The 72,089-nt window shown below is 41.7% G+C and overlaps 2 protein-coding genes across 4 annotated transcripts in view; one reads left to right on the top strand and one right to left on the bottom strand.

The window, feature by feature from the left end:
* The window catches only part of gjd6 (gap junction protein delta 6), a 1,634-nt gene extending 167 nt beyond the window's left edge, over positions 1-1,467 (top strand). Inside the window, exons 1-2 of the mRNA XM_078256601.1 lie at positions 1-290; positions 746-1,467. The exon at positions 1-290 is cut by the window's left edge and continues 167 nt beyond it. Coding sequence (XP_078112727.1) covers positions 1-290; positions 746-1,467 — 1,012 coding nt within the window. The remainder of the gene's footprint in view (positions 291-745) is intronic.
* A 12,174-nt stretch (positions 1,468-13,641) lies between these two features.
* On the bottom strand, positions 13,642-65,344 carry sh3gl3a (SH3-domain GRB2-like 3a). Of its 3 annotated transcripts, none has more exons than XM_078255701.1 (11): positions 65,164-65,344; positions 30,683-30,751; positions 29,090-29,162; positions 28,832-28,975; positions 26,021-26,154; positions 23,407-23,565; positions 18,481-18,584; positions 17,125-17,249; positions 16,964-16,996; positions 16,238-16,303; positions 13,642-15,390 (listed from the first exon to the last, which is right to left on the bottom strand). In XM_078255701.1, exons 1-11 carry the CDS (start codon positions 65,206-65,208, stop codon positions 15,188-15,190), a joined length of 1,155 nt encoding a protein of 384 aa, XP_078111827.1. In that variant the 5' UTR covers positions 65,209-65,344; the 3' UTR covers positions 13,642-15,187. The 3 variants fall into 3 exon arrangements, with proteins under 3 accessions (XP_078111827.1, XP_078111743.1, XP_078111920.1); XM_078255617.1 differs by lacking the exon at positions 65,164-65,344 and adding an exon at positions 57,565-57,633; XM_078255794.1 differs by lacking the exons at positions 16,964-16,996; positions 65,164-65,344 and adding an exon at positions 57,565-57,633.
* Between the last annotated feature and the right edge of the window lie 6,745 nt (positions 65,345-72,089).

Below are 72,089 nucleotides of genomic sequence, written 5' to 3'. Positions count from 1 at the left end.
GCTGCAGCCGGGCTGCTCCACCGTGTGCTACGACGCCTTCGCGCCCATCTCGCAGCCCCGATTCTGGGTCTTTCACATCATCAGCGTGTCCACGCCGTCGCTCTGCTTCATCATCTACACCTGGCACAACCTGTCCAAGCTGCCGCACAGCTCCAACCAGAGGCAGGGCCAGGGCCCCGTGGCTGGCCCAGGCCAGGGAGGCCCCGGCGGAGAGCAAGGCGACGGACGGGAGGTGTACGATCGGAGCTGCGACTCCGACAGCTGCTCCATCCGCTCCCATAAGCATCTAGGTAGGGGTGTAACGATACAGCCATCTGGATCCATCCAATGATCCACGGTTAGGACTCGGCATCAAGAACCGGCTCCAACTTGGAATCGCTTCAAAAATTAAGATGTTCCTTTATTTTAGATCTCCATTTTCTATTTATTCTTTTAGAATAGTTTTTTTTTAATTTAAATGTCTGGAAGAGCTCAGTTATAAAATTGTCAAATCATATTTTAGTTTTGTGTTGTCATACATGTAACCTCATCGTCGGTCACAGGCCCCTGAATTGAATCGAAACCTTCGCTTTTCAAGGTTTTTGTCGCAAGTTTTTTTTAAAACATTTTTGATGCTTCTACGACCGAATCAAAATCGTATCGTGACAGACTTTGTGATATCAGCAATTATCGTATTGTCTGCCAAAGAATCGATATAATATCGTATCGTGATAAAACGTGTGTGATTTACACCCCCTACATCTAGGTCACAGCCTGGCAGACGTGCTGCAGGGCATCACCGCCCAGAGTCTCCAGAGGGGAGACCCAAACAACATGGCGCCCGTGAGCCACGCCCGAGCCGACCCCTTCAGGGAGCGGGGTGCACAGGGTCCCGGGGCCTCCGGCGGGGTTCTGTCCAAATGCTATGTCTTCCACGTGTGCTTGCGGGCCATCCTGGAGCTGGGCTTTGTCCTGGCCCAGTGGAAACTGTTTGGCTTCTGGGTGCCCGTGCACTTCCTGTGCACATCGGTGCCCTGCAGCCAGCCGGTGGACTGCTACGTCTCCCGGCCCACGGAGAAGACCATCTTTCTGCTCTTCATGTTCTGCGTGGGCGTTTTATGCATCCTGCTCAATGTGCTGGAGCTCAACCACCTGGGCTGGAAGAAGATCCGGCAGGTGGTGCGGCTGAGGGAGAGGGGGGCGTCCTGGGGAGGGTGTGCCGGTATGAGGGGAGGGTATGAAAGCTTTCCTGCGGACAGCCCCTCTCCCACATCCTCCCTAGGCTTTAGGGGCGTGACGAGCACCACCCCCCTGCCCACCCTGGACCTGGTGGTGGGCCACCGGGGCGACTGGAGCTGCGCTGCGCCCGGGGACACCAGCCCGGGGAAACCCAAGAGTCAGGACTCCCAGACAGGAGAGAGGCAGCCTCTGAAGAGTCAGAGAGCCGTCAGAGAGTCCAAACAGAGGAGCGCCGAGGTCTGGATATAGTCTTCGACCGCGGGGACGCACGCCGCTGCCTTTCTTTGTGGAGGTGGAAAGTAACAAAATACAATTACTCAGGTTTCTGTAATTAAGTGGTTATTAGATATTAAAATATGTACTTTTACTTTTACTTAACTTTTACTTAAGTATGTTTTGTTTCAAGTATTGGACTTTGATACAGATTAAATCACATCCGTTATGGGGTCAAAAAAAGTAAATAAAAAAGGTCTCTAACGTTGTTTTGCGCCATTGCTCTGGCAAAACATCTGTCAACAAACTAAAATGGAAAGTAGCTTTGTGCCCTTATCAAATCACAAAAGACTTTGATTTGATTAAATATATAAAAAAGTACTGTATATCTCCCCCCGAGGTTAAAACTTTTTACTCTGAGTACATTCTAAATGAGCTACTTTTAACTTTTACTTGAGTAGACTTTTATATTGGTAATTTTACTCGTACTTAAAGGGGAATTCCGGTCGATTTCAACACGTAGCTATGTTGTTTGTTGTCACGTAGTGCTGTCAGTAGCGAGAAAAACGAAAACAATCAGTGCTGACTACACCGTGTTATCCTCCTGCTACAGTTTGCACCCAGGAGGCTGAAACAGGGCAAGTTTTAAATGTGCTTTTAGCCTCTTAACATGTTCGAAATGTCATTACAAGTGCCTTGCCATGTGAACTGATTCCTTCCGAGTGAACACAGTGAATCTGACTGCAGTAGATGTAAAAGAAATGCATAAAAGTTGTTCGAATTCAGGCAGTGCACATACCTCTGTTTAGTTCCCGTGTTGAGACAGCAAGACTTAGGGAGCGTCTACAATCTACAACACCGAAAAGAGATACAACTAAAATATTTATTAATTTAATGATTAAATAAGGTAATGTCTCCAAACTTACCTCAATTATAATTTGTCTCCTGCTAGTTGTACTACAGCCCTTTTAAAAAATAAGCATATGCCTATTTTTGAAAATATTTTTGTATTTCTTTTCGGTGTTGTAGTTTGTAGATGGTCCCGAAGCACTCTTCTTGCTGTCATCAAAATCATTTTGTGACTTTGCGAAAAAATTGGACCCGGGCAGAGGCATTAATAAAAACTATATAAAAATAGCCTTCTTTTCGCTGTTAGTCTCGTTTGCTGTTAGAGGTCATTTATGATCATTATATGAAATATAACACAGTTTCAGAAACATTTAAAAGTTACATATAGTCACTTTAAAAAAAGTTCATCAAAGTAATAGTACTTTTACTTAAGTAGAATATGTTTGTACTCTGTCCACCTCTGGTCTAGACTGATTGATTGACATCTTCCTGAGTCTGTGGAAGCTCTGTTGACCCTGTTAGGGTGGGACAAATGACAGCTTGATCATTCTTATTGGTAGATTAAGATTTGAGACGTAATAAATTCCCATCTAAGATCCAGTCCACCTGCCCTCTGAGCAGAGGTCTAATAAGCCAGAAGAACTGAAATCACTTCTGTGGGTGTTCAGAGGCTTTAAACAGTCCCCTGTGAAATGTAATGTTTAAAGCAGTGGTCAAAAAGCTTTTTCAATTATGTACCACACTTTGAAATATATTTTTATCCAAGTACCTTTACATTTCCGGTAGAAAAAAACAATACTAGCTATGCAAAGAGGCACAGTATTTTCACCTCTCTCGTGCATTTCCTGTCTGTATCTCTACTGAAACTATCAAATAAAGGCACCAATGACCAAAAGTGATGTAAAAAATAGGGTGGTCTAAATATTACTAGTTTTGCATTGTCAGACCTTCCTCCACAGCGCTGTGGAGGAGGGTCTGGCTAGTCCACACAGCATTCCTGGATGGATGTGCTCTGGTTTATTGGCATTTCTTTAAACCAATCACAATCATCTTGGGCGGTGCTAAGCGCCGGACGGAGCAATGGTGCCTCTGCAAAATAGCCTCGGGAAGGAACTTGTTTTGGTGGAACATGTGGATGTTCAATAGTTGTTTTAGTTGTTCAACAGAAAACTCCGATTGGACAGATAGTCTAGCTAGCTGTCTGGATTTACCCTGCAGAGATCTGAGGAGCAGTTAACCATAGTCCTCAGAAATCCGCCAACACAAAGGAAGCCCAAGGCAATGGACATCCGGCCTAAATGAGTGAAATTCGGCGGTCCCCCCCCCCCCTGTTTCACATCATCATATAGTACAGTAATGCATATAGTAACTTTTCCTGGACTTATATGGTGCTCATGCTAACCTTCTGTGTCTCGCAACTATTACACACACACACAATATTATAATGAAGTGAAACTTACACACTCACATTCCTATACTTCCTATACTAATGAGTCAAATGCTGATGGAGTCAACGCTGAAGCTAACTAACTGAATGTATACATTGACAGGGGATAGGAATGTGTTTTCCACTTCTCATGACTACTGAGCAACACTATATTTTACACAATTCACACATCTAGACTTATAGAAATAACTACAGTGTCTGGCTGATTGTGGTGGGCTGGTCTGGGTCTCAAAAGTCCAGGGCTGATTTTTTACCCCAGTCCAGGCCTGATAAAGGACCAGTACGTTGAACCAACTGCTCTCTAATACACATTTCTTGCAGGGCTGCTGTATCAGATTGTATTTTCATTTCAATTCGGTGTACATAATAAACGGCAACTGAGTGTATATACGCGTTTTGTAATTTGGGTGAACTGACCCTTTATTTCACCATAAACCGTCAGCAGATGCGCCGGTTATTTGTGTGTAATGGAGACAGGCATCATGTAAACAAACCGACACAAAAATACTTCTAATACGTCCCTGAAACAAATGTAGCACCCAGGAGTATAATAAAATGTTGTATATTATATATGTTCCATGTTACATTTCCACTGTTTAAAAACCAATGCCCGCTCCATTTTTCCTTTTCAGTTACCGCAGGTGCTTCTGCTTCTTCTTCTCCTCCGGAAAAACACGTCTGCGTTGCATTGTGGTATACTGGAGTAAAATGTAGGGTACATCCATAGACAGTATATAAAATGGACCAACAGATCCCGTTGCTCTGGACGGAGACCAGTGAAGGATATTAGAAGCACTTTTCAGGTGATGGCTGAGCGTTACTGCGCAGCCTCCAACTGAGAGAGACAACGTAAATGTGATGTGAGCAACTTGTCTGAAAATTGTAAGTCTTCTGGTAGCTGTGCCAAGAGAAATCTCAATCATTCCCAATCTTACAGAGACGGAGAGCGTAGGTATATGTAAGGTGATAACATAGGCACAGGCTAATTATTGCTAACTAAAATGCTAATTAACATTAGTAATTAAACTTAAACAGCTAATGTGAGTCGAAACTGCCTACGAGCTTCTCCTGTACTATACGGTAATTCCTCTACTATGCGACAGTAAGTTGCGTGGTTATGACACAACCGTTAGCCTATTTTTACAAAAACATCTACTACGGCGCCATAACGTGAGGTACAAGGTAATGGAGCCTTTTATACATTGTCGTGTTTCTTTAGCAATAAACAATGGACAAATAGAGTCTTTAAACGCTTCAGATGTAAAGTTATTCGCTGTCAAAGTGACATCAAAATTAATGGCAGTCAATGGAATGCTAATCAAAATGGCGCCATAGGAGCTACGCGTTCCGGGGAGAGGCTTACCCCCTTGGGTACATCATATGTATGCACAAATTAGCAGTGCATTGTGCGTATTTTATAGTGGACTATGAAATGATAATGAAATTAACTGCAGAATATTCAAACACCACTACAAAATGATAGTATATATAGTACTATATAGTGCGCTATTTCTGTGATAGGGAATGGTTTCCAACACAGCTATAGTGTCAACAAATGTCTCTCCTATCCATTAACCCTTCACATTCGTTGCTCTGGGACAGAATCTTCTGCAGCACTGTCTCGAAACATAACTGAATGGAGATATCAAAATGCTCTGCCAAGAAATACAGGTTGTTATGGTGATGCTGGGAGAGTCTTAAAGCTTGAAGACATTAGAATGTACAGTGTTTACCAGCATACCATGAAAGTGTTCACCATAGGGGCTGCAACGATTACTTTCATTGTTGATTATCTTCTCGATAAATCAATTAGTTGTTTGGTCTATAGAATGTCAGAAAACGGTGAAAAAATGTGGATCAGTGTTTCCCAAAGCCCAAGATGACGTCCTCAAATGTCTTGTTCTGTCCACAACTCAAAGATATTCAGTTCACTGTCACAGAGGAGAGAAGAAACTAGAACATATTCACATTTAACAAGCTGACATCAGAGAATTTGTACTTTTTTATATAAGAAAAAACTCAAACCGATTAATCGACTATCAAAATAGTTGGCGATGAATTTAAAAGTTGACAACTAATCTTTGCAGCTCAGAAATGCAAACAACCCGGAGTGTTTTTTCCCCCTCCTATCTAGGAATGTATGTGTGGTGTAGCAAGACCTGACTCCACAGTGTGAAGATAGGTCTGGCAACGCGAGACTATCCGCATACAGATGGGCACAGCAGTTTGCCAAAGATGAAATAATACTGTTGATAGATAGTGAAAAGGACAGGACCTAAAACTGAACCCTGTGGAACATCGTTTGTTACTGATAAAAACTCAGAATGGTAGCTTACCAATTTAACAGATGTTGTCTGTCAACACTGATTCTAGGTGAAAAGATCTGGCTCCAGTTCATCCCAAAGGTGTTAGATGGAGGTTGAGGTCAGGGACTCTGTGCAGACCAGACAAGCTTTTCCACGCGAAACTGGGAGAGTGGTTTTTTATGGAGCTGGCTTCAAGCGCTGACACAAAGTTAGAAGCACACTGTGGTCTTGTGACGGGGTAGCATGGCTGCCGATCACGCTAGCGATGCTCTACCTATTTTCTCTCAGAGACTGAATGTAAATGTTGCCTGTATAGGTTTATTTAGCGTGTTCATATGTTCTGTTAATTACCACACACTGTTGTCAAATAATCTGTAAACCTAGTCATTTATCAAATTTCTCACAGTTATCCCGTAGCTTTCTTGTGTACACATTTAACATCTAATACTGCGGTGATTTATATGCAATTGCTACAACTATCAATACAGCATTCTCTGATTGTATAAGACCATGCTATTTACTTCTTCACAAACATGACAGTTTATATTAACCACGCAACACGTCTTTTGTTAACTACGTGTATTTATTGAGTTTAGAAGGTAACAGAGGGTAGCATTTAATCTTTGTCTTACCAGCATGTGCTCTCTTTGTTATAAAGGAAAGTTTACCGCAATCAGGTTTAAATGAGGTTAGGACTTCTGGATACTTATGGTTAACAGGAAGTTAACCGTACTTTTAAGTAATACATTTATTAGCCATCAAGATGTCTTGTGGCTTTGTCTAAGTGGAATATTAATCATGTAAATGATAATTTGTCTATATTTGTCTACTCACCTGAGCCACCCCTGTCTTATACTGTGGTGTTGGTATGTTCCAATTTGAGGGGCGGGCTTCAGGCTTATATAGACTGGCAGTGTCTGTTGCTGGGGAGTTGGAGGAAAACCTGAGGGAGGAGGATGTCAGTCTGTTGGATGCCCTCAGAGTATTGACTTGATTTAAGGTCAATTAGGAAACAGTTGTATGTTGGTATTATCTGCTTGTTTTGACTCCCAAGTCAATTATACTTTATTTTCATGAAAGTACATTTTTTGTTGCTTTCCTTAATTTTGTTAATTTTTATATTATCATTCTTGCCTCCGTGGCCTTAATTGGGGAAAGAATAATAAAAATCCCATTGTTTCAACCTCATCTCCGACTCATCCTGAGTGTTTACATCTGCTCAAGACTACTCTTCGACATCTACCCTTAACAGGTCTAAAATAGCAATGTGTGCCGTAACATTAAACCTTCCCTCCATTGGCACTACAGGGAGCCTACAGCATTACAAACAGCCATACAACAAAAATACACATTATTTTGGCCATATTGTATAGTTCACAGAACAAAAGCACACATGTGAATGGTGGCTCAATATTTGCTTGTCATTTATTTACGCAATATATTTATTCATATATTCATTCATATACTCATTTACAACATCTATAAAACACATTTTGCATAAATTATGCTACTGGAAAAATAAAACGCAGAACTGCACAACCAGTTTCCTTTGCCCAGAATGTGGTTGTAAAATGAACAGTGAGGAGAGACGTGTGTGAACTGCAAAGGCAAACAGGTACAGTGCTTTGAGAGAGATCTTGTTTTAGTGTATCAAAAGTCAGCCATTCATACTGTGGGGCCAACTGCAAGAAGTATTCGTTTAAAACCTATTCAGTCTTAAATCTGTAAACAAAGTCAAACACTTTGGAAATGGATGGTTAGTAAGGATGGTTTCACGATGAATGCATAACAATGCCGTCTTCTTCCCTGCTGTTTTCTGGAAACTGAATGCAGGAATAAACTTCTAATGGACGTTCCTTTCTGTGATGTGTGGTGTTGTAGATGGCACCCTGTGCTTAAAGCTCCCCATTATCCAACATCCAAAATCACAATCTTTAGAAAGAAAAATGTATCATGCAATATCTTGAACATCTAGACAATTGCAAGCTAATATAAGTATCCAATACATTTTCTTTATTTTCTCGCTATTGTATAAAGTCTTTGTTGTTTTATTGGTCCACATACGATAAGAAAAACAAACAACTAAACTTAATAATGTAGATTAAGAATATAGTCCATCGGGTACATTTTGGGACAAACACCCAATATGAATTAAGGAAACATACACACACTTCTAGAGAGAAATAGGTGTTTTGTGGAATTTATGAGAATAATTTTGGGTGCCATAAAAGCCGGTATTCACATAGTGGTTGAACAAATAAAGGCTGGCAGTAAGAAGGGCAGCTAAACATTGAGTTGGGGTGGGATTACCTGTGCTGTGATAGCGCACTTGATACATTCAGTATAATGAACATTTCATCAGTGCATCAGTCATGTCATACTGTCATTGTCATGTCATTGTGCTCGTTTTGTTTTTTAACAGAAATGCTGTTTTCATTCACTGATTATTAATCCCAATCATGTCTGCTTTGCCTTTTTTTATTGAGCGCCGACAAGTTACTATGAAACTTAACATTTCCTGCAAATCTTTCAAACTAAGAGCTTACTAAAAAAAAAAAACTTGAAATACTATCTTCAAGGTTCCTTAACACAGAAACCCTGGGCTCTGCTGGATAATGTCACAGTCATATAGGTTTCTGTTACTCTTCTCTGTTGCAGCTGTGAACAAAACATGCTATAGTTGCTAAAATTGACCCGGAATCCAAAAGTAATCATTAGCTTCCGTCCACCGTTAGTGGGGCACATAACAGATTTTTAAACAATGTGGTGTCACAAGAGCGGTGAGTAGGACCTGACCCTGTTGTACGGATGGAAATAGTGCTGTGAAAATGTACGTTATCCCGAATGTATCCAGGCATTTATCCAGACAAACTTTTGAGTTTGCATCAACATGCAATTAAAACAGGTTTTCAGGGTCTTTGTAAATTATAGTGGTCTAGACCTACACTATCTATCGCTATAACTATTATAGTTATAGCGATAGATAGTGTAGGTCTAGAATTGTAGGATGTGTAGGTCTAAAAATTGAAAATTAATAAAATGAATCTAAAAAAAATTATTATATATAACAAATCTGCAGATAAGGTAAATAAAGGACATCATCTACAATAATTTGCCTCTTGCACCCTCTTGTCTGGGGGTGGAATACTCTAAATCAACAGTCAGGAGGACCGACTGCTGGTTATCAGCTGTTTTACCATCTGATGGGAGTTCCTAAAACGCAGCAGGCCTTTATTTAACCTACAGCTTATCACTAGCCAATTAGAGAGCTGGAATGAGCTTCACAAGACAACAGGATCATCTGCTTCCACGGACATCTGATTTAAGATACATTTTTCCCAATCTACATCACAAAAATTGAGATAGTGGATTCATTATACAGTAGTACAGTCATAAGAACATCTGTGGTTATATAAAGCTAAGCATCTACCACTGTGACTTCACGTATACTTCACATACGGCAGTGATTCTAACCCGGTTGTGAACGACGCAAAGTGCAACGCTGAAGAAAAGGAGGAAGTAAATATCGACAAACAAAAAGGTGCGTGTCCATGAACATATGTGCTGGGTCGATTCTAACGCTTCAGTGCAAACAAAGATGACATTCCAAAAAAGCAATTTCATATGGTTGCAGTGTGCCAAGGCATTCATCCCTATTTGACACAGAGTGGGCCGTTCAGTCCTTACATTATGTCACAATAAGTCAGAGCATGTAAACAGTGAGAGAAAGAGAGAGAGAGAGAGAGAGAGAGAGAGAGAGAGAGAGAGAGAGGGAGTTCACTTCAGTTCCTCACAGTCGCAAAAACAGGCGACACTTTAGAGCGTAACAAAGGCAAAGTCAGTTTGGGATAGGAGAAAAGACTAGAACAGACAGACAGAGTTACAACACGGTACAGGCCCACCTGAACACAGGCAGAGTCTAACAGAGTAGCCATTTACATCCCATAATGTTTGCCATGGTCCCACTGGAATGTGAGTCAAGCACCGATTGTGACTTAACTCTAACTAGGTGGGATCACTGTCCGGGAGCTGTGGCTTGAAATGTTCACAAAATCATAACAAAGCATGTCTAAAATAAATAGTTTGTGTCGAAAGAAAGGTTGTCATTCAGCAAAAAAGCCTACATGGACAAAATGTTGTATTTTGATATTTTTAAGGATAACTTGGGTGTTATTTTTGTAACCTTGGCCATCATTTCTATCACATATCTTAACACATGTAACGGCCTTATAAACTGTTGGCAAACAGTTGCCCACGCACCCAACAGACACTGAGTAATATACTAGCATTTATTTGGAGTCATGTTTTTGGCCACCTGATATTCACACCCCTCTGGTTTTGGTCTCGACCAGTCTGGATCAACAGAAGTACATATCCAGGATAACTGCCTGACATCCAGCGCGTGGCGGTGCATGGCGGTGCATGGTGGTGCGTGTGTTTACGACAATCTCAGCAGTTAACTTCAGGAGTACAACGTTATCATTACTGATAGAAATAACGGCCAAAACTACAAGAACAAAGCTGTAATCAACTGGAATTATCCTTGAACTTTCTCAAGACTTCCCCTGAAGGCCTCACAAAGAGTCATAAGTAAAAACATAACATTGTTTTAAAATACAAAAAAATACAAAAAAATAATCTGTGGAATACAGCACTTTGGCGGCCATATTGGAGGGCTTTTAGGGCTGAGAAAAATGAGTTTTTTTCTTAAACATACAGGCCCGACCATCAACTTATCAAGTCTTCATCTCTTTTTTAAAAGGTCTAGTCCACCCAAACTTAAAAAAAAATTTGATTTTCTTAGCCACGTTTCTATTATATTATTATTCTATATTCCCCTCCATTTTATTGGGGTGGAGCCATAAACCTTAGAGACAAACCAACAAAACTTGGACAAATAAAACCAGAACTTTCTGCATGGTTACCTTAGATAATAGAGGGTAGTCTGAGTGAAGCGACTCTTCTCCGGGAACCATCACCTTATCGTGGTGGAGAGGTTTGTGTGTCCCTATGAACCTGAGGGCTGTGTTGTCTGGAGCTTTGTGCTCCTGGTAGGGTCTCCAAAGGCAAAGTGGTCTCAGGTGAGGGGCCAGACAAAGAATGGTTCAAAAATCCTATGAAAAATCGAGGAAGGGATGAAGTGACCCTGCCCGGAGGAAGCCCGGGGCCCCCGTCTGGAGCCAGGCCCAGATGGAGGGCTCGTCAGCGAGCGTCTGGTGGCCGGGTTTGCCACGGAGCCCGGCCGGGCACAGCCCGAAAAAGCTACGTGGAAGACATCTCTCCATCCCATGGGCCCACCACCTGTGGGAGGAACCGCTGGGGTCGGGTGCGCTGCCACATGGGTGGCAGTGAAGGTCATCGGCCTCGACGGACCAGACCCGGGCAGCAGAGGCTGGCTCTGGGGGACGTGGAATGTCACCTCTCTGTGGGGGAAGGAGCCGGAACTTGTGCGGGAGGTGGAGCGCTACCGGTTAGATCTGGTGTGGCTTACCTCTACGCACAGTCTTGGTTCTGGAACCATACTCCTGGATAGGGGTTGGACTCTTTTCTTCTCCGGAGTTGCCCAGGGTGTGAGGCGCCGGGCGGGTGTGGGGGATACTCACAAGCCCTCGGCTGACGCCGCTACGTTGGAGTTTAACCCGGTGGGACGAGAGGGTCGCCTCCCTATGCCTGCGGGTTGTGGGGGGGAAAACTCTGACTGTTGTTTGTGCATATGCACCAAACAAGAGTTCGGAGTATTCGGCCTTCTTGGAGACCTTGAGTGGAGTCCTGCATGGGGCTCCAGTCGGGGACTCCATAGTTCTGCTGGGGGACTTCAACGCGCACGTGGGTAATGATGGAGACACATGGAGAGGCGTGATTGGGAGGAACGGCCTCCCTGATCTAAACCAGAGTGGTTGTTTGTTGTTGGACTTTTGTGCTAGTCATGGATTGTCTATAACGAACACCATGTTCGAACATAGGGATGCTCATAAGTGTACTTGGTACCAGAGCACCCTAGGCCAAAGGTCAATGATCGATTTTATAATCGTTTCATCTGATCTGAGGTCGTATGTTTTGGACACTCGGGTGAAGAGAGGGGCGGAGCTGTCAACCGATCACCATCTGGTGGTGAGTTGGATCAGGGGGTGGGGGAAGACTCTGGACAGACCTGGTAAGCCTAAACGGGTAGTGCGGGTAAATTGGGAACGTCTGGAGGAGGCCCCTGTCCGACAGACTTTCAACTCACACCTCCGGCGGAGCTTTTCGTGCATCCCTGTGGAGGCTGGGGGCATTGAACCCGAGTGGACAATGTTAAAAGTTTCCATTGCTGAAGCTGCGGTGAGGAGCTGTGGTCTTAGGTGCTTCAAGGGGCGGTAACCCACGAACACCGTGGTGGACACCGGTGGTCAGGGAAGCTGTCCGACTGAAGAAGGAGTCTTTCCGGGATATGTTATCCCAGATGACTCCGGTGACAGTTGCAAGGTACCGAAGGGCCCGAAGGGCTGCAGCCTCTGCCGTGAAAGAGGCAAAGCAGCGTGTGTGGGAGAAGTTCGGAGAAGACATGGAGAAGGACTTTCGGTCGGCACCAAGGTACTTCTGGAAAACCGTTCGCCACCTCAGGAGGGGGAAGCGGGGAACCATCCAAGCTGTGTACAGTAAGGATGGGACGCTGTTGACCTCAACTGAGGAGGTAATAGGGCGGTGGAAGGAGCACTTTGAGGAACTCCTAAATCCGACTAATACGCCCTCTATGGTAGAGGCAGAGCTGGAGGATGAGGGGGGATTGGCATCAATTTCCCTGGTGGAGGTTGCTGAGGTAGTTAAACAACTCCACAGTGGCAAAGCCCCAGGAATTGATGAGATCCGTCCAGAAATGCTTAAAGTTCTGGGTGTGGAGGGGTTGTCTTGGTTGACACGCCTCTTCAACATTGCGTGGAAGTCTGGGATGGTGCCTAAGGAGTGGCAGACCGGGGTGGTGGTTCCCCTTTTTAAAAAGGGGGACCAGAGGGTGTGTGCCAATTACAGGGGTATCACACTTCTCAGCCTCCCCGGTAAAGTCTACTCCAAGGTGCTGGAAAGGAGGGTTCGGTCGATAGTCGAATCTCAGGTTGAAGAGGAACAATGCGGATTACATCCTGGTCGTGGAATAACGGACCAGATCTGCGCTTTGTCACCAATCCTGTTTGTAGTATTTATGGACAGGATATCGAGGCGTAGTCGGGGTGGAGAGGGGTTGCAGTTCGGTGGGCTGGGGATCTCATCGCTGCTTTTTGCAGATGATGTGGTCCTGATAGCATCATCGGCCTGTGACCTTCAGCACTCACTGGATCGGTTCGCAGCCGAGTGTGAAGCGGCTGGGATGAGGATCAGCACCTCTAAATCGGAGGCCATGGTTCTCAGCAGGAAACCGATGGAGTGCCTTCTCCAGGTAGGGAATGAGTCCTTACCCCAAGTGAAGGAGTTCAAGTACCTTGGGGTCTTGTTTGCGAGTGAGGGGACAATGGAGCGGGAGATTGGTCGGAGAATCGGCACAGCAGGTGCGGTATTACATTCAATTTATCGCACCGTTGTGACGAAAAGAGAGCTGAGCCAGAAGGCAAAGCTCTCAATCTACCGGTCAGTTTTTGTTCCTACCCTCACCTATGGTCATGAAGGCTGGGTCATGACCCGAAAGAACAAGATCCAGGGTACAAGCGGCCGAAATGGGTTTCCTCAGGAGGGTAGCTGGCGTCTCCCTTAGAGATAGGGTGAGAAGCTCAGTTATCCGTGAGGAGCTCGGAGTAGAGCCGCTGCTCCTTTGCGTCGAAAGGAGCCAGTTGAGGTGGTTCGGGCATCTGGTAAGGATGCCCCCTGGGCGCCTCCCTAGGGAGGTGTTATATCTCTAACCTGGCCTGGGAACGCCTCGGGATCCCCCAGTCGGAGCTGGTTAATGTGGCCAATGTGGAAAGGGAAGTTTGGGGTCCCCTGCTGGAGCTGCTACCCCCGCGACCCGACCCCGGATAAGCGGATGAAGATGGATGGATGGATGGATGGGTAGTCTGAGTGAAGCGACTCTTTAAACGGCATGCTGACTCATCTGACTACATTTGTACTTGGGTAATGTTAGCTTCTTAGTGAGCTAGTCTGTTGTCAGCGTGATGCGGGACGTCTATGACGGTTCAAGCAATCGCTCTGATGGGGCTTGTGACGCAAACACAAGGCCTCTATCTTTTTTGGGGAAGCTATATGACAATGTAATGGGATGGGAAATATCCTGAAAGGCATATAATGTGACTATGATGTAGGGCTGGGCAATACATCGACATTATATCGACATTGATATATGAGCCTAGATATCCTCTTAAATTTTGGACAATGTGATATGACACAAGTGTTGTCTTTTCCTGGTTTTAAAGGCTACGTTACAGTAAAGTGATGTCATTTTCTAAACTTACTACACTTACTAGCTGTTCTGTTATTTGCCTTTACCCACTTAGTCATTGTATCCACATGATTGGTGATTATTTATCAAAACTCTCATTGTGTTAGTATTTTGTGAAAGCAACAATAGTCAACCCTACAATATCGCCGCAATATCGTCATCGATGCATTTGGTCCAAAATATTGTGATATTTGATTTGATAGCTCTACTATGATGCAAATAAAAGCAAATCAGTCGTTTGTAGTTAGAAAAAATGTGGTCGTGATGTGCAGCGGTGAACTTTAAAAGATGTTAATGAGCCTCGGCTCGTGGTGAGGCAGGCAGTTTTCCCAGATCAAGCAGATCAGCGTCATCTGAGGGGCTGACAGGATGGATTACAGAGTTCGACGACTGCTAGACATTTTTTTTTTTTTTTACCTTGGTCAGGACCCAAAGGACACAAAGGGTCCAACCAGGCAGAGTGTCCCACTTAATGGCTTGGGTTTCAGTTGTCTTCAGGTTCATAAATATCATCAGAGAAAAACAACGTAATCTGGGAAATTTGAACATAAGTCAGTTTGGGACCAAACTACAGTACTACCTCTCTGGCTCGGTTTGAAAATCAGAAGACAGGATTTGTTTTCCCAGCTTGGGGCTGAGCTGGCACCACGGTGCACGTCGCGTCCCGAGTCGGGCTGAGGCCAGAGGCCAAGAGGCTGAGTGGGGCGAGGCAGGCATTTGGAGTCTGTGCGGGACTCCAGGTGCCGGCGTTCACTGAGGCAGGGGGACAATCACCTCCACGTAGTTGATGGGGAAGAAGCCCGACTCTCCGTGGATCATGCCCTCGTACCAGTTCTCGTCTATCTGGTTGGTGAGGATGATGATGTCGCCCTCCTTGAAGCCCAGCTCGCCCTCGTTCTCCGGCTCAAAGTCATAGAGCGAGCGGCAGCACGGCTGGTCCAACACCTCGGACTCTGCAGCACAGGGAGACATTAGGACACGATCGAATCGCAATACTCAGTACTATTGAATCGCAATACTTCTAGAATACCAATACATGAAAATCGCAATACAAATCCAATCAGCACCCATGTTTCATGAAAGAATCAAATCATATTGTCCCAGCCCTAGTATATATATATATATATATAAAAACACTAAAGTGGCAACTAATGATACATTTCATTATCAAGTAATTCATTTATTTTTTTATAAATTTTTTCAATTAATCGTTGGATCATAAAATGTCTGAAAGGAGCCCGTGGAATGAAAAATGCTAATACTGTAAGGGGACCTTGACTGGATGGAGTTTGCTCAGTTGCAAATACTCAGTACTAGTACTGAGCCATCTCCATGACAACTGAGCCAACTCCAGCTACTGATGCAGACTGTGAGATACGTTTGAAAGTTCGGGAGAAAAATAGTAAGTGGACCTTGAGCGGATGATTTCCTTATTTGTCATTACTCAGTACTAATATTGAGACATCTCCGTGACAAATGAGAATACTCCTTCTGCCGATGAAGACCCTGAGATGGTGGTTAAGAGCTCTGGAAAATGATAGTAAGTCTACCTCGTTCCAAACTATCGTTTCCTAAGATCATGAATGAACTTCATACTTTTTTAATTGTTTGGTTTTAATGAGACTGACAGTCCAAAACCCAAGGACGCTCACATTTGAGCAGTTGAAACTAGCTGCATTATTATATTATTATTATATATAATATTTTTGCCTGACATTGTTGTTGGTTAATTGTCTGTGGATGAATCTTTTCAGGACTGATTTCCACAGACGTGGATGTAGTGTTCTCTGTGTTACTCACGGTGAGCGTCGCCATTGGTAGTGGGGCTCTCGGGCCATGTCGGAGGAACAGAGGTTATATGATCAGCTGGGTGACATGGAGAGACACATGGAGATGGTGTTGAGCACAAGACATAACAAAAACAATGAGCACACTCAGCGAACGATAGAGAAATCATCCCAAATGTGCCCTTTAATCTATACGCGTAGCACTGCATGACCACTGGCTGTGTCTGACTTTTACCAGAAGAGGGCGGCAATGTGTTCCTGGATGAATGTAGTCTAGAAAAAACTGAAGTTAAGCACAACTATGAATGAACTGATTGCACAGGATCCAGTAGGCCCTTGAAAAGACGGTCGACCCACATATTGTGTGATGTCGTTCAGTTTTTACAAGAGTTGAGTGTGCTTATGGCCCGGGGAAAGAAACACTTTAAAGTCTGTTTTAAATAACACCAATTAGCTCATATTTAGTGATATAATAGCCACATTACTTACTTTTCACTGTAATTATTTTTTACTTTTCAGCGGTAACTGCTATGTAGCTTTTCACTTTTGTAGTCACATCTGTTTATGAAGCTGAAATCAATTGTCATTAAAAAGCATACAGACGGCTCAAATAGCAGCAAACAAACAAAAAGGCCTTTTCTGGATACTGGTGGTTTGGGAACAAGAGAGGTGTTTACTGTCAGTTTCAAAAGATCTAAAAGATGCCCTACACCTAAACACTTTATAAAGGGATACCTACTTTTCCCATTGACTGGGTGGTGGATCTGGATATCTGTAAGGCATAACAGAAGAAAAAAAAAGCAGAACTCAAAGCAAACAATGAGGATGGGGGTGCTGACAGACATTACAGAAAAAAACAGAAGCAAAGGTGAAATGAAGCCAGGGCTGTGTCAGCTGTACCGGTAGATCGAAGCGAGGAACGGTAGGACAGGCCGTTGTGCTGACTGTTGTCCAGGAGGTCCACGTTGCTCCTGATAGACTTTGGTTTGAACTCCCTCTTGGGCTGGCTGCTGGCTGTGGATATCCTGGGGGGAGAAGACAGCGGGTAAAAAAATTAATTCTAAAAAAAGGACTGTTTTTGATATCTTATACGTCAGTAGTCTGTTCTTATGTCTCCATTTTAAATTGTTATGTTTGTTTTATGTCTGAAAGCGTGTTAATTGAGGTACGCAGGCACGCGCACACACACACACACACACACACACACACACACACACACACACACACACAAGACAGCAAGGTAAAAATATACTTATACGTCAGAAGTCTGTTCTTCTGTCTCCATTTGTTATGTTTGTTTTGTGTCTGAAAGCGTGGTAATTGTGCTGCTGCCTGTCTTGGCCAGGGCACTGCAGTGCACAGCAGTTTTCCGCCTCTAAAGATACAGTATTGAGATGTCCTGCTCTTTCCTGTTTTTAATATCATATTAAATGAATATCTTTGAGTTTTCAACTAACTAAACAAGACATTCAAAGACATCACTTTGAGATACTAGGATGGACATTTTTCACTATTCATTCAGACCAAACACTTCATTTTTAACGATTATTTTCAGGCCATTTCTGCCTTTAATCGCTGGGACAGCTTGGACATGAAAGGTAAGGGGGTGGGGGGGAGAGACGTGCAGGAAATCGCTGCAGGTTGGATTTGAATCCTGGGCCTCTGCGTGGAAGAATGAACCAACTGAGCTACCCGGGAGCCCAAACCATTCATCGCTTAATCGAGATATAAGAAAATAATTGAAGCTACTTAGCAGAGTTTCAGGAGCAGGACCACCCGTTCTCTTTTCTCTCTCTCCCTTCCTGCCCCTCCTTTTCTCTTCGAGGATCCTGAGGAGTTCGCCGAGCCTGAGAGCTACGGCGGATTTCCCCCGAACTTCCCCCAGCTCAATGCTCATCTAACCTCAAAAATGTAATCATGTGTTCTCTTAATAAATCCTTAAAACGTATCTTGTTGATGGCTTGGTCCTTGCTACTGAATCGCTAGTTGTCGCACTACTCCAAAACGACAGAGAGCATGTAGGTTGCGTGCTGGGAGTCGGTGCCAGGAAGCTGTAGCACATTAAGCACACTCATTCAAGTACATACAACACCTCAGTTTCTAAATCTACTGCTCCCAGACGCCACTGGCATCCACGCTTTCAATGTCACAGCCACTCTGGGTGAAATTACTTTTTCAGAGTGAGCCTGTGATTCTCACACAGGGGATGAAAAGCTGCAAAGTAATTACCAGTGTGGCCTCCAGCCCCTCCCTCACCTCTGCTGCAGCTTCCCGCTGAGCTCCTGCAGGATTGCACACGACTGCCTGTGGTAGTCCACGGCCGCCTCGATCAGCGCCGCCAGCTGGCTCACCTGCTCCACCTGTGGGCCGCGGGCGCACACACACGCACGAAAAAGTGGTTATGGTTGGTGATTTTAATATTCATGTTGATGACAATTCCTGCACCTTTGCCGCAGATTTTCTTAATGTCACTGAATCTTTTATGTGTCTGGTCCCACACATGTTGGGGGTCATACTTTGGACCTTGTTTTTACACTTGGTCTTAATCTTGACTCTATCTGCACTGAGGAGCTGCATGTCACGACCATGACGGCATTTTATTCAGCTTGTCTTTTAATTTGGATTTACAGCCCAGTAAACGCCTAAGCAGTTCTCGCATATTTAACCGCCTTTCAGCGGAAAGGTTTTCTGCTGCATTTGACCAAAGTGCAGTGTTGTCTTATAATACTGACATTAATGGTCTGGTTCACTCATTCAACACGTATTGCTCATCACTTTTGGATAATGTGGCTCCAAGTAAAGTGCGACTTGTCCCTTTTGTTAATTCATCCCCATGGTTAAATGACTCCACTCGCTCTTTTCGACGTTTATGTCGGAGGGCTAAACGAGAGTGGAAAACCACCAAGCTTCAGGTGCACCGGATCCTTCACAAAGAACTAGTATTTGAATAACATGGTTAAGGAGGCGAGGACATCATACTTTACTAACCTTATTGCTTCTAGCAAGCGTAATCCCAAAATCCTTTTTGACACCGTTAACAATCTTGTAAATCCCTCGCCTCCTGAAGTGCCAGTCTTTTCGAATAATGACTGCAGTGACTTTCTCTTGTTCTTTGAAAATAACATCAGAGATGTCAAGAACAGCATCATCTCCACTGCTACGCTATGTTCTTTTCAGTCCACTCGGCCATTAACTTTGAACTGTTTTGCTCCTATTTCTCTGCTAGAACTCACTGACTTATTGAAAAGTATGAAGCCTTCCTCAAGCCCGGTAGATGTTATACCTACTTCCGTTCTTCAAAATGCCCTCGGGTCTGTAAGTACTTGTTTACTTTCTATAATCAACTGCTCTCTGCAAACCGGCTGTGTCCCATTGTATTTTAAACATGCAGTGGTTCAGCCACTTTTAAAGAAAACAAATCTGGATCCCTCAATTCCCGCAAACTATAGGCCAATCTCCAAGATGCCTCACAACACTCACAACATACTAGACACATTTCAATCGGGCTTCCGTCAGAAACACTCTACAGAAACCGCTCTTCTTAGAGTATCCAATGATCTAATGATGTCTTCTGATGCGGGTAAATGTTCTGTTCTGGTACTGTTGGACCTTAGTGCAGCGTTCAATACTGTGGATCACACCATTTTGCTTGACAGACTTAAGCACTGGGTTGGGATCTTTGGGAGCGCCCTAGACTGGTTCACCTCCTATCTTTCAGATAGAACCTATTCAGTGTCACTGGGCCCCTATTCCTCTGAAAACGCGGCTCTTTCCTGTGGGGTGCCGCAGAGCTCTGTGTTAGGTCCAATTTTATTTACATTGTATATGCTTCCCCGAGGCCACATTATTAGGCAATTTGGAGATATACGTTATCATTTCTACGCTGATGACATCCAGCTGTATGTCTCTTTTAAGCCAGAGGAAACAAACAAAGTGTCAGCACTGCTCAATTGTTTGTCCTCCATTAAGGATTGGTTGGCAAACAATTTCTTGCAGCATAATGAAGATAAGACCAAAGTTCTTATTGTTGCTCCGGATACTACAGCCTCCAAAGTTGTTAATCTTTTGGGGTCCCTTTCTTCAGTGGTACAGTCCAATCTTAGAAACCTTGGTGTTATATTTGATCAGAATATGTTTCTTGACCAACATATGAGAAACATTGCTAAACTTAGGACCGTGGTTTCGCAAGGTGAACTTGAGATGATCATTCATGGTTTTGTTTCATCATGGCTTGATTACTGCAACTCCATTTTCACTTGTCTTAGCAAGTCATCCCAGGACCGTCTGCAACTAGTGTAGAATTCTGCTGCTAGGCTGTTGACCAGGTCCAACAGAATGTCACACATCACTCCTGTGTTATCCATGTTACATTGGCTTCCCATAAAGTTCAGGATCCAATTTAAGGTTCTAGTTCTTACATATAAAGCATTGCATGGACAGGCGCCTGTTTATATCTCTGACCTGCTCCATCCGTACATCACTAACAGGTCACTCAGGTCTTCTAACCAGGGACTACAGTGGGGCACCCCAGGTAAAAATTTGTATTAATGTGCATAAAGAAGCCAAGAAAAGATGGAAAAATCTCCAAAAGGCATCAAATGACAGATTAGACATTCTTATAATATGTCAAAAAAAGTTAGATTTTATTTCCATCATTTACACTTTCAAAATAACAGAAAACCAAAAATGGCGTCTGCAAAAGTTTGGGCACCCTGCAGAGTTAATACCTTGTACTGCCCCCTTTGGCAAGTATCACAGCTTGGAAACGCTTTTTGTAGCCAGCCAAGAGTTTTTCAATTCTTGTTTGAGGTATCTTCGCCCATTCTTCCTTACAAAAGTCTTCCAGTTCTTTGAGATTTCTGGGCTGTCTGTCACGCACTGCTCTTTTAAGGTCTATTCATAGATTTTCAATTATGTTGAGGTCAGGAGACTGTGAAGGCCATGGCAAAACCTTCAGTTTACGCCTCTTGATGTAATCCACTGTGGATTTTGAGGTGTGTTTAGGATCATTATCCATTTGTAGAAGCCATCCTCTCTTTAACTTCAGCTTTTTCACATATGGCATCAAGTTAGCGTCCAAAATTTGCTGAAATTTTATTGAATCCATTTTTCCTTCTACTCGTGAAATGTTCCCTGTGCCACTGGCTGCAATACAACCCCAAAGCATGATTGATCCACCCCATGCTTAACAGTTGGACAGAGGTTCTTTTCATTAAATTCTGTGCCCTTTCTTCTCCAAACGTGCCTTTGCACATTCCGGCCAAAAAGTTCTATTTTAACCTCATCGGTCCACAGAACTTGTTTCCACAATGCATCAGGCTTGTCTATATGTTCATTTGCAAACTTCAAATGCAGATTTTTGTGGTGAGGACGTAGAAGAGGTTTTCTTCTGATGACTCTTCCATGAAGACCATATTTGTTCAAGTATCTCTTTATAGTGGAATGGTGTACCACAACTCCAGTGTCTGCCAGATCTTTCTGGATGGATTGTGCAGTCAAACGTGGGTTTTGACTTGCTTTTCTCACAATCCTGTGAGCTGTTCTGTCTGATATTTTTCTTGGTCTTCCAGATCTTGCTTTAACTTCCACTGTTCCTGATGACTGCCATTTCTTAATTACATTCCGAACAGAGGATATTGGCATCTGAAAACGCTTTGCTAGCTTCTTATAGCCTTCTCCTGCTTTGTGAGCGTCAACTATTTTCAGTTTCAGTTTTCTAGACAACTGCTTAGAAGAACCCATGGTGCTGATTGTTTGGGCAGGGTCAGATGAGTCTGGGCATTTAAAACCTTTGAGATTGACATCACCTGGTCTTTCCAGACGATGATTGAGAACAATCCATGACACTGTCAGGTCTCAGCTTTCCAAAGGGGGCAGTGCATGCTATAAACTCTGCAGGGTGCCCAAACTTTTGCAGACGCCATTTTTTGTTTTCTGTTATTTTGAAAGTGTAAATGATGGAAATAAAATCTAACTTTTTTTGACATATTATAAGAATGTCTAATCTGTCATTTGTTGCCTTTTGGATATTTTTCCATCTTTTCTTGGCTTCTTTATGCACATTAATACAAATTTTTACATGGGGTGCCCAAACTTTCGAGCCCCACTGTACTGGTGGTCCCACGCACTCGTTTAAAGACTAAAGGTGATCGTTCCTTTGAAGTGGTAGCTCCGACCTTGTGGAACGCTCTTCCTGTTAACTTACGTTCTGCAGTCTTGGTTGACGCTCTTAGAAAGCAACTGAAAACATACTTGTTTCAACTGGCTTTTGTCTAATGTTTGTAATTTTGGGTTTTATTCTTTTAATCCTCATTGGAATTGCATTTGTTGTTGCTTGTTTATTTTCTGTTTTGGATTCTATTGTATTTTAATCAAATGTCTTTTGTGTGAAGAACTTTGTGACTCTGTCTGTGAAAGGTGCTATATCAAATAAATTATTTACTTACTTACACACACACACACACACACACACACACACACACACACACACACACACACACACACACACTTACCCTCCAGCTAAGTGACGTAACTCCTTTAGAAAACTCATTACCCTTAATACTGTATACTACTTAAATAGTTAATACTGTAATGTATCATTATAATGAGCATAAAACTATCTAGTAATAATCTGACTTTGTATGCACTGCATGTGCAAATGTGTAAAATCCTGCCTACTTTTTAAGCATGTCTCTTCACATGTGTGTATCAAACTTCTCTGCATTATCTGCTTCAGAAAACTGTAAACTGTAGGCGTCAACAAAAAAGGCAGTGTGGTGCGCCTGGCTCTGTCTCAGAATGTCCTGATGCATCATTTCAATGGATACCTGCCAACCAATCAGAAACAACTATACTGACTACATCTAAACTATTTTGATGTCTGTCACATGAATTTTTCACTTATTTAATATCGATATATCTACATTTCATGGTAAACAGCTGGCTGATGTTGCCTGCTGCTGTGCAGGATCTCACAATAACTGTGAGTTATGTAATGTATACTGTTGTGTACTGTAATATCTGTAACTCAAACAACTCATTTTTTTGGACTAATTTTATTTATTTTTTTATATATAATTTCTAGGCATGTTTCTAGTCAAGTCTAGTAAGTTGACATGTTTAAATGATGTTTAATACTCCCTATTGGTCTATTGTTCCTTTAGAAGATCTATGCTCTCTTACGTCGTTCTCCAGGAAGTTGAACATGCTCCTCTCGGCCAGCTCTTTGCTCTCGTCAAACTTCTCCACAGCCTGCCGGATCTCCTCGTCTGGGATCTTCCCCTGACGCTTCTTCTTATAGTCAAAGTCCAACCGCCGGCCCTCCAGCTTCTTCAGGTGGTGCTGCAAACACAGACAGGAACATGTATCTTCATCCTGTGCAATCGATCATTCTTCTAATGTATCTTTTGTATCTAAACTCACACAAACATAGTGTGCTAGTAAAGTAAAGTGTCTGAGTACCATAAAAAAGCACTACATAAATAAAATGTATAACATAATAAGTCATTTGTTTGTAAGTTCTCTGTGAATTCAGAGAAGATTAATGAACACATCAAGTTCAGTAAGAGCAGAATGACCAGCTGTGAGTCAAGGGATGGACTATACCATTAGGCTAGGTAGGCAATGCCCGAGTCCCCCAACTAGAGCAGCGACAGTATGGATACTACTACTATTCTCACTCATATACAGTACACTGTGAAATAACATACAGCATAACAAATAACATAACATGGAGTCCCCTCCAGATGCATCTTTCATCATTGTCGATTGCCAGCCAGTCAGGCAAATGTGATGGCGTGCACTTAGTGGTTACTTTTTAGATTGAGATTTGATATACAAAACATATGATCAAGCAAAATGTAATGCAGTATTAGAGACTGCAAACTGTGATTATAAACTGTCCAGGTGTATATGAAGTAGTTAAAAGTAGCTCCATCTCGAAGAGACTTTAAATACTTCTGATTCTGAGGATGTTAGTCAATTTAAAAATACTTTTGTACTTTGACTTAAGAATTGTTTTTTGTTTGTTTGAAAGCAGGGCTTTTACTTTTCACAGAGTATTTTTTTTTTATAGTGTAGTATTAATGGTTGGAACTGAAAACCTAAGACACACTGCATGCATTCTGTAGATAGGGTTTCCCGTAGCACTTTGCAGTTAAGGCGACAGCCTAAGCAAGACAAGCCTGCTGCTTTAACTACGTCGTCAACAAATCTAATGAAGCAGAAACTCTTAATGGCAGATAACGTCCATAATAACTGGACTTTGGTTTAGATTTTTTGACAGTTTTCAGTGGTTATGAGGAGCAATATGAGATAGAAATTTGGTGATCACTGATTGTTGTTTAGGTACATTAAACCACATTAACCTTTTTCACGTTAGGACTTATAAAGCCCATGAGAACCGTGGAAAGTCAACCCACAGCCGCTCCGCTGCCCTGCTGAAAATGGGAAGCAGAAACGCTTAATGTCAGATAGCGTCCATAATAATTGGACTTTGGGTTCGATTTTTTGACAGTTTTCAGTGGTTATGAGAAGCAATATGTCGCTTATTCACATTTAAAGGGATAAACTGCCATTTCACCGTCGCGTGCGTCGTTGTTTGTGGGAGTTATGCCGCGTTCTATTTACCTCGGAACTCGGATTTTCCAATGTCAAAGTCGGAAACATGCCCCCCTGACCTGAGATTTACGAGCTCGGAACTCGGACAACCTCGCAGTAGCCTGAGTTCAAAATCCAACATGGCTGCCCCCTGTATCAACAGTTGCAGTAACATAAAGTTATAAGCACTTCTGTCTTATTTGTGTCACTAAATCAGTCGTTCACACAGGCACGTTCAACTTCTATCTGTGGACATGTTACGCTGTTTGCATGCACAAAAAACGGCGTAATGCGTTGTTATCAACTTGTATTGCTAACAATAGCTAACCGGGCTAGAGCTAATGAAAACAATGAAAATCCGACTTTTAAATGGAACGCATTCAACTCGGGTATGACGTCATTCCCCACTCCGGCTTCCGAGTTCCAAGGTAAATAGAATGCGGCATTAGTCAACAAATGTGTGGGCAGCTGGGGCATGCCCGGGCAGAGACGGGGTGAGTGGACTTACCGGAGAGTTGGCATATGGCAGGCAGAGAGCATTTATATATGTATCTCTGTCCTGTTCTTCACATCAGCGAGGTTTTCTTCTCTTGTTTCAATGAAGTGAATACATGACGAAGTGACTGGAACTATCATCACCTCTCGCGCGTGGATTCTCAACATCCCGGCTGTTGCCCGGTCTTTGAGACACAGCCGTTGTCTGTTTTTTTTTCATCATTATACGCTATTGCGGTTAGTTAGCGTAGTTAAACACCACACACAGTGAAATTACGTGTCCTGTTTTTATTTCACGCATACTATCTGCTTTGAGTGAGTGAAGCTATGGGCTGAGCTGTTTGTTTTGGAGAAGAGTTGTCAGGCGAAGTGGAAGAGAGCGTGTCACGGAGGATAATGGGAGCCATGCGAGTAACACTATTATAGCTTTATAGTTTTTTAAATAGTTTACAGCCCCCCCCCAACAGATTTTCTGCGGGAAACCCTGGAAATGAAGGTAACGTTCAAGGCGACACTGGCCTGACAGCAGATTACCGCTCTTGGCACATCCTGAAAGTGTTGTCAGATTTCCCCTGTGTTGCAAACATTAGTCTCTCACAGTGCAGTTTGTGTACCCTGCCAATCATGCATTTAAAAATGGCACACCGCTTGTGTTTCACCTTGTATGAGTTCAGTTACCAGGGCACAGGCTGCTGCAACGTACCGTGATCTCTTTCAGGTCCTTGTCCTGTAGAGTCTGCAGCGGGTCAATAAAGTTTTGCTTGACACTTATGTCCAGAGAGTCCTTCACGTCTGCCATCTGCCTCATGGCCTCGCCCATGTCCACCAGAGCACAGCCTGAAGGATGCAGAGACAAAGCACATCTTTTCAGTGAACCTGTGTGCTCGTCTCAGCAGGCCACAACTATGACACAGAAATCATTTGGACATATGCACCATGTCTTAGTTCTAGCCTCACAGGTTTGCTGCATGTCTGTGATAGTGTTTGTTTTTAAATACTACCTTTTTGAAATCCTACAAATATGGGATTCAAAGTCTGAAATTGTTAGTAGAGAAATACCTCAGTCAAATTTTGATCCGGCCCACAAATAAATTTAGATTCACAATAAATTATGGCCCGCCTTGTTGTGCGCCAAACCAAAATGATGGGAAACAGTTTTTCAGACTGCAATTACGCGAAACACAAAGCAGAGTTTGGCAGATTTGCCGACTTTGAAACTTCCCACAGACCCAGAGATTTGCATATTCAAACGTGTGAAACGAGTGTGAGTCGGGTAGCCTTTTAAAAATGTAATCATAATGACTGTTTGCTTGAGTAAACTCTATGATGGCTAGGGAACATTTTCCTGACTTTTTTTAGGGCTTTTATGTGGTCCAAACTGTACGTGAGAAAGCTATTTGAGACAGATATTGAGAGATATTTGACTCTTTCGACTATATAAAAGCATGTCAATAACCTCTACACGTCTGGCCCTTGATGTGATTCTCATTTTCCAGTGTAGTCCTCCTGTGAAATAGTTTGAAATTCCTGATGTAGAGAGACCTCTTCTTTAAAATGTCCAAAAAAAAATGTGGCTCAAAGTTTCCCAAAAAGCCCAAGATGACGTCCTCCAATGTCTTGTTCTATCCACAACTCAAAGATATTCAGTTTACTGTCACAGAGGAGAGAAGAAAGCTAGAACATATTCACATTTAAAGTGGCCATATTATGCTCATTTTCAGGTTCATTATTGTATTTTGAGGTTGTACCAGAATAGGTTTACATGGTTTCATTTTCAAAAAACACCATATTTTTGTTGTACTGCACATTGCTGCAGCTCCTCTTTTCACCCTGTGTGTTGAGCTCTCTGTTTTAGCTACAGAGTGAGACATCGCACTTCTATCCCATCTTTGTTGGGAGGCGCACATGCGCAGAAGCTGGGTAAGGATCACATCATCTAGCTAGTTTGTTTCTCCAACTGCAGTCAGTACAAGGCAGGATTAGCCGGGAGACTTCTTCTAAACGAGGGCGCACTTCCAACTTTGCGTGGAATACCTGCAGAACAGGGACATGTAGGTAGTTATTTTGTAGATTATGGTGAACTAGTGTGTGTTGTAGCAGTGTTTTGCCATTCAGAACGAGCTAGCATGCTACGGTTAGCCACCTCGTTTTGGCTAGTGACGTAGAAGGCCCTGCCGATTTTGACCAGCTCACCCGGAGACTGAAGGCAGGACACATTCAGAAACCCGTATCTCACTCAAAACAGCATGGATGGGTTTTTTTTTTCCTTCAAAGTTTGTATGCGTGTGGAAACATAACTCCCACCCCAAATCCCAGAAAAAGTGATTTTTTTCATAATATGGGCACTTTAACAAGCTGCAGTCAGAGAAGTTTTAATTTTTTTTCATACAAAATTAATTATCAAAATCAAAATAGTTGCTGATTAATTAAATAGTTGAGAACCAATCGAATGATTGAGTCATCTTTGCAGCTCTAATACAGAGCCAAGAGGAGGTGCAGAAGTCTAGTTTCCTCTCAGACCCCTTGAATTACAATATGCTGAAAGATTAGTATGGAAGTTTTGCCCGACGACTCCAAAAATAAACTGCTTTCCACAGCTTTAATCACGTAAGCTGTAAGTAGTCACTTGTTTAAATAGTTCAGAACTTTCAAATGTGCATAGGGGGGATTTTCATGAACCTATGTTTACACCCCAAACTTCCATGAGGCAAAACTGTGTGTAATACTGGATTTAGCAAGTATTATTTATCAGTGACAGGGGGATCATAAAAAGAGACTCTGAACACCATAATTCATGTCGGCAAGGGACATAACGGTGCCCATCTGTGGGCAGCACCTAAATCATGTTTCACAACGGTCAGTAGTTCCTGTTTTATTTGGCTATAGTCAAAACTCTCAGGTTTAGTCTAATTTTCAGGACAAACAGGACAGGATTTGGGACAACTGCTCCTAATTCGGGCCTGCCCTGAATATTTCGGGACGTCAAGTCACCCAACTGTGAAATAAATGTGCCAGGCTCTATGATCAATACTTTGGGGATCAGTTTCAGTGTGGGACGTTGAAACAGTGTGACAGCTGCAAACTAATGGCTTCGGATGGAAAATGCATCACGATGTTTCGCTTCGCATTTTTCAGGGAAAGAAATGTGTGCAGAGTCTCATTTTGAGACCCTGTGCGGTTGATAAATAAAGCCTGCATTGACAGTTTTGTTAGTTATCTAAAATCTGAAAATAAAAAATAAAAAGTTGAAATACTCCATCAGGAAGACAGGAACTGGAGAGAGTTGGGACGGCAGGAGACGCTAACACACTAACTGTGGTTAAACTGTACTGCCTGCCTAAATCCTCTTCTCAATTGCGTGTTCATTAAATGCTCCTGTGTAATTCATCAAGGTCTCCTGAATCTTCTTCACGTGTGTGAAATGAGTTGTGCTGCTCCTGAGTATTTCCTGAACAACACTGGTCTGCAGCCCTGGCCACTATCTAAGAAAGTCTGAGAATATGAGAATGGGTACCAAAGACAGAGTCCTCTCCCAGGTCCTGGCCGTAGCGCAGCATGCAGTCTCCCAGCAGGCCTTCGCTCTGAGGGTAGCCCGTGGTCTTCACCTGCCCTCGGATCTTAGACACCGTGTTCAGCATGTTCAGTTTGGCTCGAGAGGCTGCACAGGAAAACAATCAATACATCACGCACTTGATTCATTTTGCCAGACAGTGTTGTGGTGGTAGATACAGCACATTCTTTAACAGAATAAAGATTTTTTTTTTGTTTATACCTGGGTTAGGCTGGAGGTATTCTGTTGTTTTGGACAAGAGGTCAAACACCGACTTGTTGGTCACCTCAATTTTCTAATGGGAGCAAGATACGAATGTTAAAAGATATTGCAGTTATGTGTAAATATATTCTGGGTCTATAGGATATTTGAAACACTACATTCAGTTCATGAATCAGTTGTCCACGCTGTGCTCATGGTTGAATATTACAATGTTTTACAATGATTCACAATGTGAATGACGATACTAATGACTGCTGATAAAAATAAAAAAAATAAACATCCAAAGTGTGACGACACTCTTTAACGTGAACTTTTTCTTCCACCTATTTTCCTATGTTTTTGTGTCTAAGTGACTGATGGGAACAACAATCTTTGACATTGGTCCAGTATTACGCGAGATCGCTGCAGTCGGCCGAGGAGAAACAAGCTACAATGTAAGTTAATAGGGCAATTGTCCAGCTTGTATTTACCTTCACAAAAGTCCTCGTTTTGCCACTGACAGGCTCAGATTATTATTCTAAGTGTCTGACAACATTATGGGAAGGATTTCTAAGGAGGTCGACATTTCTGTTAAAGAGTAAGATCCTTTTTTTAAACATAAAAACATCCGCAAAATTGCGTTCGCTAAACCCACCAGACTCCGTGTTAATAAACAGTAATTTTACCATCGTAAAATACACTTCATTCAAAGTTGACAGAAACAAAATAAAACTATGAAAAGCCGCTTTGGGTCGTCTTTCCACTTTTCCAACCATCACAACTCTAGTTTTGGTTGAAATAAACACATAATTTACCGATTTACATGTGAAAATATGTTGGCTCTATACACGCTAAAAGTATTGTTTTTTTAAATGGAGTCTGGTGGGTTTAGCGCTAGCGACTTCAGAGCAGTTTCTGGTTGAACATAAAGGTTTTAAAGGTCTATGTCTGAAGGGATCCTTTCCATAATGTTGTCAGACACTTAAAATAACAATCCGAGTCTGTCAGCGGCAAAACAAGCACTTTTGTGAAGGTAAATACAAGATGGACAATTGCCCTATTAACTTAAATTGTAGCTTGTTTCGCCGCTGCCGACTGCAGCGATCTCGCTTAATACTGGACCAATGTCAAAGATTGTTGTTCCCATTGTTGTTGGTTGAAATAAACACATAGTTTACCTATTTATATGTGAAACTATGTTGGCTCTATACATGCTAAAAGTATTGTTTTTTTAAATGGAGTCTGGTGGGTTCAGCACAAAGCGACTTCAGAGCTGTTTCTGGTTAAACAGAAAGGTCTCAAAGAGATTTTAAAGGGCTATCTATGAAGGCATCCTTTCCATAATGTTGTCAGACACTTAGAATATTAATCTGAGCCTGCTGATATTTTCTTTCAACTAACAAAAAATCTCTGAGTGTCTTTAGCTATGTGTCGTAGCCTTTCGCGATGTGGTTATTGCGCCAGTTGATATTGCCATGGCGATTAAAAAAAAACATATATTGTGCAGCCCTATTAGGAGCTCTTATCGCCTGCCTGTACTATATAAAAATAACCCCGCACTGCCATGTGTGACACTATGCATCCACCATGAGAGCATGTCTGCTCTAAACTCACCCTCTCCATCTCCATGAAGTCTTCATCCAGCTTGGTCCCCTCGGCGCCGCTGATCTTTTCACTGAGTAGCTGCACACAGAGAGCACAGAGAGCATTATGGAGGACTGAGAAATACAAGTCGTTATAGTTTTTGGAACCGGAGCCAGGCCAGCAGGCAACGGAACCGGCTTCAGCAGCCTTTACGGACATCCCGGCAAAGGCAAAGAGACTGAGGAGGACACTGAGGAAGCAGTGGTGTAGTCTAATGTATTGTAGTGGGTACACTGTACTGTATATGTATGGGCCAGAATGGGACTTGGGGGGGGATGGGGTCTAGGTGTCCTCCCCCAGCGAAATTTTGAGCGTCAAAGACTTAATTTCCTGCATTTTGATACACTTTTATGCACCAATTCACAGCTGAAATACCTTTATTTAGCCTATGCAAAGAAAAAAAACTCAAATTCAAAATATGTCAAAAATATAATGGAAAGTATGTGGTTGTGTGTCACTGCACATTTTTAAGTGGGTATATGGAAATCCTGGAGCTTTCTTAGTAAGTATACTGAGTATACCTGCGTATCACGTATAGACTACACCGCTGCGAGGAAGCTTGGAAGAAAAAAGGAAGGAGTGTCCAAGCAAGAGAAAATATCGGACAGGCTTCTAGCCGTCGGCGAGAGATTTGCGAAATAAAAGGCTGCCAGTCAGAAGGCGAGCCGAGCTGGCCATGTTGCTGTTGGACGAGTCGGTACTAGAAGCTGGCTGGCTAGGCTGGCTATGTCTTGTGTTGTTGCACTGGCTTGATGTTTGGCTTTTGTTAGCAAAGTTGTGGACTCGCTAGTTTTTGATCCTGAGTAATGTAATTATAATGCACGTGCGCGCATCTGTCCATATTTACGACGTCGGTGTCGCCGAAAAATAAACACTGCAACTTACACCAGTAAATCTAAAACTATTTTGATTTTTCGATCACACTCATTTACACATCCAGGGCTGCCTGAATGACCTGCAGCTCTCCTACAAACACAAACACACACGCTCATAATAAGTCACAGTATATACACAATTTGGAAGAAGTATTTATCCATGCTCAACGCGCACCTGGGCGGTATTGCTTTATGTGATATTCATTGGTTAAGTTGACAATGTCCTCGGGTGACACTTTGTGAAGTTGGTGCATGGATATTGAGTTAGTAAGGGATTCTGTGGGCTCATATATGTTGTACAACGTTGCCATATCTCAGTACAGCTATGACCTTGTCCCGGCAGTTGCATCATCAGGATTTAGATGACATCATCATCGTCCCAATCTGTCTCTCTGCTGTTGAGCTTGAGTACAGACCCGTTCCCATCAAGTTTAGCCTAGCTGTACCATATTATGAAAAGCACATGCTGGAATTGAATGGAAGTGCAAATCCCTCCCCCTCCCCCAACTAATGACTAATATTGGCATAGATCCAGTTTCAGTTTGAATTTAATTTTAACTGTAATCCAAACTTTTAGTAGTAGTTCTACAGTGGTTACCGTTACAATATGGTACATCTCTGTTTAATGTAATTTATGAGCAGACCCAAACACGATCTGCAGATTTTTATTTATTTATTTTTTTCAGCTTTCAGTGATCCGGAATGAAAATCTGCGGAATTTAGCTTTAGCTTTGGAAGAAGATTTCATTTTTTCATTATTTATTTTTAATTTGTTTAAAGAAATCTGGGAAAATTCTGCGGGATTCTGCCTGATCCGCAGAATATGAATGAACTGATGACCATGAATACTGCTATATTCACCGTTTCCTTTTCTTTACACTCAGAAAGAAGCATTTGAGAAGCAAAAGCGCTCTTGTGCCAAGCCAAGCAAAGGGAAGCACCATATTAGTTTCTTTATGAGTGACTCTATGTTTACACACAGTTCCATATCGCTGTTAGAAATGGGTCATATGACAAATCATGAATTTAGTTAGCGTACCATCAGGATAGATAGGCAGGGATTGAAAGAGTACTACAATATTTTACTTAGGTACCTAAGTACTTTTGCTTAAAAAAGTGACATTGCTTGTCTAAAGAACGTGTAACTTTAGTTTTTACTCTGTAACAGATGCAAGTTGAAATGTAGCAAAGTGCAATGTTTGAGATAATAAAGACTAAAATTAAAATGAATGATTAAAAAGAAAAAAAAACGGTACAAGTAAACGAAAAAACATTGTGTTACAGTAACGAGTGTACACGTATTAATTACTTTCACCCCTGCTTACAGGGAAAATATATATAACTTGATGGCTCATAGTGAATAATAGGCATGGTTTCAGATGTCAGATAATAATTAATAACAGTGCGTTTGACTTTATCCAACCTTTCATAAACAAGCAATGTACTTTTTGACCAAGAAAATGACTGTATTGTTGATCAGTTTCTCTTTATAAATTCACATCGTAATGAGTGCGAGTGAGAGATTTGCATTTGTGATATGGACTTAGTTGTTTAGGTTAACGATTGCTTCAATTAATAAACTGATATTAATATATCCACAGTCAACACTTGTGCCTTAACAGCAGTGATACTGTCGACCCTGCGTGGATTTAAAAAGGTGTGTCAAACAGAGGACTGGGACTTTGACACCATTCCCCGACAGATTTTAAAGAGGATTAAAATTCTGTGTGGTCAAATAGTAGACTAATGCTGAAAGATTTCAGCATTAGTTGGCCAGTTAGGAAGAAAACTCAGATTGCAGGTCAGTCACTGACTGATTACAATTGAATAAAACCATCCCTTTCCCAGTTCAGTAGTTCTTATAATTATGTGTTGCAATTTACTTTCTGACGAGTCTCACATTGCCAGACCTTCCTCCACAGCGCTGCGGAGAAAGGTCTGGCTAGTCCACACAGCATTTTGGGATGGGAGAAAAACGTGTTCTGGTTATGGGCACTGAATTTGTTGAATTTACTGTTTATCAGACCCCGGATGAGACAAGAAGCTAACGTTAGTGAACCCTGCGGTCCCTCTGACTACCCGCTGTGGGAGACGTTGTATTTCCCCGACACGCTTTATTCACTTACCGTTTCAAACTTTTTCCAGGTTAGTGGGGGTGCACACCGTAAAAAAACAACGTCAACAAAGTGTAATGTTCCCCCAACATTTTGTTTTGTTGCTAAAATATGTGAAATGAACGTTGACGTTAAATCACCTGTTTCGCGTATCCTAAGGGGCCGTCTATTTGCTGGATTTTTTCCGTAGCGGTTGATAACTAGAAAATAAGCCCGCTGCCGTTATTGTTCAAATTTTGACACAATGTTATGGTAATAAAAGTCTTGCACTGCCAGACCTTCCTCCACAGCATTCTGGGATGGGAGAAAAACGTGCTCTGGTTTATTGGCATTTCTTTAAACCAATCACAATCGTCTTGGGCGGTGCTAAGCGCCAGACGGAGCCACGGTGCCTCTGCAAAATAGCCCCGGGAAGGAACTTGTTTCGGTGGAACGTGTGTACGTTCAAAAGTTGTTTTAGTCTTGCAACAGAAAACTCAGATTGGACAGATAGTCTAGCTAGCTGTCTGGATTTACCCTGCAGAGATCTGAGGAGCAGTTAACCATAGTCCTCAGAAATCCACCAGAGTTTAGAAAGCCAACACAAAGAAAGTGGAAGGTGACGGACATCCTGCCAAAAATGAGGGACAACCGGCAGAATTTCCAGCAAGCAATGAAAGGTCGTTGATATAGACTACTTTCTGATTAACCCACTTTCATTCTTTGGGGGGTGGGATAGGTATGTCATAATTCTTCTGTTTCCGAAGGCTTTTCCAGTCTTCTTCTTATCAACTCTACACATGGTGCGTTGGTAAAGGCCCTTTAAGATGCACTATACGTTTGACTAAAATCAACAACCACAACTCAATGTTCTATAACCACACACTGCTGCATGCAATGCATTCTTGAAAATATAGAAATGTTTCATGAACCATTAATGAAGCTGGCCCTGAAAGTAGCACTGCAGTCACTGTGCGTACATTATGAATGGAAGGAAATACCAACAAAAAAAAAAAGGATTTGGAGTTTTTCAGATGGCAGTTGTGCTATGAAGCCCTCCTGCCAACATATGAAACAAAACAACAGTACAGGGTCTTCCTTTAGGTCGCGTTTAGTAAAGTAGCTGGCAGACGGTGATGATGGGTGCTGTGGCACAATTGGCAGCTTTGTGAACAGCACACCATTTAACAGGGAGCTACTAAGTGGGAGAACCCAGAATAGAAACAAGACATGAGTCATCATGACTGGTGCTGTATGGCAGAGTCAACAGGGATATTAGGTGTCATATATGGAATATAAGGATTAATAAGTGCTGGATCCGGATTGGCAGAGAGCATGATAACTAAGGAACTGTGTCCACATATCGGGTTTTTTCCAAGCGCCGGCATCTTACATCAACTGTTCCCAGGGGGAAGAGAGCGTATGCGCCTGCATGCGGCCTCCAGGAGAAACAGCGTCGATGAATAGTACCACTCGCATGCAAATTGATGTGATTGCTAAGTATCGAAACTTATCCTGAAATAAAACAATATATGGCATACCTTGAAGGCCTCTAGTGGCACAATTTGAAAGACAAGAAAACGGGACGTTGCAGTAATGAAGTTGGGAAGATACAAACGCATGCATTACAGTTTCAGCATCACAAAATGATAAGGTGGGTCCAATTTTTGCAATGTTATTGAGATGGAAAAAAAAGTGCTGTCTTGGTAAATTGCCAAATGTTTGAAAGGTATTTGTCTAACAAATAGGGGTGGTAGTCTTCACTGGTCTCACGATTTGATTACGATTATCCTGTCAACGATTCAAATCAATTGAGTATCCCGATGCATCTCGATGCATCACCTCCTCAATATTATATATTGCTGCACATGGTTTCTCATCAACAAATTCAAGCAGTCACACACACACATACACACATATATATATATATATATATATATATATATATATATATATATATATATATATATATATACAAAAGAGCACACGGTGACAGTAGTCCCTTAGAATCGAATGAATTTCACAGTACAGTGTTCTTGGGTTTTTTCACACACTTGATCACAGTTCAGCCAGTCCCTCCAGAAAAACGCCATTATGCGATCGCATAGTTCAATGCATAATCAGCCAAAGTCCGCATATTTATGCGGGGGCCGCATTTTTTCTAATACGCCGCACTTTCGCCGCATAAATTGCCGATTTCCGTGCAAAATATGCGGGGCTTGCATGATTTCATAATCCCCGCATTTTCGTTGCAAAAAAGTCCCATCTATCTCAGCAGAACGTTGAAAAATGTTGCGTTTACGTCACGCAAGAGCAGCCATTTTCCCCTGTTGCCATGGGAACGTTATGAAGTGACGTAATTACGCGACGTGAACGTCATCGAAAAGCTGCAAACCCCGCGATGAAGCCATGATGAAACCACAGTTTTTGCAAGTCCCCGCAATTTCATCGCATAAAACTGCATAAATGTCACGCATATTCCATCGCATTTTTGAAGAAAACGTGGCGCATAATCAAGGATTTTTGCCCGCAACAATCACAAAAAAAACTCCGCATTTTTCTGGAAGGACTGTTTAGCACTCTGTGCTGCTGCTCTCATGTTTACTTCACTAATGATCATCCATACAGGGGAGCAACACAGCAATATGATCCACAGCATTTAAACTATTTTCAGATTATTGAAAATAGTCTGAAATAGAAAATGAGCTGAAAATATTTTCAGATAGAAGATTAAGGGATGAGACGATTCCATTCACATCGGTATAGTTTAATATTGAGTTCCGTAGCCCATTTCTTCGGTAACCCGTGCCAAGCTAATTTGGTGTGAACTCAACAATGCATTGCAAATACATAGTTTGACAAAAAAACTTGCCACTTTAATCAATTGCACCATCGCTACTGATGCTACAACAAGCTATGATGCTACTATGATACTTGCATCAGACCAGTTTTGTCTACATATCTGTCCCTATGAAATAAACAAAACATAAATACAGGTCAATCATAATCCAAACCCTTACCTTTCAGTAGTTTAATAAATACAACCACACTTTGGTTATTTAGCTAACCTGGCAAATCTAAACGGAAATGGAGATCCACACTGCCCCTCTCCCAGTACAGGTGTGTGTGTGTGTGTGTGTGTGTGTGTGTGTGTGTGTGTGTGTGTGTGTGTGTGTGTACAGTACCAGTCAAAGGTTTGGACACACTTTCTCATTCAAGTTAATGGGAAAGTGTGTCCAAACCTTGACTGGTACTGTATGTATGTGTGTGTGTGTGTGTGTGTGTGTGTGTGTGTGCGTGTGCGTGTGTGTGGTACAAGGCTGTACTACAAGTGCTGCCAGCAATAGGAGAGTTATCGGTACCAAGTGGGTCAGAGCCTGGATAAAATTAGCAGACTCCAAGTGGAGAAATGAGCCCATTCTGGCTTCCAGAGCCTTTCTAGGACAGTGGTGTGTGTGTGTGTGTGTGTGTGTGTGTGTGTGTGTGTGTGTGTGGGGGGGAGGGGTGGTACATGAAGGTACCACTGTACAGCTTAACAGTCTGGGCCATGAAGTCATTTGCAGTTACATCCTTAAGATCATGTTTTTCAACATTTTGGAAGACACTTATTCCCTTTCTCTGTGAATGTGATGCAACAAAAGATAGATATCAATCTCATGTCTGTGTGTTAGGTTTGGGGGGGGGGGGGGGGGGGAGAAACAGCTGGAAGAAGTTGTCAACAGTATGTGAAAAGGGCATGTAGTTCCATATGAGCAACAGTTTGCTTTATTTGCAATCATTTCTCAGAAGCATCATATGTCAGTGTTTCCGCTATATACGTACGTTTCTTAGCGTTGGACAACCGCTTCTGCTTCAGCGTTTTATGAAAACCGCACTCACGCTGGTGCCGTGAAATATGACAGCTACAGTAGCTTGGAAAATAGCGTTATGGGCATTGAATTTGTTGAATTTACTGTTTATCAGACCCCGGATGAGACAAGAAGCTAACGTTAGCGAACCCTGCGGTCCGTCTGACTACCCGCTGCGGGAGACGTTGTATTTCCCCGACACACTTTATTCACTTACTGTTTCAAACTCTTTCCAGGTTAATGGGGGTGCACACCTTTAAAAACCAACGTGAAAAAAGTGTAATGTTCCCCCAACATTTTGTTTTGTTGCTAAAATGAAATGAGTGGTGACGTTAAATCACCTGTTTCGCGTATCCTAAGGGGCAGTCTATTTGCTGGATTCTTCCGTAGCGGAACTACAAAATAAGCCCACTGCCGCCGACGTTATTGTTCAAATTTTGACACAATGTTATGGTAATAAGAGTCTCGCATTGCCAGACCTTCCTCCACAGCATTCTGGGATGGGAGAAAAAACGTGCTCGGGTTTATTGGCATTTCTTTAAACCAATCACAATTGTCTTGGGCGGTGCTAAGCGCCGGACGAAGCAACGGTGCCTCTGCAAAATAGCCTCGGGAAGCAACTTGTTTTGGTTCAAAACGTTCAAAAGTTGTTTTAGTCGTGCAACAGAAAACATAAATTGGAGAAATAGTCTAGCTAGCTGTCTGGATTTAAGATCAATGTTTGTTGCGGAAGATTTTCTTAGATGAAAGTTCACCTTGTCACTTAAATGAAGATCGGGTTTGAGTGTGATGGTGTTTGAAATGAAAGGGAGAAGGGGGGGGGGGGGGGGCACTGGTACAATGAGCGGCTCCAGGGCCAGATGCATTAGTACAAGCTGCAGCAGCAGGTGACAGCTGGGCCAACAAATGACTGGTGCTGGCCCTGCTTTTAATCCACACTGACAGCATCTAATCTACACTTTAGAGCTGCAATTATCCTGCGCATTGAATTGAGAGTGAATACAAGGCTCAGCAGGCACTCTGGAAGTAAAAGAAACGCTCCGACCGACAGGTGCTTTGACATGAAGGGGACTCACCAGCGAGCTGCGATCGTCCTTGCGGGATGTTGTCTTTTGAAATCACAGATCAAACGAGCCACCAGCGGCGCACGTTCATTTACCGTCATTTCTTTGATTGTGTAAAAAAGCGGATGTTGGATCTGTGTGTTCTGTCTTCCTGCACTCTGAGCACAGGTCTTTACAGACGGGCCTCGTTGAGCAGAAGGGGATGCAAATGCTCTGCTTGTTCCTTCCTTTGTAGAGAGCACACACACGCGCAAACAAACACACACACACACACACACACATCAGCACAAATCTTTGTCTTTTCGCTCACTCTGCGTAGTCTCAACAAACACACACGGTGGTACAGCAGCTTCACAATAACACTGTAACAATAGTATGCATTTATGCAATGTGTACATTTAAAAACAAATCACAAATAGGCTGATTTATCTTCCCTAATAATATGTTGGGCTCATTCATACATATTAACTTTTGAAAAAAACAAAAAACAAAGAACGATTAAAAATTAACTTGGGGCCCCCCTGCAGTAACTGCAGGTTCCCGGACCCCCTATGGAAGATCTCTGATTTAGACAAACAAGAAGTAAACAAAAAAAGTATTTCAGGAGAGTTTAAAGCTTATCGTGATAATATTGTTCATGCATCACAAATGGCAACAAATACAAATCAGATCATAAATTAGAGCCATTAGTGAGAACTCACGATAAACGATTATTGATAACAATATACAACCTATGGTTAATTTGGCTTTATTAGAGCACTATTCTATTCTATACTATTTGTTTCTGCACTCTGTTAAAGCCTGAGACTGACTGCAATGATGGAGTATATAGCAGGACTATACTTTGTTCTGTGAAAAGTCACCAATAAAGGCTTGTAAACCAAAAACTACACAACAGACATGTTCCGGCAGTAATGTGACCCGAAGTTGGGGACACATGAACAACATTGGCCAAGATTACAGCTTTCTCTGGTGTTAGCATGCAGCTACTTGTAGTTGGTAGTGGATTGTAATGGAATAAAGCAGCACTTTCTACAGTCAAAAATCGCAGCTTCTGAACCAAATACTACCCGACTGGATATGTTTCAGCAGTAATGTGACCCGAAGTTGGGGAGAAATGACCATCAATGGAAGCCAAGATCACGGGATTCCCTGACTTAGCATGTAGCTACATGTAAACACAGCAGTAGCCTGCCTCATAGAAACCCGGAAAACAACGTTGAAACCAGAGTGTTCAGAACAGTAGGAAATTTGAGGTTTTTGCTCACAGGGATTTCTCTGTAATACGTTTACCTTCTTATTTGAAGCTCTGGCCACATGAAAATCCGACATTGTGACATTATAGATATGACAGAAAATACGGAAAAGCATAATAAGTCATCTTTAAGTATAGATTAAATCGCAACGAATGTCCTTATCAATAAGAAATGTAATTTATCATTAAGTCCTTAACTTTTATTTAACTAATATTAAGATATTAAGTCAATTTCTTTTCTCTGAAAAACTCATTAAACCAAACTGGAAAAGGCAAAATGGTCTTACTCTCTTTAAAAAGAGATTTGACTTTGGATTACAAGGCTAATAAGAAAGGTTGGATTTAAAGACAGCCGGGTTGATTCAATTATTAGGATTTTGCAGGGTGTTAACATCGGTTCACACTAATTAATGCAAATGCAAAGATAATGCTCAGCACAGACTCCCTTTCCTTGAGCCTCACAGCAGGGTGGATTGTGTGGGGGGAAATTAGTCTGGAAAAGTTATGAAGGCATTCCAGGTTGGCTGGACTGGACGAAAGGAATGCAGAAGTGAAAAACAAGAGTGGGATGCTCTGCCTGTTTTAGTGCTCTGTGACTCATCGTCAGTCTGTCACAGATGACACTTTCCCCCTCGGCTAACATATGCTATTGATAGGGAGGGAAAGTGACATGAAGTCAAAGCACACAGTCTGCTGGAGTAAACAGCAGTTTGGAATATCTCGAGGAGGTGAATCACTGGTCTGCACACACAAACACAGGGATTTTGTTGTTGTGGGTATGTGTGTGTTAGCAGAACCATGTTGTTTTAATGTGTCTCCTAATTGAGCTGTATAGGGTAGGGGACAGAACAGCAACAGTTGTAATGCAGTTATGCCTGGCCCACACTAAAAGTATTTTCAAATCTTAGCAGTAGGGCTGGGCAATAATTCAACATAATTGATCGTCTACCAATGGAATCCCATCGTGATGAAATCATATATCGAGACATCGCGATACACAATTACGTTGTCTCAATTGATAATAACAAGCACATACTAACTCAATTTCTCAGAACATCTGTTGTGAAACATTTTGAGGTAATATCATTTCATGAATTGCAGATTTGTTTTAACATCACACTATTTTTGGGCAAGCATGTAAACATATCATGTCAGTATATATAGCTGGACGAAAGTTATTTATTTTTTTCTCTATAATTTCACTTGACACTGTTTACAACATGATTGATTATTATTTATCTAAAATCTCAATGTGAAAATATTTTGTGAAAGCACCAATTGTCAACCGTACAATATTGTTGCAATATCGATGTATTTGGTCAAGAATATTGTGATATCTGATTTTCTCCATATCACCCAGCTCTACTTAACAGATGTTGAAAATGTGAGAGACCCCACATATAACGACATGTACTGATAGATTTAACAGGTTTTGTTACTATAGAGTGTGGAGAGCAACGGTTTGGCCAGAACAGCCCACCGCACACTAATAGATTCCATTCACAAACAACCAGAGTCCCGAATCTAAAAACCAGAAATCTCGCACAATTAAAAGTGACTTTAGAGTATACAAACATGGCGACGATGGATAAACTGAAACTAATTAATGCTCTGTTTGCACTGTAGCTGTTAGCGCTGTTAGCGCTCCCAGCTTCCTCCAACCTCTCTCTCCCTTCGTGACCTGCTGATCAGCGGTATGAGCTCCGTATGAGCACTAGGAATCGATCGGATCGAACTAGCCCGATACCGATTATAAGTAAAGAAGAACGGAAGACGTTGGAGAGCTTCTTAGAACTTATATTAGTGATAAAAAGGCAGTGCTCTTTGGTAGGGGGCATGAACAAATCCAATAGACATCAAGGAAGACGCCAAGGCCAGGGCTCGACAGTAATGGTTGCCCGGTTGCCCTTGGCAACAGTTTCGTGGCCTCTGGTTGCCCCCTTTGGCAACCACCTGGTCAATATTTGCATGCGCGTTTGCCGTGAAAAGGTACAGGCAACGCAATTTTCTGTTCACGTTAAACGGCGCATGTTAAAATCGGCGCAAATCGGCGCATGTTAAAAGTATTGATTTTTTTACTATTGGAATTATATTCGACTTTCGGAATTCGTTCCAACAGCCCTGATGGGCTCATGTATCGTATCGATCGCAGGCCGCTGAATTGAATCAATTCGAAATCGTATCGTGGCAGACTTTGTGATTTCAGTAAATATTGTATTGTTGTCCAAAGAATCGATATAATATTGTATCGTGATAAAACGTGTGATTTACACAAGGTAAGATCGTAAATATTGAGCATGTTTAATATTTCAAATATGTGGGATGTAAAAAAAAACCACTCATAACACACCTCACACAACAGGCAAGATAATCTTTAGAACCATCAGAAAATCAGGGCTTTGCTGACCACTGTCGAGGCGGGGGAATCGGGCCCAAAATGGGTCTGATTCTCGTGTGGTGTGTAACCCGCATTAGAGACGTGTGTGTGTGTGTGTGTGTGTGTGTGTGTGTGTAATTGAGTTCTCCAAAGCACCAAAATACTAAGAGAATTTTTAAAACAACAAGTAGCTCCTATTGGACTAAATTACGACCTTCCTGCTGTTTTGAGCGGGACCGTGTTTGTTCAGTGGTGGGGGGAATGAGATGGAAACTGGAGCCACCCAATGGTTTCCAGCTGAGATCATGTACAAGCAAATAAGTTCAACAGTAGTTTTTTTTTTAATGGCACTACAGAAGGTCCGTATAGTAGTTTGTTCAACTGAAATTTGATTTCTCGCTTTTTGTGTACATTAACGATAATGATACTGCAGCTAAATAACTTTCCATTTTTCCAAAGTGGATCAAACTTTTTGGACATATTTGTGGACACAAATGTGGAGCATCTAAACTTCAGGCCTCTAAATGGACGCTTCCTAGGGCAGCGGTTGAGTGACAACTGAGAGATGGTGTTGCAAGGAGACACGTTATCAACTGTCAACGAACCGGAGAGTGCTTGGCTATCAACCTTCGGCCGTCTGTCTCTTTACAACAGTCAACATTTGGACATTGTGCTGTTATGTTTGTGTTTCACTCGGAAAGTGGGAGCTAGTTAGTATACTTGCTAAACACCCCACTAGACATTACTTTTTTTCATGGTATTTCAACACCTGCTGAGACATTAGCAACTTCAGACACCAAATGTATGATTTACATTTGAAATAGTTATGGCCCCAAAAGAAGAATTAAATTATTCAAACTTCCATTTAGTCAATGTCCCCACAGTGTTGTAATGTATGTATTTACTAGGGCTGCACAATATATCTTTTTTTTTACGTTATCGCATATCGCATACTTTTCTCATATTGTGCAGCCCTAGTATTTACCATTTCGCCCCAAATACTAGAGTTTGGCTGGTGTATACATTTTCAAATCGGTTTGATATTAAGCTAAACACTGGACCAGGTCGGTATACCAAGGTCTACCACTAGGTTCCACACTTGACTCATCAGCCGGCAATAGTGGAACATAATGACTTATGTTACGTTCCATTTGTACTCAGAAGTCGGATTTTCCGAAGGTCAAAGTGGGAAACACACCCTCTGACCTCAGATTTCCGAGCTCTGAACTCGGACAACCTTGCAGTACCCCGAGCTCAAAATCCAACATGGATGCCCCGTGCATCAAAAGTTGTGAAAGCCGTATTAACATACAGTTATTAGCACTTGTTGTCTTATGTGTGTCTCTCTAAATCAGTCGTACACACAGGCCTGTCCAGCTTCTATCTGTGGACATGTTGTTACGCTGTTTGCATGCACAAAAACAGCACAATGCGTTGTTATCTACTGGTATTGCTAACAGTGGCTAACCTGGCTAGCGCTAACCCTACAATGAAAAATCTGACTTGTAAATGGAACGCATTCAACTCGGGTGTGACGGTCATCCGGCTTCCGAGTTTCGAAGGTAAATGGAATCCACTATAATACAGAAAGTCCATGAATGTAGTGACTCCAGTCCACTTGGTGGCAGTACTCAGTGCCTAACATTCATTTTTCAAAATAAGGGGGGAATTCCCCCTTTAAATGCTTCACATTTGGGGGATTTATACACTTTGGGAGAGATATTGCTGCAGGTCTTACTTATCCTATTCTTACCTCAGATTGCATTTGGTCACTCTCTTTCTCTCTTTCTCATGCTCCCTGTCATAACTAATTAACAGAGGTGTCAAAAGTATTCACGTTCATTACTCAGGTAGAAGTATAGATACTAGGGTTTAAACTTCTGTAGAAGTAGAAGTATCAACTCAAGCTTTTTACTCAAGTAAAAGTGTAAAAGTAATGGTTTCAAAACTACTTAAAGTATAAAAGTAATGTAAGGAAAAAAAAAATAATATCAATATGCTTTTTCAAATTAGACGGCGAGTTTGGGAAACAATTAGCTTGTGGTACTCGCGGGTGCGCACAGCTTGCAGCGCATTCAAAAGGAGTTGTTTTTGCATCCAACCATTTCGAAAAATTCTTCCAGGTACGGCCAGGGATGTAGAAGGGTTGGCTGGTCTTCCTGGCTACCAACCTCCTCGCTGGTGCTTTGTTGGGACATTTCGCCCGAGTTCTCTTGAGTCTCTGCCACGGACGTCTTCGTACTAGGCTACATACGTCTGCTGTTTCCTTGCTGGAGTGTGACGTGATTTGCGTCATGTGCAAGTGCGATGGATCGCATACAAACCAATAGGGTGTGGGAATGGTATATGTTTGTACTTCTCATCCAACCACAATCAAATTCACTCTATCCAGATTTATCTAGATACAGTAGGTTTTGGGTTTTTTTTTGCGTTTTTTTGAACGATGACAAGCCGGAATGAAAACAAGCCAAACTGAAATAGGAGTAACGAGGCTATTTTTAAAATTTAATGAGTAGAAAGTACAGATAATTGCGTGAAAATGTAAGGAGTAGAAGTAAAAAGTCTGCTGTAAAATAATTACTCCAGTAAAGTATGGATACCCAAAATTTCTACCTAAGTAAGGTAACAAAGTATTTGTATTTCGTGACACCTCTGCTAATTAACTATTTGAGGTAGACTCAGTGCACTCAGCAGAAAGTTCCTTTTTCATTGGTGACAGTTTGCCCCGCCCCCTATGGATAAGCCACGCCCTTTCCATAATAAACTAACCGTTTGACGTAGACTTTTGTGGGAGGCGTTGTTGCACTAAGAGTTCTTTTTTTATTAGTGACTGTTTGCCCCGCCCCCTATACTTTAGCCACGCCCACTTTCTTAACTCATGAACCATTTGCTGACAGTTGTACAGCCAGGAAGTGGTACAAAATTTGCAATACATCATGTCCAATGCCACACACTCCACACAGGCAATAACGTCCTACTCGTGTGCACAGTTAGTCCGAGGGGCGAACAAATGCATGGCCGCAAGGTGTGAGGGCCAGTTCATCTTTAAGAATTAAAGTGACCAATGATAAACAATGACCTAACGGAGGATAAAACACTCAGTAGAGGTACAGAGTTACATAAGTGTATTTGGGTTTGTCGCTGGCAGCCACAGCTTTATTACACGTTGACTGGTAGAGCTACTAACTAACTAACTAACTATCATTTGTTTGAGGGAAAATCCTTAGTAAGTAAGTCCTTAAAAGTAGCGGAGACATCACCTTGGACACACTGAGATTACACAAAGAGGAATACATATCTAAGCTGCTCTGAATTCCAATCTCTTCTAATCTTCTGTTACAGAGGTTTCAACTGTGTTCAATAAGAGCAAAAGAAAACTCACTATAGATAGGTGCTCCTCGTTGATTTGATAGGGCCTAGGGCTGAAACGATTCCTCGAATAACTCGAATAATTCGATTACAAAAAATCATCGATGCAAAATTCTTTGCCTCGAAGCTTCGTTAAATCAACGTAATTAAGGTTGTACGGCTCACTGTGTTTCCGCACGGAGGATAATTACTAGTGCACACAACAGGTTGACGCTTCTGTGGACACAAGACCGTTTATATACTGTCTATGCACGAGACTGACGGCCCAGATTACAAATGAAGGAAGACGAAAATAGCGAGGGTCTAAGAGAAGAGACAGGCGAGAGAAAACGACAGAAAGTTTGGGATCATTTTAAGCTGCTACATCATCTCTGTAGAAAACATCCAGTCTACTCATCCATTCCACGGAGCGAACCCGACACCAGGTAGCTAACTAACGACTAGCCTACAGCATGCTACTCTGCAAATAGCGATGTTTTACCAACGAGCTAAAACGAGAGCCGTCGGTTTGTAGTCTGACTGTTTATTAGTTTGCTACTAATCTTTGGAATCTTAGCTGCTGCCGGAAACAAACCGGCTCCTCCCCCCAGCATGGCCACTTAATATGCACGTGAATGACGTCATCATGCCGGTGATGTCTGCATTCTTTATTCTTTCTCCTCACTCAGTATTAGGCATCTGAAAATGTGTTCCCCAGAACAGTGTAGTTGAATAGCCCTGCTGTAAGCTTTGTACAGTCACATTTACCCTCTGGTTAGTGAACAGCTCTTTTGCATATCCAGTGCAAAGAGCCAGAGGCAAGAAGGGGAAGGGGGTGAAAAATATTAACATTTGGGCCACCAAAAATGTACTTGGAATTTGGCAATAAAAAATTTTTGCTTTTTCAAAAAAAACCTGTCTTTTGTATATATGTATATTCCCTTTTTTTTTTAGTTCACAGCAACAATAAATATTTACTATTGCTGTTTACTAAGTATTTCTTACTAAGTATTTCTTATTCGATTACTCGATGGAATAATCGGTAGAATAATCGATTACTAAAATAATCGATAGCTGCAGCCCTAATAGGGCCAAAGAAAGGAGACAGCTGATTGTACAACCGGCTCAATAAGACACAGTAAAGTGTTGTCAAAGTAAGGTTCAGGGATCAGGGACCACTCGGGGTCCTTGAAAGGGCTCCATGGGTTCCCAAAGTGAGGGATGAATAGTTTGTCACACTTCGGTTTTCTCGCATAGCTGGACCCATCTCCACAGCGCTGTCAGTCAGTGGTGGAAGAAGTATTCAGATCCTTTACTTAAGTGAAAATACTACTACCACACAGTAAAAAAATACTCCGTTACAAGTAAACGTCCTGCACTGAAAGTGTTAAAAATATGTAAGTATCATCAGGAAAATGTACTTAAAGTATTAAAATTAAAAGTACTCAATGCAGAATTGACTACATGTGTTTTGTGTGCAAAAATCTTAATGTGTAAAGTAACTAGTAACTAAAGCTGTGAGATGAATGTAAAATGTACAATATTTCTCTCTGGAATGTAGCGGAGTAGAAGTAGAAAGTGGCATGAAAAGAAAAGACTCAAGTAAAGTACAAGTACCTCAACATTTGGACTTAAGTACAGTACTTGAGTAAATGTACTTAATTACATTCCACCACTGGTGTCAGGCTACACCGGTTAATCATTCTGGGATAGGGCAAAAAAACGCTCTGGCTTGTTTGTATTTCTTTAAACCAATCACAATCGCCTTGGGCAGCGCTAAGCTCCGGACACAGCGACGGTGCCCTTGCAAAATAGGTGGCAGAGATAGTGGAACGGGCCTGACATCCAGCGTGTCAGGCTTTATCCAAGCACTGTACATCCGATGAGCCAGACTAGTTTTGCACCAGCTAGAGAAGGTTTTGATTCAAACATAGCTGTAGTGACTCACGTGTGTCTGTTTGTCAGGTCTGTAAGTTGTAAAGCTCGAAATGTCCTTGGCGAGATAACACAGTGAATAGAGCCTTTCATTCAGCATCTACTATACACAAAGAGTTATCGACCCGACAGCACTGTTAGTGTGTGTGTGTGTGTGAGAGGGGGGGTATTCAGGGTTGTTGGTTGTTCATGTGTTGCAGTTTCGGTGTGTGCAGTAAGGAAGAGGCAGCAGGCAGTCTTGCAGACATTGTATTGTTTTATGTTTCCTTTTTAGACAGACAGGAAGGCAGATGTATTTAACCCCAACCTGCGATACCATACACCACTGCTCTGTTTCCGCTATCAGTCGTCGCAGGAGAATCATCTCCTGATAAACTGTGAGCGAGTTAACAAGGTTGTCTCCTGAAAACAGACACTCGAGAGATTTACAAGAACATTAATTTATCTTTTCTTAGAGCGAGAAAAACAAATCAAGACAGGGTGGCATGCCATTATGGGATTAATCCTCCTTGGCCATGCCTGGGTCATTGCAGGTAATTGCCTCATTAGAGGCCCGTCCAGAGCTGGGACACACTTGTCCGGTCCCATCAGTAGCGTCGTTGGCTGACGAGTCTTGCTCCGATCTAATGCCATTATTATTCATTCGCTCAGGCCACGTGGTGTGAGTGGAAAATCATAATGACAGCTAGTAAACGAGCTAGCGTGAAACATAACTCACATTTAATGTTTATATTTCCCAACCATGTTTCTCTGTTGTTAATTCAGTTAATTCAATGTTAAAGAATGGTCGCCTTGGTACAGCGTTGATATACTGTCAAGACTACAGCATGACTGATCCTGGATTTTGGAGGACAATGCTGATATCAAAACTTTAAAAGTTCAAAATGTAGCAGCCCATCGGTTGATACTGAGTTGTGTTTTTTGATCATGCTCAACAAAACAAAACATGCAATAATGAAATCCCCTTTCCAATGCCATTGATATAGTGCCACTTGGCCAGCCATGCCAAAACACTTATTTATGAACACTAAATATTCAATGGAAAATAATCTCAAAATGAAATAGCACAACGTGGTGTCAACAGAAAACACAACGCTTTCAAGGTGGAGAGAGGAGTTCACTTCGCAGCGAAAACAGAATACTTTGACCCAGGACACGCTTATTCGTTCCTCGGGAGTGTTTTAATCCAAACCACAATCTTTTTCCTGAACTTAACTAGTTGTTTTGGTGCCTAATCTTAACTGTCATCGCTGCATGGCGCTCTACCACTACCACGGCCCCTGAAAAAAAAAACGTCATCTGGCGGTGCCTGTAGCCGGCTCACAGTCACCTACTGGCAGCTTCACAGAGCACAACGTTAACCACAAAAACCGTCAAACGTTTGTTGTTACTTGCTTACTTATGGAATTACAATTAATTAGCTTCACCTGATAAAGTCTGCCAGCAAAGTTGGTCATTTCCACCAGCGAAAGCAACAGTCCCAGGTTAAAATGGGAAACCTATAACCTCAATGTTTGATCTTTGCTCATAAAAGATGAGCTACAAACTAAAAGATTTACTAAGAGATTAGTTAGAGCTGAACAGATCCAGGTATTCCACTAAGGCTACATTTACATTGCTACGTTTTGGTTTTAAAAGGAATATCTATTACTACGTTTACACCTCTCATTCCCCCTGCACCGGCGTTTCCGAGCCCCTAAACCAGGGACATTTGAAAACCCTTCTGACCCGTTTTGGTTTGGAATCTGCGGGGTTGTGTTGCAGTCTCAACAGCCGCAAACGCCAGTGGTGTAGTCTACGTGATACGCAGGTATACGCAGTATACCCACTAAGAAAGCTCCAGGATTTCCATATACCCACTTAAAAATGCCCAATGACACGTAACAACATACTTTCCATTATATTTTTGATATATATTTTGATCACGGAAGGCTTGTATCATGTGGACGCGCCAACAGTGTTGTTGCCATTACTTAGAATTCCTCATGGGGGAGAGAGAAACTACGTACTATAGCTTTAAACATGAAACCACTAGAAAAACTAATATTCTAGGCCCTTTAAAAGAAACAAAGTATTTTTGTCAGTGGAAGAGAACAGCTACTGGTATCATATTCCCCTCTTTTAGGAAATCCTCCCAGAGGACACCCTGTTTCTGTATATCATGTATCAGCTGCTGGTCAGCTGGAAAACATAACCACGTCACACAATGTTGCGCTGCTGAAAAGTTAATGAGCTGACAGGCTGCCTGCCAGACATCCAGGCGACTGTGGCTCGGTCCCTCCATCACTGCATCATTAAAGATGGATAGAGTCCTTCCTCCGAGGTGTCAGCTGTATCTCTATCTAATGGAGTTATGTTTCTGTGGCAGGCTGCAGGCGTACATAGATTACAGTAATAACATGTTGCTACTGCACGGAGAAGACAATGGACGTTGAGTGCATGCACGCGACAGCACACACGTTCAGCACCCTGAGACACTTTAACCTAAATTTAACTGTATCACTGATAGGGAGTTCGGGTTTTAACCGTATATGCTGCTTGACTAAAAGCTTCAGTATGACGGCAGAACCCAAGGCGGTTGCATCTAACAATTTTTGTAACACAATCTAATTCAATAAACTTTATGTATCTATTAGGAACTTCATTAGTGCAGAACATCAGTGCGTGCAATCCATATACCCAACGACACTACACAGTTCACGTGTTCACGTGTACAGTTCACACTCTCAGCAACACAACACAATATAGCACACACATCACATATCAGCAGTGCAGCAGTCAGAAGGTAAACAAAATTAAAAAAAATTAAGACTTTCTGAAAGAAACAATCTGTGACGTTTTACACAGCGATTGGTCAGGTGCCTTTGCTGTTGTTATTGACAATAAACACACGTTATCTAAACGTGCTTGGTCGGGACAATTGGGAAAGATTGTGGGTGGGCTTATAAAAAGGTACAATTACATGACACGCGGTAAAAGAACAGGACGGTTGGGTTTAGGAAACAAAGAAGGCGACAGTTAGGTTTAGGAAAAGATGGTGAGCGGGGTTATAAAATGCACAGTTCTGTGACATGCGGGACACAAACCCTGGTCTCCTGGGTGAAAGTCCTGTGTTGTTTGACCCATCCACCCCCGCCCCCCAACCAACCACCATATGCGGAATTTTGGGCTTTCATACTACTCCCTGCCATTGTCGCTCTTAATACTACGTCATCTTACAGTGCCAGCAAACTGCTGCTCTGCCCGGTGCGTTTCATACGGATTATAGTTTTTCAAAATGGCGGAACGACATGGAAGCCTCCTTGGACTTGCCCGTCCAATGTAAATACAGATAAGAAATTCTTCGCTTACGAGGATAAGTCAGATCATTGGCAGAGGTAATTTTACACCAATGAGGACATATTTATGAATGAAGACATTGATTTTAGCTAATAAAGTACTTAAAACAATACACAGTGTACCTTTATGAGTGAGAATGGGTTGTAAAGGTCTACCACAGCCTTTATGCATCATTATAATTAGAGATGTTCTACCAGTGTTTTAGGCAGTATCGGAGCCGATATCGGTATCGGCTCCGATACTGCCTAAAACGCTGGTATCGGTATCGGGAAGTACTGGAGTTTATGCACCGATCCGATACCACGTAATAAAGCCCTAAAGAAAATCTACGTTAAAGTAGTTTATTTATGTTCTTTTTCCGTTATAACTGACTGTCAAACTGGATAATACAAGAAAGTTCTGTGGCATTCATGTTTCACAAAGAGTTTAACCTGAGCCAGACCGACAACAAAGATAGAAATAATATCACATCCATACAGGGATAGTAATATACAGTTGTTAAAACATAATAAAATATATGACACACTGGTATCGGATCGGTACCGGAAAGCAAAAAATGGTATCGGACCATCTCTAATTATAATACAGTATACATGGATATCTGGATGGCTACTGCTAATTTCCAATGTCTGTCCCTAGAAGGGCCAGAACGGCAAATGAATTGGAGCAGTAAGCTAGACTATCTGTCCAATCTGAGTTTTCTGTTGCACCACTAAAAAAAACCTTTGAATGTATACATGTTCCACCAAAACAAGTTCCTTCCCGAGGCTATTTTGCAGAGGCACCGTGGGTCCGTCCAGGCGCTTAGCGCCGCCCAAGACAATTGTGATTGATTTAAAGAAATGCCAAGAAGGGACGTTGCCATTACATGGTCAGCACCTTTAAACCCTTAGACCACCAGGGCACCCTGCCATTTGTTAACATTGTGTAAACTCAAAGGTTTTCCAGTTGTGATTATATGATTTAAGCAGTTTCAAAGATTTATCAAAAGCTGCAGACACGCAGAAAAAGTGAAACTGTCGTAGGTTTTAGGAATTATTTGTGAATACAGTCATTTCGAGTTGACTCAGAGGAAGTGGAGTAGAGGACAGAGACATTGGGTAACTGCAGGTTTGTATGACACTGACTCCCATTTCTGTGTGTGACATGTCAGGAGTATTAGTCACACAGCTCCAGTGGGTTCCACCTGTACTGTGGACTTCGGCCAGTAAACTGAGCAGTGGGTCCGAAACAACAACAGTGACGTTATCAGTCCCAGATAGAGGCAGGACAGATCGGGCCCTCAGCTAATCTCCAGGTCTCCTGCATGTGTCACCAGACTCACCACAGTGCCAGACCACAAGCACAAACTAATGCAAAAACGTACACCTCACATAGACAGTCACACTCAATTCATACAGCTGATCTTTTTAGAATGACTTCATATATATATCTTCAATGTAAGTATTATCCAATTTACAATACAAAGTGACCCGAAAAATGCAAGATGGTATACAGTATAAACTAGGGCCGGGACGATATGCTTTTTGTCCAGATTTGATTCTTTCACGATACTGTACATGGGTGCCGATTGGATTTGGCAAAAGTAGAATAATACACTTCTTGTATGAACAGAACATATTTAGGTCAATCACTGGTAAAAAAAATTCTAGGGAACGTTTTTTCTGATTCTTGGGAAAAGAATCGATTTTAAAAACTGCAGCAAAATGCGCTTTTAGATTTTCTTCCCTAAACCTAATATAAACACATATTTGCTTCTTTTTTCATACCTATGCTTTTAAGTGGGCTATTTTAATTTCATTCTTTTGTCATATACACTACCAAAATCTGTAAAAAAAAAAAACCAAAAAAACAGCCGCGGCTTTTGGGGTTAGTGCTTGCTACTTTCATTGGAAAAAAGTTTACAACACTTAACGCAGTTTGTCCATCTTTTGTTCATCCTTTGTCATATTTTTTTAAATTATTGCACAACAATTTTGATAAAGCAACAAGTATTTTTTTAAGCTTGAGTGCCAGACATTCTCTAGCTCCAGTGTCTCATGTGTGAGGAATTGCCGCTTTTCTCCGTTTTCTATCGTTACTAAACTGAAAATGTTTGGGTTTTGGACTGTTGGCTGGACAAATAAGACATCTTGACCCTTGTGTTGTCTTCCATTCGACCATGCATCGTCCTTCAAAACCCGAAAATCACTTTTTCTAACGTTTTTCGTCTCTTTTGGCGCTTTTTTCAATGTTTTTGGCACTTTGACGTTTAACTCGTCTTTTCACTACCATGTATAAACACCACTAACACCATCTCATTACTAGATTTACACTTATTTTTGGAATTCATGGTCAAAAAACCTAATTTATAGGAAATTATAGCTTATTCTTGAGTTAAAAAGCAGAAATTGAATTTTTTGGACTAATATTAAAGGAAGGATAATCACAGAATGGCATATGTCAACGTTCAGTCGAGATACTGTTTCGGAAAATTTCGAATATTTTTTTCAAGTGCTAAAAAATTGAACAAAACACACAAAATTAGATATAGTGAAAGTATAGTATAGATATTTTGTTGTACTTGCGAAGCGCGTTGTACGGAATGTTAGCAGGTACCAGGTACTTTTTTTCGTAATCGAAAACCAAAAAAGGCGAGTAGAGTCAAGGCGAGTCGAGCAGGTGCCATGTAATGGAAAAGCACCATTACCCTGTGCTCCGAAAGCTAGCGTTAGCAGCTAACCCCCCGGTTTGCGGTAGTTTGTTTCAAGCTAGAGACACATTCGATTAGCATGAAAACAGATCCCAGAGAACGTTTGGCTCGGTACACAGCACTGGAATTGTCCTTTAAAAAGAAACCCATGTATATACATATACATGTATATAGACATTTAGAAAACGGGTCAAATTTGACCCGAAGACAACACAAGGGTTAAGATGTCAACTTGGTCTCTGGTAAAAAGGTGGTGGTCATTTCTTTTGGGTATTTTATAACATTTCAAACACTAAAAGATTGATTGGTGAATCCAAAAACTACCCAAACAGATGAACAGATAATGAAAATAGTTGGAGTAGTTGCAGCCCTAACTTAAAGTCCCCACCCACAGAAAACAGCAGCAGTTTCATGGATTCTCTCAGCCAACCAGTGTTGACTTAGAGGGCGAGGAACAATGCACACTTCGAAAAATTCACGTTGGTTTATCTAAAAAGGCCAGTGATTGTATTCCCCCTCCATTCCCCTTGCTCCTTTTTCCAATAACAGTGGAGAAAAAAAAAAAATCAGATATGGTTTAAATAAACAGGAAGTGACAGTGCTTCCCTTCCAAGTTATCTATTGCTGGTTCAGAGAGATTTCTACATCTCTCAGCCCCGGTCTCTACATGTCCCCTTCAGGAAGCAGGTGAAAACACCAAACAGTATTTTCGACAAAGATGACAAAGGCTACACCTAGTTCTAAAAACTGATTTATTTATTTTTTTGGCGGTGGGTGATTAGTGTGTTTTGGACAGTCTGGTTGTTATTTTCCGAAAGTTTCTCCCTGTGTTTCCAGTAGCAGGAAACCACTGTGGGTGAGGTAAATGTTAGAAAAGCTCTGAATTGTTTTACAGAGAACAACGGGGAGATCAAAGCGGTACCAGGGAAAAAAATCATGTACAGTAAATATGTAAATATGTGAAATCACTGCCCACAAAAGGAAACACCAGTATTTCATTTTAGGGCTGCAACTGACGATTATTTGCACTGTTGATTAATCTGTCGAGTATTTTCTGGATGAATGGATTAGTTGTTTGGTCTCTAAAATGTCAGAAAAGGGTGAAAAATGTGGATCGGTGTTTCCCAAAGCCCAAAGATCATGTCCTCAAATGTCTTGTTTTGTCCACAACTCAAAGATATTCAGTTTACTGTCACAGAGGAGGGAATAAACTAGAACATATTCACATTTAACAAGCTGACAGACATTTTTTTGGACTTTTTTCCATTCAAAAATGACTCAAAGGGATCAATCGATTAGCAAAATAGTTGGCGATTAATTGATCAGTTGACAACTAATCGGTTAATCAACTAATCTTTGCAGCTCTTTGTGAGAGTGGAGAACCTCCCTGTGTAAGAGACCTGCCCTCCATGCCATCTCCTGAAAACGGGGCTGTGAAAGAGAGACTGCATGTCTAGTTCAATGCACAATCACACTGATGAACTGTGGAGGAGGATCACACACTGCAACCATGCGGTGTACAGACCGACACATAAACAGGAAGTGACAGGTTGACATTTAGCTCACACAGGAGTGACTTCGCGAGATGAATAATGACATCCATATCCTCCTGCGTATAAGCCCAGATGGCCAACATGAGATTTCCTCTCTGCTGGGAGGCAACAGGAGTCTGATGCGTGGCCTGATCCATGATTCACCCCGATGCTGCTCTAAGGTCATTACCAATGCCAGCACTCTCTACGCAGTTAGATAACTGATAGTATTTAGTCTGGGAATTTCTATATCCATCGAGACATTAGCTGTGTTGGTAAACCATTCCCTATCGCGGATATAGTACACTATATAGTGTGTGCCATCTTGTAGTGGTGTTCCAATTCTCCGCGGTTAATTTCATTCACTATACAGAGTTTCCCATACATAGGTTCTACTTGGGCGCACCACCCAAGTAGATTGAGACCCGCCCAGGTAGATAACATCCGAATTACATTTTTTCCCAATCAACTAGGGGTGTAAGAAAAAATCGATACACTTATTCATTATTTTATTTTGCAATAATGTATCGATTTTCAAAAAGGCAATATCAATTCTTTTCTCTTTTTTTTTCTTTTTTTTTACGTTCAAAAACATTCATGTAAGACAGTGGTTGACGTTTATATTGTGTTTTAACCCCCTACTGCTAGATGGCTATGCTGAAACACCACTAGTGTCCTCGCCTAACAGTGTCTAGCAGTGCCTGACTTTTTGCTAGAAGCTAATAATGTAGCTATGGCTGAACTTTGGCCTACTTTGGCATATAAACATTAGCTCACTAAGAACCTGGGAACCACAATCCCAAACTGGCAGTTTGATTTTCTGTGTACTGAATAGTTTACCTAAAGTAAACTTCTTTGACTTTTATGTACATCATGTCTTTTTTTTAAATATTAGTTTTTCTAAAATTATACCTTAAAAAGAAATCCCAATATATCGCCTTAAGCACAGTATCGAAATATATTGCAATATATTGAATCGTGACCCATGTATCGTGATAAGTATCGTATCGCCAGATTCTTGCCTATACACAGCCCTACAATCAACATGTATATATATTTTTTTTTACAGCGCACAAAGACCAGTGGCCTCCACTGTATAAAACTGTATAGGGAATAGAGAGTGAGTGAGTGAGGGAGCGGTTTCGAACACAGCTAGTGTGTTTCTTTGGTTGGTTCTAATCAGAGGCAAGTGGAGGGAAGTTCTACTGAGGAGGGGGCAGGGTTTGGAGGAATTTCAGAAAAACATCGAACCAATATTATAATTGCAAATTAAATTGCAATCTGTAAATATTTCGAAATGACTTGTTACTTCCACTTTTCAGTTAAACTCAAGCCTTGTTGGAGCTGTGCAGGCTCAGTTGTGATGTCAGGCTACGGCCTATCTTTGTTGCTACATTGTCATTACTATGGACATAACCACGGCAATTCGCGAGCACTGTTTTTTGGTGGAAAAAACTACTTTTGGGAATATTGGATTGTATGAGTTTGACGATCGACTTCACCGGAACTCAACAGAGGTATGTGCAATAGCTGAATTAGCACACATTTTATGCATTTCTTTCACATCTACTGCAGTCATATTCACTGTGTTCACTCGGAAGGAATCAGTTCACATGGCTAGGCACTTGTAATGACATCTCAAACATGTTAAGAGGCTAAAAGCATGTTTAAAACCTACCCCGTTTCAGCCGCCTGGGTGCGAACTGTAGCAGGAGCATAACCAGGGGTGGACTGGGACCAAAAATCGGCCCTGGCATTTTGGCCCAAACCGGCCCACCACATAAGATCACAAATACCACCCGTCCTTGTGCTCCTCTGAATATGTATACCAACTCCTACTCCTTAAAACTACTAACGCCATGTAATGAGTAAGCAAGAATCAGTGAGAGTTGACATTTATTATTAATTACATTTTTTCATTAAATACTTCAAAAAATTTATGCCATTTATTGATACAAAAAAACGGTTTTCTCTTCATGAATTATAAAACAAGCTATATATATATATGTGTGTTATATATATATATATATATATATATATATATATATATATATATATATATAATTTCATGACTGAAGAGGCCCTGTGCTTTAATTTGAAGAGGTCTATCATGAGTTTTTGTCTGCCAATGCAGATAGAAAAGCTACAATTCTCGTTAAGAAAGTTTGCATGATATGCAATGTTTATCTAGGCTACTTTAAGGACACAAATGCACAAGCTTAAGGTTTGATGAACCTTAAGGTGGTGTTTTGCTTATTATTAAGATGTAGGCTACTTTGGTGAATGAAAGGTAGGCTAATGTAGCCTAATAATAATAAAACGGTGAGAACATCATCTCAGATACCGGGCGCACTTAGCCAAACTAATTCAATCATACAGTATAGCATGCCTACTTCTTTTATTTTTGTAGTGTTATCATCAACAGTTTGTCCACCACTTGTTTCTGGCTCAGTTTTATCAAGGGGCAAAGTGTTTTAAGGGGAGCTCTGCTTACCGCAGGTTGTACTCTCACTCCCTCATCTCTGTCTCTCTCCTCCTGAGTCTCCTCCTTACTCTGCATGCCAATGCCGCCGACACCGACACCACCACCACCACCACCACTATCGTCAGCCACGGGAGCTGATGAAGGTCCGGCTACCGCCGAAAACATGTCTGTCACATTGACACATTAGGCAGCGACTGCCTGAAGGGCCGGTTCCTTTTCTCACGCAGCTTCTCTGCACCTTTGTTTCATTTTCGCGTTTAGACTCGTCTTGCTTCCTATCTGTTTGTGTACTTCCCAGTTCTCCTGTCACTGACTGTGTGTTTATCTTTCGCGCCGCGCACCGTTACGGACTAGTCCATTTCATTGTGAAAGTAGGGGGTGTATGGAAAAACCTAGCCTATGTGATATTTTGGGTGTGTTGGGTGTTTTGGGCCAGCCCAGTGTCAATTGAAAAATCAGTGGGCCGCTGATCTAGTCCTACCACTTGTATGGGCTGGTTCATGGGCCGGACAAATTTTTTTTTTAATTTTTGTTTACAAAAATAACCAATACATATACTAATCTAATACTAATACATTTAACTTAGTGAAGCTAGAATTTTTGTAAAACTAGGGTTGGGTATCTTTTGGGTTTTTTCCGATACCGGTGCGAAAACAATACTTTTAAAACGTTTTTAGCTAGCGCCAGCATGCTAACGGTTAGCCCCCTAGGCCCCTCATTTCGGCTAGTGACATAGAAAGCCGTGCAGATTTTGAACAGCTCACCCGGAGACTGAAGGCAGGACACATTCAGAAACCCGTATCTCACTCAAAACAGCTTGGATGGGTTTTTTTGTGTGTGTTGAAGCACCAGAGACACAAAATAACACCCCAAATCCCAGAAAAAGTGTTTTTTTCATAATATGGGCACTTTAAAAAGCTTTCCAGGGGCTCAAAGTGCAAAATACCTCACTTTCTTGGCAGGCTTTCATTTTTAAATATCTGCAGGTAGTGTGTACTTTCACTGTCAGCAACTCTACAGCAATCCCAACAGAAACCTAGTAGAAGCAATGCAAACATGAACAGTAGTTCTCTATTAAAGAGAAAGTGAAAGCAGCAGAGCGGTGAGTATGACACGACTCTATTGTTGTACCGATAGACTAGTGCTGTGGAAATGTACATTATGCTGAATTTATGATGTGAATAGAGTTAATTCCACAATAATATAAAGGTTCTTTTTTTTTAAATACAAACAGAAAGTTACCAATTTTGCCCACATTTATGAAGATATTCCATTAGTGGTATCAGTAGTACAGTATAAGAGTGCATGAGTATTATAGAGCCGCTGACGTCCTATGACACTTTTTTATGGACACCCTGCAGCCAATCAGAATCGAGTATTTATATATATTTAATACTATTCAAATAGAATCATGTCAAATTGTATTTTGGGGGTTATAGTGGTTCCTGTATTCTTATTTCTGTTTATGCTTTGTTCTAATGTTGATGCCTATAGTTTTCTATTGAAGGGGACATAACAACCGTTTTTAATGTAAAGCACTTTGGGTTTACTTGTAATGAAAGGTGCTAAAAAAAAAAAAAAAAATTGCTGTGGCCGGGTTAGCCCAGTTGGCAGAGCAGGCGCACGTATAGGCTACAGAGGTTTACTCCTCGACACAGCGGCTGCGGGTTCGACTGCGAACTGTGGCCCTTTGCTGAATGTCATTCCCCCCTCTCTCTCCCCTTTCATGTTTTCTTAAAATTACCACTGAAATTGTAAATTCTACATGGTCTGTATGGATGTCTATTGTCACACCTAAGGATCTGGAATCGTTAGGTGACTAATTATCATGTCATGTTTGTATCTGATAAGACAGGCCCTGGCCTGTAGCCTGCCAGGGTTGACTAACAGCAAGGTGTGTGAAAGAAATTGAACGTGCAGAAATTTAATATTTAACTAAAAACCAGCTCTCGGGAAAATAAAGCTTTGTTTTCACAGGGAAAGGCTAACCAGAGCTACTTAAAAGCAGGGCTGAACGATTAATTGCATTTGCGATAATATCGCGATATGTTAAGACGCGATTTCCTAATCGCAAAGGCTGCCATTTGGTCACGTGACTCGCAAGAGCAAATCAGTCTCCACCCGCAGGGAAAGCATCAACTTGGCACGCTAACGCTACGCCGTACCTTGAGCAGATTTCTGTCAACAACTCTGAGTTGTAGTTTAAAATTTGTACAGCCATTTTAATAAAATGAGGGTTTTATTCGGGCTCGAGTCCATACATGCAGTTAATGGATACAGGCACGCAGAACTGAAGGCTCGGTTAGCAACGATTAGCTCTGATTAGCGGTTAGCTCCAGTTAGCTAGCTCCGTTATAAAGATATGGAGCAGAGGAGACTGCCACGGGGAGGGGTAACAACCAGACTCTGATAAATGACGTACGGGGAGCTTTCACAGCAGTGTGGCTGCGTTGTTTCAACGGTTTTATTAGTACAGTTAATCCCACGGCAAGACCAGCAGCAGCATGCTACTGCTAACGTAACGATAGCCTCTCTGTCTCTGAGTGTGAGTGCAATGTTGATGCTGTCATGCACGCGGCATGCAACTTCATGAGCGTGGGGGGGAGGCAGCTCCTCTGTGTGCGCTGTAAAAAAAAAATACACCGTTGTATATACTGTATGTACTCTATTTTTACTTATTTAACTGTCAAGTAAAGTTCAAAGACAGTGTTTAAAAAGTGCAATCCACATGTTTACATATGTTTATTACAGTAAATGATAATTAAATGTGAATACTACTAAGTGTGGTAAAGCCACATATTTGTTTTTATATTTCTGCAATCTGCACTTTAGTTTGTGTGATTTGTTTCTGACTTTCATATGAATGTTTACACCAGGCTTGGTCAGTGCTCAATATACTACTGTGACTGAAGTAGTTAAATAAAAGATGTCATTCATATAAATTCATGCATCACCTAATTTCATCATCACATACAGGCCTGGCCTCCAGGAAAGACTTGTACCAGGAAGTTTGTTTAATCTATCTAATATTGTATTGTTCATATTATGCAATGATTTATTGCTTGTCTTTGCTGGATAATACAGAAGACAGATTAGATCTTCGTAGAAGCATGCTGCATGCTTATTGGCTCACTGACCCTGATGAGATCTACACCTTAGTAGACATAATTAAAGGACAGAAAGTGCACTTTAGAAATCCTTCTCCCTGCCAGTGTGCCAGTGTGTTTCAAAATAAAAGACATTGACATTTAAAAAATAAAACATTTTAAATCTGTAAATGCAATACCTCAATACCGTGAAACACGGAAACTGTGATATTTCCACGGTTATGATACCGTCAGAATCTCATACCGGCCCATGCCTACTCCTTAGGTATTGAAAAATGGCTATTAAATGACGAGGCATTTTCCGATACTTTAGAGGCAATTTGGTTGGTGCCTAAAAAGTATTGAATTCGTTACCCAGCCCTATAAAACACATAGTAAAGTTGCAAGCCATAAACCCATAACCATGAGCTGAAAGAGGGGCTAAAGGGTTTCTTAAAGCTAAATATATAAAAAATATTTATTATAGTCCCTTAAAGACCCGACTTGGCTGAACCTGACCGCTACTGTCAAATGTAAGACTCGTATGGCACCCAGCTCAAGACAAGGCTATATTTGTGCTTTGTTCCATCCAGTACTGATGGTTAGCTCACCGAGCTAATGCAACCCATGGGCTACACTCTTTCTATTGCTGCAAAGAAACTCCTGCACACTGTCTAACTTAGCAAAAATGAACTTAATAGCTGGCGAGGTTTCGGTACTAGCCTGTGATCAGGCAAGTGGTGTGACATACTGAGAAGCCATCTTTGGAGACTGTTTGCACCAATCACCAACTTCCACATAAAATAAGGCAACATTACATAACATTCTTTCACATTTCCGTTACTGTAGGGGTGTGAAACTCCACTGGTCTCACGATTCAATTACGATTATCCTGTCAACGATGCGTCAACTCCTCAATATTATTATATATTGCTACACATGGTTTTCATCATCAAATTCAAGCAGTCAGATATATATACTACCCATATAACTTCCATTTTTTAACTGTATCTGCTCTTAAAAAAGACACTTCCTGAATGTAGCGGAGTCTGAACACAGCAGGCAACAAAAAAAAAAAAAACAGCGACCGGAAAATCAACAAGTAACATCAGTAGGCAATAATCGATTATGGTCTGTCACTGCATCCGTGCAGAATTGTCTAGATCAGCATTGCGATGCATCGATGCAATCATTCATTTCAACACCCCTACATTGCTGTGTGGTAATGTTGCCTTATTGTATGTGGAAGTTGGTGCAGACAAACAGTCACCTCCTTTAAAAGATGGCTCCTCAGTATTTAACACCTGACATTTGCCTGACGATGGTCTAGTACCGTAACGTTGCCAGCTATTCAATTTATTTTTGCAAGGTAGACAGCGTGCGGGAGTTTCTTAGCAACTTTTGACCTACTTGTCCCTCTCCGAGAACCCGGTTTCACATTATGGAATGGATATGCATAATACTTTTCTGCACACCCTTTCTATTCCCACTGAGCAATGCACATAGATGTTCTATTGATCTTATTGGCACAGTCAGAGAGAGAGAGAGAGAGAGAGAGAGAGAGAGAGATGATAATAACGAAACTGAAACCCAGCAAAAGCTTAAAGCTCTACACAACAAACAATCCCACCTCAACCTGAAACACAATACTTTGTTGTCGGGTGGCAGAACCCCTGTATGCCCGATGGCCAAATGCATCAGCAGGCGACGTGTAGGCTATGATTAGGGAGCACCTAACAAATAAACAACGAGTGAGGGGAAAACCCCATGCCAAGCTCCAGTTTAGTCCAATCCATTTCCACCTGGCTTGCTTACTTTACCCACAAAGGTTCCTCATGAATTCAAACCAAGCTGAAAACATTTCTCAATCAGTAAAAGCCACTGCTCGTTTAGATGAACAGATGATCCATCAGGCAGCATTTGTTTCCATTAACATGTTATCTAAAAGTTGGAACTGGTTCACAGTTACTCCCAGCTGCCCACCATGGTTATATACCAAGTATTTTTGGTGGCAGGAGGCTGTGGGAATAACATGCCAATCGGGTAACGTTAAAGTTCATTTCAGAGTAGTGGATGCATGCCCAGATTACAGCATATTAACAACCTCTGTGTGAAATCGTTGTTATAAGAAGGCCTGTTTGGGTCAATGTTTCCGATGGCTCCATATCATTCCTCCTGCCTTTAATTTACACGGCAGTGCGGAGAGACGTGACAAGTTGGATTATTGCTATCAGTAGCGGTTTTTGGCACGGGCGAAGCGGGCAGCCGCCCGAGGCGGCAGCACGAGCACTTAAAAATGAAACGTTGATAATAAAGGACAGTGATTTAATAGTGATAAAGGGATGGTGCACTCCCAGGCAGTTGTATCCGCGCTAACAACTCCTATAGTGGTCTTTGCTCCAGTCTGGCAACGGACACCCTGCAACGCCATCCAGCTCTGCAGCTCGGCGCGCTATTTAGGATTCACAAGGAAGCTCATGCACGGTGTGTGTGTGTGTGTGTGTGTGTGTGTGTGTGTGTGTGTGTGTGTGTGTCCTACCAAAGCAGAGAATTAGCTCCACACATAAATATATTTGGAATATCCATTGAAATATTCACATTTTAAATGAAAAAAGTTACTCTCAGATGTGTCCAGTTTGGGACGTCGCATAGCATTACTGTATGTGCTGGGGTACATTTTCACATAATTTATATACAAGTGGACACCTGAGTATTACCCCCATATTGATATAAATACACCCAAAACATGCTTTTAGGGATATTGTAGTCAAATATAGTGACTGTGATGTCATAATGCAGCAACAAAGTAATCTGTATTTTCTGTCTTTAACAAAACTACTAATCGATTAAAGGTTAAGGCTGGTGATAGTCTGTATTTTTTAATCAATAAATCCCACTAAAGACCCAAACCACAGCCTGATAAATCTTCTTCCTCCAAAAACACATCAATGAGCAACATGTTGATAGGAAGGCCTTGACCAACTGCCACTTTGCTCGTTTGAAAGCCATGCCTCTCTCTCATTGGCGGGCCAAATTCTCTGGGCGGGCAAAGCAGAGAAAGGGGAGGTAACCTTTCCCCTTATGACGTCATAAGGAGGAGATTCCAGATCAGCCCATCTGAGCTTTCATTTTCTCAAAGGCAGAGCAGGATACCCAGGGCTCGGTTTACACCTGTCGCCATTTCTAGCCACTGGGGGACCATAGGCAGGCTGGGGGAACTCATATTAATGTTAAAAAATTCCATGCCATGGGACCTTTAAAGATTGACGTTTTCGGTAGAAATAAATGGGCTTAGAAATGTTGGAAAGTATTAAGAGACAGCTTTGGTCTTTTCATATCATTTGTTGTTAACAAATGACAACAAATGTTATATCCATCCATCCATCCATCCACCTTCATCCGCTTATCCGGGGTCGGGTCGCGGGGGGTAGCAGCTCCAGCAGGGGACCCCAAACTTCCCTTTCCCGGGCCACATTAACCAGCTCCGACTGGGGGATCCCGAGGCGTTCCCAGGCCAGGTTAGAGATATAATCCCTCCACCTAGTCCTGGGTCTCCCCCGAGGCCTCTAACAAATGTTATAATAAAATATAATTGTTTTTTGTTGGGTTTTTTTTTTGGGGGCGTTCGAAGGGGGTCTCGCCCAGGGTGTAATTCAATGTAGAACCGCCACTGATTGCTATTCTGTAGAAGCTCCGCTACTTTTGATTCCTGCATTACGATTTGTAAAAAAAAACTGTCAAAACCTTGGATAGTAAGACATATGCTTGTGACATCTGGACAAAAAATAATGCTCACTAGCTTAATAGAATCCTAACAACTAGTGTAATACCCTCGTTCTATAGTAAAACTAGGCTAAGTATGGTCTCTCACATGTAAACGTTAAAGACTCAGAATCGGTTATCTCTCCTATAGAGATAATGTCACGCCAAACTACGGCAGAAAAAGGTAAATATATTAAGATTTTTTTTTTAATATTCAATTTACAAAGATTAAAAAAAAAAAAAATGCTTTTCCTGACAGTATGATATCACCTTTTTCCGCCAGTGATACTAGCTTGGAAACAACGGCAACAATATCTAACATTTGAAATTGTATTAAAGTCTTAGTATTTTGCGAGGTGAATAATTTATACGTCAATAACATTGCCGAAATATCCATGAGATTTGAGTGTTTCGTAAACGCTCTTAAATTACCCCTAACAATGCATGTGTGTTTGCCTATATGCGAGAATACGTTAAAATTTCGGATTTTTCAACGGAGTTTGGTGTGACGTTGTCTTCGTAAAAAACGAAATTATCTGAATAAAAAGTAACGTTAACGGTACACAGATAGCTTAAAATGCCTCGAAACAGTGTCCGATTTTGCGCCACAATCCACCACAGTTACATGTAAGAATATAAAGTTTGCTACTTTTAATGTTTTCTAATCACCTGAAGCCCGATTCCGTATACCCGTTAGCAGCAAACAAGGTCCACATCCAATACAATTGTTATGAATGAGCAATAACAGGCGGCTCCATACCTGACTGGCTTTGTGGAACTGTTTTTTCAGTCCGGCCACAGACATCTTCGATAGACGTATTAGGCTTCACCTCTGAAGAAAATGTTCCGTAAAACACTGAATAAAACTGGGAAAATGTACGTTGAAGACAGAGCCAGCCAGGCGACTCCACAACACTACACTCATCAGTCGCTACCGTTCAAGATTGCAGCAAGACCTGAGGTGAGTCAAGCTCAGATAGCGAAGGCTGACTTAACCGGAAGTTGTTTTGTTGTCTTAAAAAATAAAAGTGTAAATTTTTAACCTTTTTTTCACCGCGATTTAACGCTTTTTATTTGTTTACTTTTATTGCCTTTCATACAAAATGAACAACGTAAATAGTGTCCATAAGGGAGAATTTTTTTTATCTGTCACAAATTAAGTTTCTCACAGTATTCTTAAGTCTATGGATTTAGTTGTGTGACATTGTGATGTGGTTTTTGTAACTCCACTTTAAAAAAAAAAACTTTTTTATTCATCTCAGACGGTTGAATTCTTAAAGTAGTGTTGGAATTTTTCATTACATATGTCCTCCACTAAATTACTAGTCGGGGCATCCACTTCCTGCTCACAGGAGCCTAGGCCTACTCCAAAAGAAAACTCCAAAGGCCTTTTATCGTATACATATGGGCTACAAAGGTAAGGTGTGTTAAATATCTTCTTAGTCTTCTCTTATAAAATGTTTTGATTCTTTAGCCTAATTTATCAAGTAGGAGGAAGGCATATATACAACGTAGGCTATTCCTCATTCCACTGCAGAACAGCCTATACTGTTAAACCATCTGTGTTTTATTTTGAAAGTGAAAACCCGAAATGGGATTGACGTGGTCTTGCTTGACTTGTTGAGTGGCGGACGGTTGCGGAGGAGGAGAGTTTCCTGAATCGCAGAGATGTGGCCACATCTCGAAGCCCATTGGCTGACAGCTGCTCGTCCCGGAGGAAACCGCGGCGGAGAGAAATGATGACTTCAAAAGCGTCGGAAATATCTTGACAACCAACTGATTGCAATAGGCCTAAATGACATGATTAAGCGACCTTTAATAAACATGCTGCTAACAGAACTGGAATATTATGGCAAGCCATTTTAACATTTGATAGCTAGACTGGATATTTAATGCAGATATCTATAATTCAACTCTTTCTAGTCAAAAAGAACAATTCAGATATCCACAATGACATTCTTCCTATGTACAATTGTCATTTCAGATATCCACAACGTCATTCTTACTAGTAGCCTACAAATGACGTCACATTTGTGTATGGGGCTTTCAATTTCAGATATCCAGAATGCACATTCCATATATTTGCAATAGAATTATTATTAGGAAGAACTCCCATTTCAGATATCTACAATTGTTACTAGTCAAAACTCTAATTTCAGATATCCAAAATGAAACAAACATTCCAGATATCTATATTGTAAATTTGATTATCCAAAATACATTCTGACTAGTAAAAATGTAACTAACTAATATAGGATATTTAATTCATAGCTTTTCAAGCTTCAAAAACAAAACATCCTGCAGTGCTCTAATACTAAATAAATTGGATACATAAAAACTACAAAGCACTGAGCACATGGCACTTCCTGAATGAGCAAAACATAACGTAATGTAAACAGAAAGGTTTAGGTTAGTTTGTTAGGCATACATTAAATTGTAAACAGAAATAATCGATTATGGCCCGGCCGATTATCGATGCAGCATCGTTCCATGTCCACGATTCGATGCATCGATTATTTGATCAATTTCAACACCTCTAATAACAAAACAGAGGCCTTGAAGCTAGAACTGCTAGAATGTCTGAGACAGGACATTGCGGAGATTTTTAAAACAGAACTCCGAGCAGCACCGGGGGATGACCTGTCTACAATCAGAGTTGACCTACAATCCGTGAAAACACAGCTCGCGAATGACAAAGCTGCTTCGGATGCCGAGTTAGCATTAATCAAAGGTACGGTGGGGGAAATGGAACTGTCGCTCTCTGCCTGTACGGACGACGTTGTTGAGCTGAAGTGCAAGACGCACTGAAGCAGGACAAAGAGCCGCTGCTAGACCGGGCACACAGTTCTGAGCGACCTCGTCCCATTATCGCCAGGATCCACTATTACACCTACTGTGCAGATGTTTTGCGGCGTGCAACAGAAGGCCGACGGAGCGTCGCGGGAGATGTGAAGAATTTTCCGTTTTCCCAGACCATATTGCCATGGTGGCCCGGGCTCGGGCCGCCTTCAAGGGGCATTGAGGGAGTCCGCTACGGTCTTTTCTACCCGGCCCGGCTGCGGATCAGCTATGGAGGTGTGGAAAAGGACTTTGTCTCAGCGGAAGATGCCAAAGCCTATTAGCCTGGCTCTGCCCTCCTACGTACCTCCGCTTCAATTTTCATTTTCCTTCAGTACTACGTCTGGGTTTGCGTTATATTCGTGGTTTTTCTTCAGTCAAATCTTTACCTGTCAAATCAGCGAACAGAGGAAAATTTTCATTTTCCAGCTCGCTCCATTAGTGGTGAAGGAGTTGGCTAAGGCGAACGCTAGCGATGCTAAGCCAACGTCACGACCAAATGTTAGCGATTGGTTATGGCAGATCCAGAGTGGCTCTGGGCAGATCCAATAGTTTTAAACTTCAACAGTGTACCCGCCTCCAAGGAAGTTAACACTTCTCAATGGAGAGCATAGACTGTATATAGAATGGACCAACAGATCCCGTTGCTCTGGACGGAGACCAGTGAAGGATATCAGAAGCACTTTTCCAGTGAGCGCTGAGCGTTACTGCGCAGCCTCCAACTGAGAGAGACGACGTAAATGTGACGTGAGCAAAGTGTCTGAAAGTTGTAAATCTTTCGGTAGCTGTGCCAAGAGAAATCTCAATCATTCCCAATCTACGGAGAGCGTAGGTATATGTAAGGGATGTGGGCACAGGCTAATTATTGCTAACTTAAATGCTAGTTAACATTAGTAATTAAACTTAAACAGCTAATGTAAGTCGAAACTGCCTGCGAGCTTCTCCTGTACTATATGGTAATTCCTCTACTATGCGACAGTAAGTCCCGTGGTTATGACACAATCGTTAGCCTATTTTTACAAAAACGTCTGCTACGGAGCCATAACGTGAGGTACAAGGTAATGGAGCCTTTTATACATTGTCGTGTTTCTTTAGAAATAAACAATGGACAAATAAAGTCTTTAAACGCTTCAGATGTAAAGTTATTCGCTGTCAAAGTGACGTCAAAATGAATGGCAGTCAATGGAATGCTAACGTCGGGTGATCGTTTTGTAGCATCAAAATGGCACCATAGGAGGTTCGAGCTCTAAAGCGAAGCTTACCCCCTTGATGGAGAGTGGCCAGACTCTCTGTACAAATGAAATGTACCAGAGTCTGGTAGGACCAGGCTAAAAGCCTATGTCAAGAAGATGAACATTGGGTGATGCTTCCAGATGGCATCTTATAATAATAATGTAAACCCTCTTGTCTTCAGTTTACATTTGAATGTTGTTTACATCTGACGTTCAGTTACATTGAGGTTATTCTTAATTTGGGATTAATCCTTATTTGTGCATTTTATTTGTATTTTTTGCTCTTTATTTATTTTTCGCTACACATAGGGTGAATTGAAAATATGGTGTGATAAGGTAGTCCGGCCTAATATTTAGTCTATAATGTAAGTTAAGCTACAGTGAGCGGAGCGTTCATAATAATTAAATTAGGCCTAGTCTGCAAACTAACCCATTTCACATCTTATAACTTTTAGGTCAACCTGCTTCGGGGTATTTCAGTATTAATCGTGCCTTGATGCTATGTCTGACTCTGTGGGAGTATCTCTTGGGTTTAGCTCAGGTGATTCTCCGAGTTGCTGTCACAGTTTTTGTGCCAACATGTTTTTTCCTGTTTCCTGAACTGCTGTTTCCCTTATGGAGACTTTGTTTTGTGGGTATATGTGATTATTTGTATGTGTCTGTGTGAGGGAGGTAGGGTGGGTGGGTTGGTTTCACCCTGGCTTTTTGGTTCTCTTATTTACTCTTAAATGTGTTCTGCTAGTTTGAATACTATCGCCCTTAATGTAGGCACGCCAACTCGTTTTCTCACTTGGAATATACGTGATATGGGCAATCCTGTTAAAAGATCCAAGGTTTTTAGTCATCTGAAGCAATTTAATGCTGACATTGTGTTTTTGCAGGAGACCCATCTTAGACTTAAGGATCATCATAGGCTCCGATCTCCCTGGATAGGTCAGATTCACCACTCCAATTTTAACTCCAAAGCCAGAGGAGTTGCTATATTGAGGTAATTGCAGATCAAAATGGCAGATATCTTATAGTTGTGGGCACATTAATGCAGACTAAGGTGTTGCTTGTCAACGTGTATGCACCTAATTTTGATGATGTTGAATTTGCCAATAGATTACTCAGCAGCATACCTCATTTAAACACCCATTTCTTAATTTTTGGAGGTGATCTGAATTGTGTGTTAGACCCGGTGTTAAATCGTTCTAGTCCGCGCACCTTGTCCCAATCATCTATGTCTAAATCTTTCGCTGATTTCATGATGCAGAGTGGCTTGGTTGACCCATGGAGGCACCGTAACCCCTCAGCCAAAAAAGTTCTCTTTTTTTCTCACAGGTACATCAATCCTATTCAAGAATCGATTACTTTTTCATAGATAATAGTCTGAATTCATGTGTTGTTTCCACTGATTATTCAACCATTCTAGTACTGTATCTGATCACGCTCCATTATTTCTTGATGTCCAGTTATCACCACATAAATCTACTCCACCGCTTTGGAGACTCAATCCTTTATTGTTGGCAGATAGAAAATTCTGTGAATTTATTTCATATTCCATTGATGAGTTTCTCTCTTTTTTACCAAAAGGAGGCTACATCGTATTCACTACTTTGGTAGTCGCTGAAAGCGTTTCTCAGAGGACAGATTGTCTCATACTCCTCCAACGCCAATAAGAAACACAATGCCAGGTTGTCAGAGCTTTCGTCAGCTATCAGTAGCCTTGATCAAGAGTGCGCATCTGACCCCTGCCCAGAGCTATTTAAAAGGCGACTTAATCTTCAGACAAAGTTTGATTTAATTTCAACTAGAAGTGCTGAGCGTTTGCTATTACTAACTCGCGGTACTTTCTATGAGCACGGTGACAAAGCAAGTCGTTTATTGGCCCATCAGTTGAAATGAAAATCCACCTCACGTCTCATACCTGAAATTAAGAATTCTTCTAATATAAGTGTCACAGATCCTGTTGAAATGAATGCATGTTTTAAATCATTCTATTCTGCTCTGTACAAATCATAATTTCCCACGGATACCACCAAGATGAGTCAGTTTTTAGCTAATCTCGAAAATCCTACTACTGACGCTGATCGTGCGAAAGAGTTGGATGCTACCCTCTCCCTGGAATCATTTTTTTTCAGTCAGTAGCTTTCGTGGCATTTCACTGTAGCAGATTCTTAAGAGATTTGTATTGTAGATTGTAGAAGTTTTGCATAATTTTGTCAGTGTGATATTTTGTCCACACAGGCTTTATTTTAATGTTGTTGGTACTTACTGTGACTATTTTTTAATGTGCATTGTGTTTTTTTTTTTTTGTATGTAGCCTACTTTGGAGGTACAATTTCTTTTTTAGGACTTAAAGAATAAAATATGGAAGCTATATATGACATTTCAACCCGTTCCCATTCCGAACTCATAAAATTAGGACGTTTGGACAGTGGCTGTCAGCGTCTGATGCGACGAAAAAGGCATCTTTCAGTGTGTTTGTGTAACGCACCGGGGAGAGCAGCAGTTAGATAGGATTTAGCGAGTAGTATGTAAGGGCGAATTTCCACGTAAGGAGGTTGGTTGGAGTGGTGGATGGGTCAAACACAGGACTTTCACCCAGGAGAGTGGGGTTCATGTCCCGCTTGTCACACTTGTTATAGTCCGTTTTCTTTCCTCCCACGTGTCACAGAACCATACGCCCACCCACGACCCTTTCCTAAACCCAACCGTCCTGTAGTTCCCGCGTGTCATGGAATTGTAAGCCCACCCACAACCTTTTCCTTAACATAACTACGTCAAAAGGGACGGCAAAAGGGACGGCAATAGTCCCGACCAAGCGCATTTACTTAAAGCGCTAAAGGAGACTTTTAGCGTCAATATGAACGACAAAGGCACCTGACCAAGCGTCCATATTTTACGAGATGAGTGTGAGAACATGTTGGACAATTATATGGGGCCACCCTGTTGTGTTGTGATTGGTCGGTCTATTTATCTTTTAACAATGGACTGGAGAAACTGTAAGATATGGTAATTAAAGTAGATATGATTAGTTGAGACAGAAATGGTAACTAAATGCTATTCTGCCGGTGTGTGTGTGTGTGTGTGTGTGTGTGTGTGTGTGTGTGTGTGTGTGTGTGTGTGCATTCTGGTAGCGTCGCGGGGACAAGAAGTGGGACGTTGAGTTGCCCACTTCTCATTTGCATAAAGTTGAATCCAGGCAACTTTATGCAAATGAGAAGTGGAAGGCTCCGCTCAACGCCTCTCAAAAGCTCACGAAAATCTTTTAAACTGACCGTTTTCGATCTGAAATGAAGACAGATTCAGCAACTGCATTGCCTATTTCTCGCTTAAAATGTTTTAAAAATAAGAGAACATTTTTCAAACAGGCTGCTATTAATGTCTGTTTTGAAATCCGGGAACAGACAGCCCCAAGTGACGTGTTCGTCCAATCAGGTGCAGCCATCACGGCTGTCGGAGAGTGTAGACAGTTGTCTTCAATACTATGTTCCTGCAGTACCCGAGGTTGCATTTTCAGGACAGCATTTATATGACCGCATTTCCAGGTGTGCATTTCAAGGACCCTAGTTTTTATTTTACTTCAACGGCGTACCGGAGGCTTTACATTTTCAGGACCGCATTTCCAGGA

Source organism: Sander vitreus, chromosome 1 (assembly GCF_031162955.1).
Source record: "Sander vitreus isolate 19-12246 chromosome 1, sanVit1, whole genome shotgun sequence".
Classification (NCBI taxonomy): Eukaryota; Metazoa; Chordata; class Actinopteri; order Perciformes; family Percidae; genus Sander; species Sander vitreus.
This window is presented reverse-complemented; position numbering and strand designations above follow the sequence as displayed.

Coding starts and splice junctions, on each gene's coding strand:
- sh3gl3a (XM_078255617.1), bottom strand. CDS start 57,630: ATGCAGAGTAAGGAGGAGACTCAGGAGGAGAGAGACAGAGATGAGGGA. Junction 26,155..28,831: donor GGGAGAGGACTCTGTCTTTG/GTACCCATTCTC, acceptor TGCATCCTTCAG/GCTGTGCTCTGGTGGACATG. Junction 18,585..23,406: donor TCAACTTCCTGGAGAACGAC/GTAAGAGAGCAT, acceptor CGCGGCCCACAG/GTGGAGCAGGTGAGCCAGCT.